The 72,089-nt window shown below is 45.7% G+C and overlaps 1 protein-coding gene across 3 annotated transcripts; it reads right to left on the bottom strand.

Annotated features, from left to right (window-relative positions):
* Positions 1-39,070: 39,070 nt before the first annotated feature.
* Positions 39,071-66,087, bottom strand: DUSP10 (dual specificity phosphatase 10). Of its 3 annotated transcripts, none has more exons than XM_083828542.1 (4): positions 65,966-66,087; positions 62,367-63,206; positions 43,142-43,519; positions 39,071-40,341 (listed from the first exon to the last, which is right to left on the bottom strand). In XM_083828542.1, the coding sequence occupies exons 2-4, from the start codon at positions 63,160-63,162 to the stop codon at positions 40,076-40,078; spliced, it is 1,440 nt and encodes a 479-aa protein (XP_083684668.1). In that variant the 5' UTR covers positions 63,163-63,206; positions 65,966-66,087; the 3' UTR covers positions 39,071-40,075. The 3 variants fall into 3 exon arrangements, with proteins under 3 accessions (XP_083684668.1, XP_083684666.1, XP_083684667.1); XM_083828540.1 differs by lacking the exon at positions 65,966-66,087 and adding an exon at positions 64,405-64,542; XM_083828541.1 differs by lacking the exon at positions 65,966-66,087 and adding an exon at positions 64,399-64,524.
* Positions 66,088-72,089: the final 6,002 nt, after the last annotated feature.

The raw sequence follows: 72,089 nt of genomic DNA, 5'->3' as shown, positions 1-72,089 counted from the left end.
CTCACTTAATTTGGAAAAAATCCTGTGCTCATTCCCATTCCTCAGCTACATACCCTGCATCTGCACACAAAAGGATTGAACCATCAGCCTTCGTCCACGGACGTGCCCCGGGAAGAGAGCTGTATTCAGACCGAAGCCTGCTTCGCAGTGAGGTCATGGTTCTGTGCAAATGGCAAAACACCCCTCATGTTGATGGAGCTCTGCCTGTCATCTGTCCTGGTTCACCTAGTTTGTTCAGCCCAGCTCCAGCCAAAAAACATAAGTTAAAGCAGCGAAGACCAGGAAAATGGTGATGCATCAGCTGTCCGTCCAACCACACATCATTCACACATTTTTAAAGGTGAGTGAGTGGAATGGAATGAACCCATGTTCTCCTTCTGCCACCTGATTAAGCAGAACAAACACTATATTAATGGAAAGAAAATATAACTTGCTTTTGAAATCAACCCTACAAGATATAAAAGACTGTCAAGCCAAACATGGCTATCATATTGCACTCATCTGAATAAAAACGTGACTCATTTTTCCCCCTGCTTACATATCTACCTCCTGCTTCCTCAAGTCCTGTCATCATGCTGGCAGGACCTGGGTGCCAGGAAGCCACCCAGCAAGACACCGGTGACTCTCCATCAGGGGAAGGGTCTGCTACCTGCAGCAGAGTAACCTCTTTGAGGTTATCCAGCCTTGGGCTCCTGCAGTTTTGAGAAATTTTGGAAGATACAGGTCTGGCATATCCTCCACTGGATGAACAAAACTTCTGTGGATTGTCCCATCCGAACTCCCCTTTCCAATGCAACTGCTCCACCGCAGGGAGTCTCAGTGCCACTCAGCATACTGACCTCCACCACTGCCCAGAGCTGAAGGAAGCTTACCACCAGAGACTTTGTGCTCATGCAGCATCTAAACAGTGTGCACAGCAGTGGTGGTGGGAAGTGACACGTCAATGTTCAGGAGCATGCCATATTTTTTTCTGTGCCTTGCAAGCTGTCTCCTGGAGCACTGGAGGATAAATAAAGAGTGTTTCCACAGGGCTAAGTGTATTTGCAGTGCTGAATTTAAAGTAAATGAACAAAGGAGCAGAGCCACTATGCCCAGGTGCAGCATTTCATCTAGCAAGCTGAAATGGCTGTTATGTACATGTCCGAGCTCCACCCAACACATTTGGGTATATTATACTTGCTATAGAAGCACGGCCCAGAACCACAGCGGCAGGTCTTCCCTTTCTTACTGACACTGTGTCACTTGCCAGCGTTGTAAGACACCATTCATCTTGCAGCCACCTGTGCACGAAGCTCTTGCTGCACACACCGGAGCACTCTACAACAGAGGGTGGGATAACAACTAAGGCTTTGCACAGAGAATCAAGAAGAGGCACGGTTCTTGCACCTTCCCCTCAGTCATCCTCTTATTCATCCAGAAAGGCCGAGTTACAGTCTTCCTACTCATTTCATGTATTCGGCCTCTCTGAAGTTAAGGACAAGCCCCTTAATTCTCACTTTCTGCCCTCACTGCATTGTTGTGCACATGTTAAAATAAAGCAAAATAATAATAATAAAAAATAATAATAAAAAATACCAATCCCAAAGATGCGATTGGTTGTATGATGCCTAGGACCCACGCAATGACCTAAATAAATTTTTATGAAAAACAGAGTTGTTCACCTAGTTATGTATCATTATATTCTGCTAATGATATTTTCAAAACTAAGTAGGTGTGCAAGCAAGGTTAGGCTCTGGCAGAACGCAGCTGTGCAGAGACCTCCAATGTGGACTCGGCACTTGTGACAGAAGGTGCATGCGACTTCAATACCTGTGGGCTTTTTTGACCTCTCTGGATCTCATAAAATAAAAATGTCTCAACCTATTTATATTTTCAAGAGGCTGTAGGACGAATGCCCTTAGTTGGTTTATTTAGTTCAGTATGCCCCTTTCAACAGCAAAGTGATTATCTTTCACAGCTAGAGCTGTGAGAATTAATTATTAGTTTTGCTATCAAATATGTGAAGAACTTTGTACGTGACAGGTATAAGATGAGGTATGATCATTTTAATATAGCACTTAAAGCATTTGGTCCTTATGTCTCGAGTGATCAACTGTTTGAAGAACAGCCCCAAAGAGGCCCTAATCTGTGCAAGAAGCTGGGGCAGGTGGTCAGGAGCCCCCATACTTTCCTGCCTGCCTCTGCATTATGTTCACAAGCCTCGTACATGCTCCTCTACAGCAGCTATGGGAAACAGTGGTGATGATATGAGTAGGGCAGAAGATGGAGCAATGGTTGCCCCCACAGAGCTAGCCCCGCAGGTGAGTGGGTGGGCAGGACAAGGACAGGGGGCTAGGGGTGGCAGGCAGCTGGCATCCAGCAGCGGTAGCCTCCAGTGAGCACAGGGCCAGCACCAAAGGTAACACATTCACTTCTGAAATGCAACATCACTAGAAGGTCAATTAAATTATAGCTCTGGGGAATTGCTTGCTTTATAATTTACAAGGTTCCCTAAGGGAGTAGAGGAAACAGAGAGAGATAAATAGTAAAGGACTTAGACCAATTATTATTATTTTTTTTTTTAACATTTCCTTTCTTGTTTTAAGGACATGGCTGTAGATAGACCACTTCCTCTTCACTCTGCACAGAAGAATGGAGTTAGTGTACTTCAGCCTAGGCAAGAGTTTGTTAAGGATGGATCTGTAGCTGGAGTCCTTTTCTTCCCAAGGCAAGGTTGATACTCATTCCTTCCCCACTCAAAACTCTAGCAACTTTCGCAAGATCTTCCTGCAAAAGGTGGCAACAGTGCTTGCACATGAACTCTCTCTCTCGATTCCACATATACTAGCATTGGCCCAGTCAGAGAAAGCAAATAAAAGAAAAACAGAAACAAAAAAAACGAAAGGAGTTAGGATGAAAGCCATCTGAATATAAAGAATCACTGCAAAGAGGGAAAGGAAAACCCAGGTCAGGCCAAGAACTGGTGGTCTAAAACTGGAGGTAGAGAAGAAAAAAAGACCTCTAAAATTAAGCCCAGTGCGGTATTGCAAGGATGGCAGCAAGAGGCTGTGTCAGAATTCAAGAAAAAATAATTGTTTTCCAATAATGGTTTCTAAAACTAATCCCAGGCTGTGGCAGGACATGACTTTTCAGAGGCCCTTTCTTATGATTTCTACAACAGCTGTACTGAAATCAGTCTCACTGGCTAAGGATCAGGCCTAGAAAGTTAAAATAAAATTGTCCTAGCTTCCATAGAAGTACTGTGTAAAACCTCAGCCTGAGGCTTTGCTTCAGGTTTGCTGTTCCTGTTACATGTCCTCTACCCAACTTGCCAAAGCCAAATTCTCACTCCAGCCCAAGGGCAGGTCCCGCTTCCGTTTTATGTAAGCGAGGGAACAAGTCATCTGCACCAGTGGGCCAGCAAAACCCACCCAACACTTCCCATCACCTCCACCTGCTAGCGGTTTCACACCAGAACTGATAGCCTGCTATGACATTTCCCTAGAGTTTTCCTGGCAGTAAAAATGCTCCAAGGATGGTTCAGCATCATTTCCCTGAAGGTGGCAGTATCGGCTTCAACCCTACTGTATCAACTGATGTTTCAAAACTATTTAAGACAGCCACCTGAAAGCCAGGTCCTAGAGAGGTGGAGAGTGTACACTCCTTTGGACTGCAAAGCCCTACCGCAGAGGACGTCCCAGCTATATTTGCAGTTCTCTTTCTCTACAGCATCAACTACAGACCCACAAAGCAGAGGCAATATAACACTGTCTCAAACATGAGATGCAAAATTTGCAGCTCTCCAACAACCTCAAGAGGAATTCTTCTTTTTCTCAGCTTCCTCTTCCTCTTCCCTCCTACTCCTCCACCCCTTGCTTTAAAATAAATAAGCAAGTAAAGTCAGAACAGCAAGCCAGTGCTAAACTATGCAGCTAGTGTCTGTTGTTCTCCCTCCTTCTTTCTGAGAGATGATATGAGGGCTCAGTGATGGTGAGCCTCAGGAAGATTTAGTTGAGCTATTTTACTGATGAAGAAATCTGGTAGGCTCATCATGCTGTTTTATGAAGAGAAGCTGTGCATACACGGCCTCTGCTTCACTATTCCTCACTGCATCTGAATTCCGGAGAGACGAAAGTTTAATCTTAGCTCTGTGCTCACACAGGAGTGGTCACGTAGCCCAGTATTTCAACAACTCCTGAAGGGGAAATAAGTGGCCCTCGTTTCACCCAGTGCTGTTCAACCCAACCACATGGCCCTACTCATCTACCATCATCTCATACGCTGGCCTCAGGAGAGTCACATAACCTGTGTCACTTCCAGTTCTGCTAGCTAAACACACAGAACTGAGTAAACTCTAGAAAACTAACATTCCTTGTTTCAGGTCTTTGTTAAAAAGAAACAACAACAACAAACAACAACAACAAACAAACCACAACTGATCATTTGATTCCTGGCACAAAGAACCAGGGCTGAAGTCTTTCACACTTCACCAGAGGCACCACTATAACTCATGTTAACTGACAGAGAGCTCCAGACGCTTACTAGATAGCAGCTTTATGAGACCAATGATTTAAAGACCTATCCAGAGAAGTCTTGTCCATGTTTGTATATAAAAAACACCATTACCCAAAGCTGAATCACTAAGACTGTTTCTTTAATTGTTTTTAAAGCGTCACTACAGTAGTTGAAGTGACTATGAATGAAGTTATGTGTGTAAAGATGACTGGGAAGCATGGAGGAGATAATGGAGAACATTTTGAAGGGTGAACTCATGCCTCTTTCATCTCCTACTGTAAGGTAAAATACATATAAAATATTAGCAGACCATGCAGCCTCTCTACTCAGTTCTTAGCCTGTTCCAGCTTTTATTTTCACTCTGGTTGTGTTGCTATTGAATGAAATATTGTTTAAGCAAAACCAGATCCTTCAAACTCTAAGACTGTAAGGCACATCATGCCATCTTCCCTGCACAGTTGTTGTATCAGGACCTCCGCTGCCAACCATCTCAAAACTGCAGAGAATAGAAAAGCAGAAAGTCTTGGGAAAACTGCCTCCTTTATAAGGCATTAAAGAAAAAAATAAAAAATAAATGGCAGCACCTCATCTTCATTAAATTGATAACCTGTGCACATTTCAGACCTAACCCCCAGCCTGACTACCCAACCCATATCACACCTTTCCAGAAAGATCTACTGCACACAGGTGCCAATTATCCCCAGCTGATCCTGAGTATACAGGTGCCCTGAAGCATTGCACTTCAGCAATGAGTTCTGCTGATGCTGCTATTTTACTCTTCAGTCATCTCTGACCCATTTATAAGCGCTCTGATAGCCAGCACTTCCAGCACCTTCTACATGTACGCTATTTTTAGAAAGCACACTTTATACTTACACTTACATCTGTCATCGGGAGACCCACAGCCAACATCTTATTTATGCTATTGTATTCTGACACATTGTCAGGCCCGCGTTGCAGCTGCAGTTTGATGCTACGTTGAAGGTCATGCCTTTGGTAGCATTTTGACGAGCACTCTTCTAATGCAGAAGGGCAAGGGAAGGAAAAGACCAAGGGCTCTCTTTTAAATAGTAAAATGTGGTGGGAAGGGCTAACCTAGTAGACTAGTATCTCACTGAGGAGCTGGAACTTAAATAGCCTTCGAAGTGTTAGTCAGGACTGACAGGACTTAAAGCTTTCTTTTGAATTAAAAACTTATTTTTAAAACTCCAGAGCTGTAGCCTTAGAGAAGGTTATGCAAAATTTGTTAGTTTTAAGTAGTTAACACTCTCCTTTCTACAAAAAGTGACATTGTCCACAAAAGTCTCACAAGAGGAAGAGGAGGGCACGGCTGAGTGTGAAAGCTCAACATGGCTTCACTTCAAGTAAGACTGGTGCAATGTGGCTGTCCATTGCTATTTGAATAATTCAAAGAGGATCTGTGCTTGTCCCTTTATGTTTTTCCTTGAGATTAGCACATAAGCACATAAGCTAGGCACAAGCCAGCAGCCCATACAGAAAACTGAGAAGGACCTTTCATTAGCTCCATCCCTGTAAGTAAATGGAAGAGTGCTGCTTTGAGACAAAGAGGTGCCTCTGGAAAAAAGTGACATTCTTGCAAAGAAAAATACGGGCTTTGAGAGCAGATCTTTTGACTTCAAACCCTGCCTCTGACACGTCTCCCACAAAAATCCCCTCCTTTGCCAGGAAAAAGAGCAACAACCCCAAATTCCTCCCACAGTGAGATATGTCCTTTGTCCTGAAGCCACCAGAGTGACGCTGCTGCCTTACACCCTACCAAGGCCAGTAAACAATGAGCAGCACAATCCTTGACTCTTTCCCCATTAAACATGCACATAAAACAGAGGTATGTGAACTGTTGCTTTGACGTGAAGATGTTATGCCCTTTAGGTTGAAGAGAAGCTCTTCCAGCTCCTGGTTTGAAGGAAATAGCTTGTCTCAGTTTGCAGGTTACATAGGCTTACTCATCTGCTTGGGAAGGGCTGGACACCAGGAAGCCTTTTTCCCCTGGCTTTTTACAGACTTTTTTTTTTTTTCTTACTTTTACCTTTGAATGCTTTGCTTGCTTTTTTTTTTTCTTTTTTTTTCCCTTGAGTACGAGATTAGCAAAGCTTTTGCTGAGCTATATAGTGGGATTTGATACAATCACATCTCCCTGGGATAACAAGGGGAAGCAGAAGTCACCTGAGGTATATAGGCACTGCAAACCCCGATGAGCATGGGCAAGTAGTTTACTTTGAGTATTAACTGGAATACTGAGGAGAAAAAAATAATGCAAAGTTCATGGCTTAGTTACATTTAAATTAAATGTAGGCCTTTCTACTGAAACCCCAGAAAGCAAAATGTTTTTAAGTGGATAATCTGTGTCCCAAATATATGTTTCCTGATCATAATTCCTACTGTAATGGCCACTGAAGAGGGGGAAGATTATAAGCAGTATTATTACGTACAACTTCATCTGTATTGATTCTTTCAGAGGAGGGAAAAAACATCACCTGCAGCTCCATGTAGAAAGATCAGCAAACTCAAATCTCATGTTCTTATGAGCAGTCATTCTGGACCAGACCAAGCTCCCATCTAGTTTTATTCGGTATCACCTACATTTTGTGTATGGGAATTACAGGGCAGCAATAAACCTACCCATAAGACGTTTAACCATGCCAATAATTTCTATTAGAATTACCAAGCCTGGAAATCATTACAGAAAGGACTGCCTATGAAAGAGACTAGTTCTGTTGTATTTCCCAGGATTTAGGAGTAATTCTGTAAAAATGTGCAGGCCTCATGCCTGCTCATTTCTGTTCAGTTCTTAAATAGTGATTTATCTTGGGTATAAAAACGACTCAGCAGCATAACTCACATCTGCAACACAAATCCCTGTATTGCACAACTGCTGCCTGGTTGTCCATAGATCTGACTGAAGCAAAGTGGCAAGATTTGCCTCTTTCTACAGACCCTTTTTCTGAGTTATTGATGTTGAACCCTCACACCCCTCCTCAGATGACAGGCTATGGAAGCTATTACGTGCAGGACCCTGTGTCCTGGTGCTGATGTGGGTGGCTGGTCTCCTGGTAGTGAATTCAACACATGTAAGGTTACATGGTAATCTTCATGTAAATCATCCTGTGTAAAAAATCACACCATTTCATCCGGTTTGGGGAGCCATGGTAAGTGTTTGGATGGCTGGGAAGGTTTCTGTGCTGCATCCATGGGTGGACACATGGGCAGAGGTGGGAAATGCAGTTTCCACTTCCACCATTCTCAGTTGCAGTGCAGCCTCACTGTGGACGTTCCCCAGGCACATATAGGGTAACCTACCTGTGTGCCAGGCTGCTTCACTGAGCAGCCTCCCAGGGGGGCTAGTTTCATCCCTTGGCAATGTTGATTAAATTCACTGAGCATATTATACTGGATCACACCACCTCTCCTTCATTCCAGGCAACCAGTCTTCATCAAAAACCATCCCAACCCCAAAAATTCACAGTCAGCACATGCACATGGAAAAACAAATCCAACACGTTATTCAACCTCTGGGACAGCTTTTCCCCATTGTCTAGGTGACAATGTACTTAGATGCTGGTAGACGAGAAAGAGAGTGGAATATGAAAGCAGAGCATAAAAAAAGATTGTTAAAGTTTGTTAAAAGTTGTGATCCTGCACCCTTTCATTAGAACCCAGCTCAGAGGCTACAGAGGGCTGCAGCAGAACCCCCAGACATGACAGGCTTCACAGGTGGGAGGAAATCGTGTCATCACAGCACCAGGTGGGACTCCATGAATTGTTACCCTTTTATGAGACCATATGACATCTCATGACACAATACAAATGACATCACTCCCCTGAGAAGCATTATATTTTCACTGGTTCCTTTGCCTGTTTTGAAAGGCCAAACTACAAAAACATTTACTTGGAAGTGATGTCATGGGACAGAAGGGAGAAGTCTGCCTCGTTTAAAGCCTGCTTCTCCCTGGAGCTGGAAAGCCTTTGAGAAATGGAGTTGCATCATACCAGAAAATAAACACCAGGGGACTCAAAGTGCAGAACACCAGTACACTAACCGAAATCTCATAAACACTTTACAAGGTAGGCAAAAGTAATTGTCTTTATTTGCTGTATTGCATTTCACAACCACATTATATCCCCAAATACTTACAAAAATGCACCAAAGCTATGAAGCCAGGTGCTCAAAGTTGTTTGGATGAAGGAATTAAGGTAATCTTGTCCATTATAACTGAGTCCTCAATTATGTGATGTCATACCATTTTTTTTTCCTGGCCTATGTTTTGTTCAATAAGGAACTATTGAGGCAAACCTTCCTCTAACACACCTTATGTGCCCCACATCTTGGTGACCAAACACTGCCACTTTTCACTTGCAGCACCCTGCACCTGGCTCAGAAGCCAAATTCACAGGATCACAGAATCGTAGGGGTTGGAAGGGACCTCCAGAGATCATCGGGTCCAACCCCCCTGCCAAAGCAGGTTCCTTATAGCAGGCTGCCCAGGCAGGCGTCCAGAGGGGCCTTGAATATCTCCAGAGAAGGAGTCTCCACAGCCTCCCTGGGCAGCCTGTTCCAGTGCTCCATAACCCTCACCGTGAAGAAGTTCTTTTGCACATTGGTGTGGAACTTCCTGTGCTCAATTTTGTGGCCATTGCCCCTTGTCCTGTCCCAACAAACCACTGAAAAGAGGTTGGCCAAATCCCTCTGTCTCCCACACTTAAGATACTTGTAAACATTAATAGGATCCCCTCTCAGTCTTCTCTTCTCAAGGCGGAACAGACCCAGGTCTCTCAGCCTTTCCTCAGGGGAGGTGTTCCAGGCGCCGTATCATCTTTGTTGCCCTCCGCTGGACTCTTTCCAGGAGATCCCTGTCTTTTTTGTACCGGGGAGCCCGGAACTGGACACACTACTCCAGGTGAGGCCTGACCAGGGCAGAGTAGGGGGGAGGATCACCTCCCTTGACCTGCTGGCCACGCTCCTTTTACTACACGCCAGGATCCCATCGGCCTTCTTGGCCACCAGGGCACACTGCTGCAGGGGCGCGCACACAAATTCGCGGAGATGTGGGCACTCCCGCAGCGATGTCTGCCTTGGAGCTGCAGGGCACCAGCAGGGTGCTTTAGCAGAGGACCCTGAGGCCCAGGCCTTGCCTTCAGGCTCTTTAGCTGCTTTCTGGCAGCAGATGGCAAAGGCCCAGCCCACTTCAGAGCCTGTAGAGGTCGTGCTCGGGTCCCTCCTCCCTGCTCTCTCTTGCCTTTCTTATCTCAGGTCTTTTCCCAGTCTCAATTTTGCCCCTATGTACTCCATTCCCTCCTCAGCCCGTTTCCTCCAAGTTCAGCGTTCCCACGTTGTTATCATCCTTTCCTCGATTACATCCCCAGTCCCAGTGCTTTCTACCCCAGGTAGAAATTCAGTTGAGGATTAAAAGGAACATTTTGTTGTAGACAGCAGAGAATTTCCCTTGAATGGTAGGTTTGGGAGACTACCTCCACCAGTCTTTCTAGAGAAAGCCTTTGCCGCTCTGAATTTACACTCAGCCTATAGCTTCGGTTTATAAAAAGAGAAATCAAGAAGTGTTGTTTTGTGTTGCCTTTTTAAAGGACCTTTCCTCAGATAATACACAGGCACGGACAGCTGCAGCTGTCCTTCAGCCCACACCACATTAAATAGCCTTCACTTCACCCACCAAGGCTCTTATGTAGTAAGCTGCCACCCCTCCGAGCTGCCATCAACGACAGGGGCAACATATTCCAGGTCCCGGGGCACTGCACGTGGGGGTCTACCTTCAGAGGGAGCTGGGGCCATGCCCAGCTATTCTCTGAACCAGAGGAGTTCCCATTTTAGCAGCACCAGAAAACATTGCTGCAGACTGCAGCAGCTGCAGCATTAGCCCTCAGGATCTGAGCTGGGCTGATGGGCATAATTAGCATCACTCAGAGCACAGTGCTCTGTACCACGTATCCCAACAAACGTGATGTACATGCTGGGTGAGTGCTTAGCATTTGGAGAAGCTAGCCCCACACAAAATCTGAGCATTTTATAGCTTGTTTATATGGTATACTTCACTCGAGAAACACAGAAAATACTGGCTTTCCAACCGATCACTTTTAACCGTCTCCATTTCTACAAAGCAACTGTGAAAGGTGCTGACTGGGATGGACAAACCCACACATCGGGAGGGTGTTCAGCTTCAACCCCACAGACACAATATGAAGGAAGCAGTTGAGGATTAAAAGGAGTATTTTGTTGTAGACAGCAGAGAATTTCCCTTGAATGGCTGGATCACATCCTTTTCCATCTTGCTGCACTCAGTTCCTCGTGCAGGAAGGAATAAAAGATCCATTTTCTCCAAGCAGTAGTCTCATCTGCTCATGCATTTGGCAGAACAGATAAACAAGAACCTTCACAATGGAAGAGTTCATGTTTTTGACTTACAAAGCCCCTAGCATACGCTCTGTGGGTCACACTGTCTTGGGGAAAGACATTTATTTGGAGAAACCCCTGTAAACATCTACAGAGCTACTTCACTTACTTGAAAGCATCCAGAGGAGGGCAACAAAGGTGGTAAAAGAGCTGGAAGGAGTGAGGAGAGGCTGAGGATGCGTGGGTTGTCTAGTCTGAAGAAAAGAAGGCCAAGAGGTGACCTCATTGATCTTTACAACTTCCTGAAGAAGTGAAATTGGGAGGGAGGTTTCACCCCTCCAAGGTAACCAATGATAGAACATGTGGGAATGGCACAAAGCTGCACCAAGGGAGGTTCAGACTAGACGTTAGGAAAAACTTCTTTACTGTTAGGGTGGTCAAACAGTGGAACAGACCTCCTAGTGAGGTGGTTGATGCCCCATACCTGTCAGTGCTCAAGAGGTGTTTGGATAGTGCCCTCAATGATGTGCTTTATCTTTTGGCTAGCCCTGAAGTGGTGCAGTTGGATTAGATGATCTCTGTAGGCCCCTTCCAACTCAACTATTCTATTTGATTGCCTTGCCCAGATACCCACAGACAACTGGACAGTGTGTAGGGTTGCTAATTGCCCCAGGCCCTCTTTTCATTATGCTGACCAACACAGTTGTGTTATTTCCTTGTCCACACATTCTGCCTCAGACCGTGGTGTTTCTTGGTAGGGGGGTTCACCCCTACAGCACTCATCTGTGCCACACTGTAGGCAGGCGTGGGCAGTGATGCTACATCCCCTCTTTATGTTTTGCATGGAAAAACTATAAAAGAACATTGCAACTGTTCTTTGCTACAATAGTAACATCTCTCTATCAATATATTTCACATTCAATTCCAGTTGAGAGCCAATTGGCACAAAAGAGCGGGTAACACAAGCCTCCTGTCCCTCCAGAGGGGAGAGTGGTGCCAGGTACTTTCCCCCTTACCTGCGCTTTGTTATCAGAGCTCTCTGCCAATGCTGCACCTGCTGTTTCTAAAGAGTGGTAGAGGAAATCTTATAATAAACCCAGCTATTGCATTACAACCCATGTGGCATGCAGCAAAAGAGCTGCATAAAGCCCTCAGTGACAGATTGCTGAGTTATAAATAGGTGAGGGACCGACATAGCTGGAGTGACTTGTAGCTGCAGAGCAGCCCTCCAAATTAATGACATTTATGAAGTTTCTTGCTGCAGCTGGCTTGCCGGCTGCCCAAAAACTGTCTCTGCGCAGCGTGCAGCAGCAGAAGCTTCCCTCCAAACACTGGCAGCAGGCACATCCAGCCAAGGAAACCTAGTGAAACATGTGCAAGCAGAACTGAAAGTAGACAGGTGGGAGAAAATGTTTTTCTTTAAAGTTCCTGACTTCCAGTGAGTGTTACACACAAAGCACAGCCTGGATGCAATGCTGAAGCTTGTATTGTTTAACTGATTTGGGCAGCAGTTATTTTTTTTAGCTGGATTTTTTTTTTTTTTTGCCACAATAACAGACACAGGTTTAACTATCAGTACTGTCACATTTCCAAGTTTATAATCTGCTAAAGCAGGGATTATTTTATGCCTGATGAACTGCTCCTAGCAGCGTGCAGGCTCCGAGGCACACAGTACAACACACTGACTGGCAATGACTTTTCTTGGGCACCATCTAGTCCAACCCCCCTGCCATGGCCAGGGACAACTTCCACTAGACCAGGCTGCCCAACACATGTTACCTGGGGACTGCAGACAGCTGTCATGCACAGAGATTTCCCATACTGCTATAGATAAGGGCTCTGCAAAATGAAGACGAGGGTACTAAGTCTATTCAGGTTTATGGACCTCACTGAACATGGTAATGAAGCAGTGAAGGAGCCTTTAAGATCCCTCCATATTTGTATCACTTTATGTGACTATGGATTACATCACACACATGCAGCCTGACCTTTTCTTTTCCTTTCTTTTCCTTTTTTAGCTGTGAGTCCCACCTCTAGTAGGAAGTGCCCTACCATGGACTGTGTCTTAAAAACAAATTAAAAAAAAATCTTAGTTTCCCAAGTAGTCAAATACTAAAGAGGCTACAAACCAGCTCAGTCTAGCATCTCTGGGCTAGGAGAGAAATTGTGCTGCTTTTACTTTATGTAGCCTTTTCTCTTTTTCTTGCTTTTAACATCCCTTTTAAATGTCACAATCACCTCTGTTATCTTCCTTGCCCACAGTTATTCCCTGTATAATTCTCTGGAACCTCCCAGCACCACCCCATCCTATTTCTTTTTCTCCTTTAGACTCAAATACCCAATCCTCTCTCTTGCTCTCTCCTTTTCACCTCCCTCCTGCATCCTCCAGAAATCCTTTTCCTCTCTATGGACACATTGGGGGCTTCACAAGCCCCCCTGGATGCAGAAGAACTGTGAAGCACCCCCCAGGACCACCACCAGCCATGCTGAGCTGGGCTGTGCTTCTGTGGGGCTCCCAAATCCGCCCTCTCCAACCTGCCTGCCCTTGGCTGGGTACAAGCTGGCTGGTCAAGGTCAGGACATTTTTGTTGAGTATTTTGTGTCACAAACCAACTTTGGCCATGTCCAACAGAGTAGGCAGACAGGAATCTGGCATTGCACACAGTGAGGGTGCCTGGAGGAGCTGTGCTGCGGGCACACTTGGCCAACTGGCTTGGGAGTTAGTTGGGCACACCATGCCATCAGCGAGCTTCTGAAGCCAATGCACAAACACTCTTCAGAAGATCTTAAACACCCATTGGAGAGCTGACAGGCTGAAGCTTGCAGTGTTAATGGCAGGCCTAAAAATACCTCCCCAGGAATTCAGATTGCATGGCATAACCATTAGGACTTTTGATTTCCAATAAAGTCGGAAGGTGTTTTTAGCTATAAAAAAACCACCTGATCTCATGAAAGTTTTCAAAGAAATCTTCTGGCAGTTCTGGCTGCTACTGAAGTGCTTTAGATTAAGTTTCATACAGAAGACAAGAATAGAAATACAGAAAACAAACCCAGTCCTTTCCACACGAATAACAACTGCACTGCCTAGTGATAAATGTTGTCCTTCAGCAGTCAACTCCTCATTCAAATCCTGTGCATATGACAAAACTGTCAGTAATCTGGGGCTGGAAATTCTGGAAGTATCACACAAAGTAGTTTCTGGAAGTGTTAGGACTGGGCAGAGAAAGTTTTGCATCCTGATCTTCCCTGCAGCCAGCAGCATTGTCTGGTGGCCACCACGCACATCCTGCCTTTGCTGGTCCTTTCCTCCTTGTAGCTTGCTGGAGAGCAGCTCTTAGCACAATGAAGAGCTAAAAATACTTAAACTGTTGGCCATATATTACATTAGAATAAACAAACAAACAAAAACTTCCAGTCTTCTAAATCAATATAAGGCCCCAAACAGCATATTAGACACTGAGGTTGGATGTCTTGACCCTATTTCTAGGTTTGCCATTCCGTCTGCTCTCTGAGGTTGGCCACTCCATGACTCTGCTTCTCTGCTGGTGACATTTCTCTTCTCTCCTACAAATCCTGAAGTACCAAGAAAAGCATGCAATGCTGACTGAAGCTATTAAATAAAGGAAGAAGTAGTAAATATGTCTTTCATTTCTATTTGCCTTGTTGCTTTTAGGGTAGTCTCACACATCTTGAAAGTCATGCAAAAAGGCTGAAGTAAAATAGTTGTCTTAATCAGCTGCTAAAAGATTTAGCCAGCAAAAAACATTTTTTTTCAGCAGTGATTGTTGCTAACATACCAGTGAAACCTTCAGTAGACAAGCCCCAGTGAATAGTCCACATCAAATAAACAAATTAATAATCACTTGAGCCTCAGGTAATGCGGGTTAGAAATTTGGTTGCCAGAGCTAACAGAAAATGCCATGCTACTCTGTGTATGGAGGACAATTAAAAATAAAGTAATATTAAAGCTGAGATGACTGCCATGCTCTTTGGACATTATCTTGTCATCTTAGTGCTCTGGAAGTAAGGTTTATATATTATAGATGTTATTGGGAGCTACATGTAAATTTCACAAGACAGAAGCAGGTTATTAGAAAGTGAATAAAGATGGAAAATAACTTCAGACAGCCTGGGGAAAATAGTAAAATTTGCTCTTGTCTACTACTGTGTATACAGAGAGGTTTTAATCGGAAGAAAGAGTTCTTTCTGTCAAGTATGGTGATATGTTCTCTCTTACATCACAGCAACAAATACAAATGCATGAGTCAATATTCTGAAAAATACGGGACAGATTAATGAGTTATCATCTCCTACAGACCTCCGAATTATACTAGTGAACAATGCAATGAGCTACTCAAGCATCTGTCTCTAACATAGCTTTCTCACTAGGCATTATGGGTAGGATTTCAATGTGAGGAACTTGGAAGTGTCAACCAGCCAGAATTAAAATATGGCTATATATTTTTTAAAATTATCTACAGCAATTTCAATCATTTCCTGACACAGAAAGGCTCTATCTTTACTTGATCTGGCAGATAACAAGGCAACACAAAGCCAAAACAGAAACCAAATAGTTACTTCAGTGCATGAGAGCATGCTTCAGCTATTCATTTTGAACATCACAAATGCGGAGTCCAAACCACTAATCTAGCTCTACTTCCTGCCATTTCAGACAGTTAAAAACAGTTGACAGTAAGACAGAAAACCATAAACACAAAAATGTAAGTTATCATTTTTTAAGAGCATTTTACTAGATAACCTAGAAATGAAGATGTCTCATTCCAAAAAAAGCCTTCAATGATTATAAAAGCACTTGGCTTCAAGAGGAAAAATAAGTAATTCTACACTTGAAATTACATCAAAAACCCAAGCTATACACTTAGCCAAGTAGGGAAGTTGTTAACAAATAATATAAATTTAAACACCAAATAAGAGAAGGTTGAAAAAAAAGAAACTGAATTTATCACTATAAAGAGGACTGTTTTTTTCTGAGCATTCTAAGAAGAAAAGCAAATGATACAGAAAGAGCAGAGTTATCAGTAATAACGAAGAAAATGCAGTAGTCAATAGATATTTCTGTTCTACAGAAATAGGTAGAAGAGCATGTGTTCATATCATATGGTGATGAACTACCCAGTGTTATAAAAATAACAAGCAAAGGTTTAATGAAAGCTAATGTGGATTCAAGTTTTGAAAGAAGTGTCCAAGGGATTATTTATATCCTTGAGGGTGAATCTTCAATTCTTTAAATGCTGGGGAAGTTCCAGGAGGATTCATATGTTTTACCAGATAAGCCAAATTTTACCAAGAAAAAAGAATGGCTGATGTGGGAATTCATAACAGAGTTGATGCAATATTTTTCACCCTTCTGCAATAACTTGCCTTCTGGAACAAAGAACAGCAAATACACACCCACATGGTACATGCTAAGTGGCTCTCAACCTGGATAGCTGTCGATATCCAGCCGCAGTAGTAGATAAGAGATCATTTCCAAATACATGTGACTTTGTTGGGATTTTCTAGGAATCGGTCCTCACCCTCAATTATTTACTATTTTTTGTCAGTGACCTCAATGCACAAGAAAAAAAAACATTCTTGATCAAGGGTTACAAACAAGATAGAGATTTGAAGGCTAGCAAGTAATGCGGACAGTCTTTAATGCTCGGTGGCCTGAATTGCTGGTTAGCCAAGAGCAAGAAAATAGCTCCTGCTCTAGAAGAGCCGACCATGTGGTTATGTACCCCTGAGTGAGGAATTCATTCGGACCATGCTTACCTGGGAATAAGCAATTTGTAAAAAAGGCTTATGTTTATAGCAAAAATCAAGCTGCTGTGAAATACTGTGACCAGCATATTTAAAGTATGCAAACAGGTGAATATCAAGAAGCCAAAAAACTGCTCTTTTGGCTTTTTTGCAGCTACTGCTGTGCTCCATTCTGGTATCCACATATTTAGAAAACAGCTGAAAAATTGTAAAAGGATCAGTGAATAATGAAAGAGTTAAAGAATGAGGTGTGTACACAATTCAGTCTATTTAATTTATGGAAAAGAACATTACAAATATTTTAATCACAGTTTAATCATCAGCTTTCACAATTGCCATAACTAATCACTCCTAAATTCAGCAACCAAAAATATATCAGGAATTAACTGATGGAAGATGAAGCTATGAAAATTCCTCCTAGAAATAAAAGACAAAGCAAGAGGAGAATAGCTGATCATTGGGATTACATACCCCATACCTTGTGATAGATCATCCCTCACTGGAAATCTTAAAGCAAGAAGAAGTGCATCGTCTGAAAGCTATGCTCCTCCAGATGAGCTGTAAAGTGAACTTTGTGTTGTAGGTCATCCTGGGGAATTGTCATGATCTCTACAACACAAGAGCTGATCATATATGAATTTTCCAAACAATTCTGCTCAAACCTACCATTTAAAATTGAAAGACAGTAGAATTCTCAGAAATATGCATTTTTAACCCATTTTGCAGTTCCTGTGCTATCCCATGGACACACAGTAGCTCCTTATGATAACATCTTCGTGTGTCTGATTTGCTGATTACTACAGGAGTGCTTTCTTGGAACCGACAGACATCAACGTTACAATTCAATACTTGATTCAACTCCAACTCATCTGAAAAGGTCAGGGCAAAAGAAAATGGTGAACCGACATATGTCTTTAAAATGGACTTCTGACCAGTCTTTGATATGTTTTGAGAGCACATGGAACAAGGTTTCAAAAGTACAGTGGGCTACTTCCTCTGAAGAAGGAAGAGCTGAGTGGTTCCTTACAATAAGCGAGACCACAGTCCACAGCTGGTCGTGGCGCTACGCCTTGAACTTCAGCAGTTAGCCCCAACAACCTCTGAGCTGTCACATCCTGCTTTATAGAGGCTGGCCACAAGTCTGCATAACACTGTATGGTGGAGCTTGGTGCTTGTGGGAGTTGGCTCTTCATAGTTTGCCCCTTAAATATTTACAAACATTATGTATAACTCACAAGTTCTCAAGAAGTTACTGAAAAAATCTTATCTCTGACTGCCTCATTGACACAGTCATTCAAAGTTGAACGTGTTCGTAAGCTCAAATGGAAATAACTTGGAAATGATGGTCTCTTTAAAATATGAAAGGCAAAGCAGGTCATGATAAATACCACAGGAAGATAAATTTTCATAGAAAGGGTTGTCCTATTCAAACTCCAGACTAGCAAAAAAATCAGAGGTAAGGTCTGGCAGAGAGATGATAAGAAAGATCATGTTATCTTCTCAAAGGCATGCATGAGGTCCAGGAAAAAAAAAAAAAAAAAAAAAAAAAACAAAGCTCTAGGACAGCCCTTAGATTATAGTCTAACTTCACAAGGGGGACTTAGGGTGCCAAATGTATTTATTGTTGTATCTTATCTATAATATTCCTCAATGTGTTGATGAAAATACTCATTTCATTTTGAGCCTGAGAAAATGCTACAGATGCTTATCAAACCTTATCAATAATTGCTCCTGTCCTTAACTATGGTTGTTCTACAGAAGGGGTGAATAAGCTACCATGCATGAAGAAAAGGGCTCATCAGCAGTCCTTCACAGGTGGACCACCTCTGAGAAAGAGACCTGGAAAGAAGCACAGACATAGCAATTCCAGCTGTGCAATGCCTGGATTCAAGTCAGTCAAGAGCCAAAAGACATGCAGAAGAAAAGGAGTAGGGATGTACCTATCCTCCACAAGTACCATGAGGGCACTGCCAAGACAATGTTTCAGTTTCACTGTCATGGATTGGAGGGTTTCTTCTCTGCTATGGTAGTCCCATGTCCCAGCCACAGTTTGCACTTACTTAGGTCTGATTCTCTGCTGAAGTAACTCAGCTGAGCATTTGCCTTCAGGTTGCTGCTGAAAATAAGAGACTAAAGCTATCATATAATTGCAATCAATCAAAAATAATTCTCAGGATTATTACTTCTAAAAGGATGCATTAAGATGTATTATTACATCTAAGAGGATGATTGAAGAATTTAATCAAGGCCTGGCTTGCAGGAAAAATGATTTAGAAAACAAGACTAACTGCTTTGTTTCCATGTGTTGTTGGGATAGCAGTGTCTTTAGAGACAGCCTTTTTATGAGGGGTAGATTCAGTAATATGAACCCTGCTCACAGTAGGAAAATGAGAATGGTCAAATGGTGAATCAGGCTTCCTAGTGAGGTGGTTGGTCGATGCCCCAAGCATCAGTGTTCAAAAGGCATTTGGATAGTGCCTCAATGATATGCTTTAACTTTTGGTTAGCCCTAAAGTGGTGAAGCAGATGGACAAGATAACCTTTGAAGCTCCCTTCCAACTGAACTATTCTTTTCTAATACATACATTATTCACCACTATTGTACAACACGTATGTACAGACTAAAACCCCAAGGGTAGAGGTTTCATGTACACATGCAGCGTTTTGCATTAAAGCCTCCTTAGACAGTGCAAACAAATGGGAAGGTGCAGAGTGTACGAGTAACGGTTGATCACCTCTTGCCCTTCCAGTTCAAGATCATCCATCATATATTTTTCTTTTAAAAAGAGCACATATGTATCAATAGGCACATATATGCCTATACTATTTTTTTTTTTCTTGGCTTTTTCTTCTTAGCATGTTAAATGCCTGCTACTCAATCACTGAGATTGGTTTGCAGTGAAAGACCTGGCAAATATTTCTGTAACCTGAAGAGGGAGATCTCCCGAAGGAAACACACGGCTTTAAGTGTCACTCAGGACTTTACCCAAGACAACAGCATGGTACACGGCCACCACTAATGGCTTGCCAGTAGGCTTTGACTTCAACACTATAAGGCCACATCGGCCATGGAAAGAGCCACTTCAGCAGTCAGGAAACTCTCACTGGGAAGGGGACAATTCCTTCCTAACAGCAAAAGGACAGGAAGATGTCTTACAGTGAGACACTCAGGATTGCAGTCCCATCTTATAGTGATGCTTCTGCTGTGCTTTCAGAGAGGAGGAAGAGCTATATTCTTTTCTAATTGACCTCAAGACCCAATATCACAAAAGATGACCACGAGCAGAACTCTTCCCCAAGTTTTCTCAGAGTCCCTCTCCCTCCTCTTGCTGTGAAAGCAAAAAAGAAAACTCCATATTTTGTATCTGCTGTACATCCTCTGATAGTTAAAGGGAATTAAGTGCCATTTCGACAAATGGCAAATACAGCAGTCAGCAAAAAAAAGAAGCTTGCATCTTTATATAAAGCTTCATTTAATGTCCTTTGAAATCAACGTAAAGCCTTGCATTGACGTCAGTGAGCTTTCAGTCAGACTTGTACCACTGTAAATATAAATTCAATCTTTCCAGTAGCAGAATTCATGTAATAAACCACATTTTTGATGTATTGAACAGTGCAATCAGACTTTCCTTTGATCATCCACAGCAATCTCCTTCTGTGGGTTTTAAAGTGTATTACAAAGGGCACCAAGCATCATCAGCCTCAATTTACAAGCAAGAAAGAAGAGGCAGAGGGAGACAAAATGATTAGCAAAGCTGCATAATACGTCAGTAGAGGGATGAGAATATAGCACACACTTCCCAATACAAAACCAGGGTCTTATCTAATAAGTCATACTAATAGAGGATCTAGTTTATTACTCAGATATCAAAACAAACCTGTTTTTCTTCCCAGGCAGAGCTTTCAGAGGGAACAAGCTCCAAAAGTTTCAGAAAGGAATCCCAGTTGATACGGAGGTTAAAAAAAGAAAAAATACTAACCAAGAAAAATAAAATAAGTAATAAACAAAAATAAAATGGTGTAAAGTACCTGTAACAATCCCATGTGGCCTCTACATTACTTAAAACCAGGCTTAGGTCCATAGTGAAATTTCAAATGTGAGCCTTACCGTTAACTGGTCAAAGGCTCGTGGAAGCTATAATTTGGGTATCTTCTGGTTCCTTTCTCCTCCTTGGGGAGGGCTCCCTGACTGGACAACACCTTCTGCTGCATACCCTTATAGCTCCTTCCTGCTGATCAGGTTGTGTCCATACCTCATGGTAAGTTCTCCCAAGAGGAGGTGGCTCCAGTTCCAACTGGTTGGCATTGCAGGGCAGCTGTGGCCCAAATTTCCAGAGGTTAACTAGAAATCGGAGCAGTCAATGGCACTGTGAACAGCTCCATGCCTTGCTGTGGGGTCAGCCACCCCATGTTCAGCCTCACCAGCAGTTATTGCTGCCTCTGCAGGCTTGCCTATTTGTTGGTCTATCCTTTGGGGACCAAAAGCCTACCTTCGGGATAGTCAGCTATGGTGCTGTGTCACACCCCACTTCAGGGACTGCTGGGACCCTACATACCCTCAGAGTGGGAGGAAAAATAAGGAATTAATTAATTAAAAAATAAAAATCCAGCCTCATGGCTGAGATTCTTCATGTTTCTATGATCAGATACAATACCATGTGCTGATCTCAGGATGCATGGGTAGAAAAAGGAGGAACGTCTGATCAGTTCATATTACGTCAATCAATCATGTAATTGCTCAGCTTAAAATAAAATAAAAACAGACTAGTACAAATAAAACACTTATCTAATATTTTACACATCGTTTCCCCGGCTCAGAATCTGCAGCAGTGTCTTACACTGGTGTTAGCCTTTACAATTAGTTTGATTTCCCTGAATTTCAATGGACAACATATTGGCTGCCATAAATCTTCGTAATTTATGCAGAGAAAAGCCTGATTAATTAATCAGTTTTTTTTTTGTTTTTTTTTTTAAGTACATAAGTGGAAGGGAAAGCGGAGATACAGAAGCACTCCAAGAAATCAGTAAGGAAATGATATTTTTAATATTAAAAAAATGGCTCACAGCGTAGCGCTCAAAGTCAGAAGGACTTAAAAACTGTTTTCTATTTCTGCTATCAGAGCAGTCACAGCTAGGAAAGCTAGAGAGCCCACTGCTTCTTGTGCATCAGCAACAAGCCTATTTATGTAAGCTGCCAAGTGTTAATATATAAAAAATCGCAGCATGCATAGTTTGTAAACAGGCAGACAATGCCAGAGAGTCAGTAATATAAACACACACACACACACACACCCCAAATCTCCTCTTCGAGCGGAATGGGAAATGCAGCATGCTGAGCTACCTGAGCTTTGCATGAAGAAATGCCTTCACCAGTCAAATCCGAAACTGCCAGATAAATGTTCTCTCAGGCGCACTCTTGCACATCAGCGTGACATCCCGTGGCAGGCTGGGTTAGTCTCAAGTGCTTGCTCTTACCTGTTTCTGCCACGTCATTCTACATTGTCCTTCCACCCCTTCGTCCAGCCACGGAACCAGGATGGCTGCTTCACGGAAACGTGCCATGCGTGAGGCCTAGACGAGCGAGAGGCCTTTGCCTGGATGAGCTTCTGGGTTAACGCCTGTCTGCCTGTCCTCGCCTGGTGGTCAGTGCTACACCCCTCTTATCACCTCATGCTTTCCAGTCATTTTCTCCTGCCTTCCAGCAGGGGTACTGGTTCTGCCCGTGGACGTGGGGCACTGCTACGTTATTCACGTTTCCTTTTAATATTGCACACACAGAAACAGCAGTGCATTTTTCTGTGTCACGATACATATACCACATGGCCAAGCTACCATTAACGCCCCTTGTCTCCAGCAATTCCCTAGGGTGCTGTTATGTTTAAACTTACAATCCAGCTCTTCTCCTTAGATATTTCCCATTCATCTAGAGGACCACAAGCAACAGCTTTTCCCTGTCAGAAGAATGTCTTGGCCTATATTCTGTTTTTACCAAGAAATTTCATTGAGGAAAAACCCTTAACATCCTACTGACATTTTGTTTTCTTACTCCCTGCTATCCCATCGTATTATAATTGGAAACTTCTCCAGCCACTGCCACTGTCCCACCGATCCTACAGAGCTGCACCTGAAACCGTGTGGGCTCCTTCTCTAGCACCAGTGGTCAAGAGGAGAGGACACAAAGCTGTGACAGGCACGATATGCCCACTGCGATTTCCTTTCCTGAAGGTGCATATGAACATTTGGCTGCCCTTCATTTTAGGTTTTTGAGATGTTCCTCTCCCCAGAGGAGGTCAAAAACAGCTTGGAGACCTGGCTGGCAGCTTCACTGGCAGATGGCATCTAAGATAAATCAAGCTGACTGGGTCTTTCCTAAGGATATCAAAACCTTAAATTGTTTGAGTCTGTTGAGCTACAGCTGGTTAACAAAGTCTGGGGAGCAGGGCTGAGTCCCTTTCTTGCTGGGTGGTGGTGATAGGGCTTGTTCACACCTCACGGATGAAAAGTTTTTCCATTAAAAAAAAAAAAAGCATCTGTATTTATTTGCAACACTTCCATAAGAGCTGCCTGAAGCGATATTAGGACTACGTCTACATGGAATTTGCTAATCATACCTAAAATACATATTTACTTCTCCTGAGACTCGTTAACAGGGCTGTGGACAGATGGGGCTGAGACTGCACTCCTTTATGGCTAGGTGGGAAAGTGAGCTCTGCCTCCTGGAAAGGCTTGAGAGCCACTGCCATAATGGACTGTGATTTAATGTTAGGAAAAACTGTATCCCCTTAGTAAATGTACTTGGACTAGATTTTATATAAGTAAACACAGAAAAACCTCACTCATTCTTATGTCACTAATCCACACACCTCATAATTTGCACAGGGTGGGGGGAGGAGAGGAAAATCAGCACACCATTGCTTTCCAGCCAAAATGTAGCACCGATTTCTCACTGTTAAGATTTCTACTATTAATTTTCTACACTACAACAGTGTTTACTAATATACACAAAGCCACACACTGACCCTTGTAAATATTTGTTGCCTTTGATCTTCATTATCTACTGTGTATAACTAGATGCCTATATACAGGCAGACATAGAGGCACAGCCTTTTTTGTCAAACTATATTTTAATTGTCATAATTAAATTAAACAACACCATGCCTTTTTTCCTGTATTGTTGAAGCTCAAATATTTTTGCAAATCGGCACATAGTGTCTCAGCATATTTTAAGAATAAGGTCTTTCTTTGCATCCTTGTGCATTCACTACTCTTGAAAAGACAGCACCATGATAATCTCCTCTGCTTTTCCATCATTCCCTCTATCCACAAACATTTCAGAAGCATCAAGTAATTCAGTCACTGCTTTCTCACAGCTGCCTCCTTACCAACTGTGAGAGCATACTTTTATATAAGAAAGAGGAGTCTTTGAGGAGGTAAGGGAGTCTGAATGCACAAAAGTGCAGGGTCTCTTGATCAGCAAGAATACACACACACAGAGCCCCACATAACCCCCCAGACGTCAGATCAACTGAGTCATATGCAGGCACTTGGTAAGCTTCCACTTCATGAAGCAATGGATGTGCTTTAATCATCCATTGGCAGCACCCAAAAGAGTGTCTGCATAAGCAGAAAAAAAAAAAATTAATTAGTTGCTAAACCTTTCCCAGGAACCACATTACCCGCAGACTTAATGATCTCATCTGCTGGTTGCTGGCTTTTTGGGTTCTTCTTAGCAACTTCTGATTCTGGGAACATTGCTTTTTTCATACACAGGCACATAATCCTCAAGGCCAAGTGGTAACATCCACCGAGCTCAAAGCTACTGTTCCACCAGTATACCATCATGTTACAAAAAAACTCTCAGCAACCACAAATGTTTCATTCCTCCTTAATGGGGAGACTTCAAGACTTCATTTCTTCCTTGCCATCAGTAGTCCTAAACAAACATACCCACTAAACAAGCCAAAACAGAAATACCTACCGCCAGGTTTCCAAATACCCCTGACCCTGGAAATTTTGCTGCTGGGGGTGCATTATGGGAAGAAGAGAAATGTTAGGGCAGTCCTGACATCACTGCCCCATCACTTGTATGTGCGTGGTAGGAGAGTCTCTCTGCCTATTCAGCAAAGTCAATGGCAGAAAATTTGCTGTGGCAATCTCCTGCACCTGGATAATCCTCCCACCAACACCTGCCTTGCCCTACCCACACTTCTGCTGCAGCCCCAGCAGGAAATGGCTTGTGCTGTCAGTCCTGATGGGTCCTCATCAGAGCAGCACTTTTGCACAATGCAGACATCGGTGTATTCACACCATTGGGCCAGAGGCAACCATGGCATTTCAGCTGGCAGTAGCACAGTCCCACCCCTCTCATGATTGCCCAGGGACAGATGTGGAGAAAGGACTTGGCTCTGCTTACTATCCAGCAAGCTACTTTTTAAAAATTTCTTTTAATTCAAGATATTTACTTCAACCCTTTCTCAGCCCAAATTGTATGCCACTCAGAAACTCTAACCAGCCCTGCCTGGAGGCAATTACTATGGTCTGGGTTTGTTTCAGCATTTATGAAAAGGCTTCTATAGATTCTGGCAGCAGATTTGTTTGTTATTTTTGTATAACATTCATAGACTGCAAACGATCACTGAGGGTGAGAGTGTTATTGCCAAAGAATTTCCTCCAGGTTGGCTGCAGCATTGTATTGCTTTAAAATAAATAAAAGGAAAGGTAGCTCAGTTTCCCTGCCCACGCACACAGGTTATGAACAAAAATGTCTTTAAATGAAAACTATGCAGATCAATCCTCCACTCATTAAATTGCTTACATATTATTATTATTTATCTATATATTTACATAACAGAAGACTGCAGGCCCTAGCCTACAACTGGGTTTTCCTGATGCTGAAATTCATTCACAAGTAACTGATGCATTTCACACATGCCACAGGTAACTTTCAGCTTTTGGAAAATACCTGTCTGGATTGGATTTGAGTAAGTGATCTGACAATGCAAACGGGGCTCATCCCATTACCCTTTTGCTGAGCCACTGGATTGCCAGAAGCTACAGAGTTAACACTCAAAGTCAAATTATTTTCCCAAATACGAGTTTAAAGACCATGCTGTTCATTAGGAAGGGAGAAGAACACAGGAATGTGGTGCTTCAGGGATTAAATTTGTCAGGTCATAGTAGTTTAGAAGCAAAGAATGATGTTTATTTCTTTGCAGTTTAGAAGTTAAGTTATTCATTGAAACTTCAAAACCCAGTGTTGCTATCCGGATAGCAACGTAGTAAGGATATGAAAGCGTCAACACAATTAAGGTAAAAATGATGGAAGTGTAGTAATAAAATAATTGCATTAAATAATTATCCCCTTCTTTGGATTAAAAAAAAATCCTTTAAAGAATTACCAAATAAGCTTGAAATAAAATTAGTCAATCAGCCAGCAAGTATGCAGTTAGGATGACAGAAAGCAGGCTAGCTAATTGTGGAAGGTTATTGCTGTGGGATTCAACCTCAGGGTTAGCTAAGGAGAAGATGATGAAGGATTAAAGCTGAGCAAGACCAGAATAAACAGTGTGAACCTACCAGCAGTGGGGAAAATAATGCTGTTGGTGGATCGAGGTGAGTCAGGTTGCAAGCATGACCCACTGTCCGCACTACTCACGGAGACACAGACTAAGTAAGCAAGTGATTAAAAAAATGGTGCTAAACACGACAAAACTTGAAACCTAGATTTATAAGTAATTACTTCTAAACAGGTACACAAATTTTGTCTTGGACTGCCAAAATTAGTGAGTAATTTTAAAAGCATGGGTACAGAGAGACAGACTTATTTTGTAATCACTCCAACACTGTCGTTTTGATAACTAGACTGGAATTTGAACTTCTGCTTATTTATTTTCTGGGTTAGAGTGGGACTGATAAGAAAGAAAGAAAAAAAAAGATCATCTTTTCTGAGAAATACTGCCTTTGGTCTGGAACAGGGTAATCAAGTGTGCAGAACTTAATAAGAAGGCAGGAAGTGGGGGGATATCTAGAAAAAGAAAAAAGAAAAAAGGCATTTTTCTTTACAAATTATCTCCAAGTTTTCTTTTCCAGAACAAAATCAGAATTTGAGAAGAGGGGCAACAGGAACCAGGTGTGTGGACCCCAATGCCCTGAGAGCTTCAGCTTCAAGCATTTGAGAGCTTCAAGGCTTTTGAGAGGAGCAGGTTTAGAGGTTTTTACTTTGTAGGAGCTTAGGGGCTTTGGGCACTTCTGACTCAAGACACTATCAAAAAAAAGAAAGGAAGATAAGACGTTTAAAAGGAAATTTTAGTCCAGACCCCTGGACTTTGGTAGAGGATGTGGAGCTAAAAATATGAAAATACCACCCTGTCTCACTAGATGGTCAGTCTTGGAGGGTTGAGGATGCCCATGCTCCCATCACTGGCTCACCAGCCCAACAGGTGGGACATCTCATCCTCCATTTTCCTAGTTTCTGTAATTACGTTTGTTCAACTATGCCACATTAAATATTCAGACAAGCTCTAAGTGGGGTTTTCCAAGCAACTATATGCATCTTTTTTGAGACTAGTGTCAAAAACATGCAGAAAATTCCATGTCACAAAGATTTTTCTTTCACTTTCTAAAAAGTTATTCAAACTGCTAATTGCAAGGACAGGTTTGAGGAAATTAGATTGCTAATACTGTGATCATGGGTCTGCAAAAGTTGATAGCAATTTTCAAGATCATGCTATAGACCTCAATAAAATAATTCAGAGGAGAAAATCTTAGCTTCATCCATGCAAAACCATAACTGGGTGTGCGTACTTCTAATAAACCAGACATTGTATTCTGAAATTTACATTTTAACAGAGAAATGTTGCTGAAAAATTATTTTAAATTATGCCTTTTACCTCATCAGTGAAATGAAGCAAATTCCTTGGTAACAACATGCACATGCTCTTTAAAGAAATAAAAGGTAAATTGCCAACTAAAGAATATATATGTCAATTATCAAGATATTAAAGTCCCTTTGGGGCATATTTCACTTGCTTCTCCACAGGAGTAGTTTGATCATAATTACTAACAATTTTGTTATTTTCAACACATTTCAGGTAGTTTTCTTATATTGCATTGCAGGGTTTTGTACCAGAAAAACCAGCTTCAAAATATTGCTTTCTTCTTTTGACTATGCTAAACACCAGGCTTCCTTTAATTTAGCACTAATCATCTTTGGTGAATACCTAAACCCTTTTGTTACATTTCTGAATGACCCAGGATCATTATGGACAAAGGCATGGGGGTCATATAGCTGAAGGAAAACAGGAACATCTTTCCCAAAGGTAGATTAAATGCTCCAAATTATAAAATCTGTGTGTTACACCTTTATCACTAGCCTGATTTAGGCACACCTTGATTTCCTGCTTGCAACAGGAAAAATCAAACTCAGAAAGAGCATGACAGTTTGGGCACAGGGCTGTTGGCACAGCTGAGTGCTAGGAAAGCTGAGCCGAACAAGTCAGTAACAGGCAATATGAGGTCCTTATTTTCCATGAACACAAATTTTGATATTCCCTACTTCTTGAATTGCTCTTTGGCACTTCAGAGCACTACATTGACTTCAGTAGCATTACATTGTTTCACAAACATATTAATGTTCTTGATCTTGTTAATAAGCATTCCTACCCCACTACCACATGTAGTGTCAAGTGCTCTTCAAGCACTTTCAGGACAAATCCAGAGATGTGCGTGAGCATTTGCGCTTTAGGGCACAGCTCCTCTTTGAGGACCCCAACCTAACTTGTCCCATCCGCACTTTGTGCAAGGAGCACTGAGCCCTGAAACATAAGCAATTCTTTCTCTTCATTTTATAGGAGAGGATGCTGAGGATGAGAGTTAAGATCTCATTTGAGCACGTAAATGTCTGCCAGCCCAGAAAAAGAAACAGCAACAAGGAAACTTCCCCTAACATGGGTGTCAACGTGAGATCCCAGACCAGGGAGAGCAGTCCCTGCTGCAACCTCCGCGCTGGCTGGTGGCTGGGATGGGCTCCAGGGAAGGAGCTGATGTCCCTCAGATCAGGAACATGGAATTGCTACAGCCACAACACTGTCCTCAGAGGCATGGTTTGTTTCTTCTTGGTGCTGGCTTGGAGCTGATGGTTTCCAGGGGTCCCAGCTGGGCTGGACCCTCACATGTGGATCCAACACTGAACACCCAGACCAAAGACACATCAGAAGTCCATAGTAAAGTCAGGAGGGAAAGAGAAGTCACATTTCCCAAGGTTCTTTTATGTCCTTCTCTTACTACTTTGAGGATATCAAGCAAAGGCCTTTGCCAGTAGGCACCTGAATACTTCTAGCCCAAGTAGTCCAAAGGGGATCAGGCAAACAAACATTTGGAAGAAAAGAAATACCAGTATAGAGTTTGTTGTTAGAAACTGTCATTTAGGAGGACTCTGCCTACAATGCCCTCTAATACTAGGAGGCTGAGGAAAGTAGTACTTTTGGTGAGCCTGAAAATCTGGGAAGCATGTGGAAGTCAATAGTTTTGAAGATCTCTCATAAATACAAGAATATGTCATTATTTTCTATAAACAGAATTTCATCTTCATGTTAAGACCCAGTCCAGGGAAACACATCCATTTGGTCTCCCTTTGCAGCCACAGTCTTAGTGGAGCAAATACATTGTCAACACCTACTCTCCAGGCACAGACACAGCAGTCTCACCAAGCACTGTCAGCCATGGGCATGTACATTTCCGTCTCACAGCAAGAGTACAGGCTTCCTTTATCCCCAGTCTGTACCACAGAACAAACCGCCCAAAGACAAGCTCTACAGACAGGACATAGGGGCTTCCCTCTCTCTCCCACCAAGGTTAGGCTGGGCCTTAGTTGGCTCCAACTATGAGTGCACTCCTGGATGCTATTCCACCCGGAATAGCATCAGACTCATTTCAGAATGGCAGCACACCCCTTTCTGGCATCATTAACAGATGTCTGTGCACCAGTTATCCCACCACTGACCCACAATCCCCACCCCTACCCCCAATACCAACCCATGGGGAGGCCCCTCCACAGGGCACTTCAAAATCCATATAACAAACAAGGCAATTAGGAAAAGCTCCTCTCTCCACTCACATTTCCAGTTTGCAATATTTGCTATCTGGGAATATTATCCATTGGGAAATACTGTCATTCCCTATTGGATTGAACACCATCATTTCAAAAACTGCCTGCACCAAGCCATTTCAAAAATGGTTCACTTACAAAACCGAAAAGTTTTGACAAGAGTCAGCAGCAACTTTATTTCATTTTCAATACACATTCAGAACATTAAGTCCTTCTTTGGAATGAAGAATTGAAGGGTTTCATTGCTGAAAAGGTCAAAGTGAAACACTCTGACCTTATCAAAAGGGCTTCTTTCCAGTTGTTTTCTAAACAAAACTTTATTAGAATTATACATTCCATGCAATGCTTTGCTGTTAATGAAATGAATCATTTTCCTAATGAAAATGAAATGATTTTCCTTTTTGCTAAAGAAAGAAAGAAAAAAAAGGCATTCCAAAATTCTTCATCAGATCAAGTTAAAAGACAATTATCTATGAACACAAGGAAAACAGAGTAAATCAGCCTCAGTTGAGCACAAAGGGGTGTTTAGCCTTGACACCCACCCAGTATGGAAAATTTTAGCCCCAAATAGCTGAAGTTCAGCAAAGTTATAAGGAACTGAAACTTGACCCTTCTCTTGGTAAGTGCAAGAAAACCACAATAAGACTGACACAGTCAGCAGAATTGTGACAAAGTGCCCATGGCCTCTCCTTGAGGCAACAGAAGTTAACCTTTGGGACAAAAGGGTTGCAGGGAGGACAAGATAGCTTTCAGGTGGGCAAAGCTGCTGATGGGTTAGAGCTCCAGCCTTGTCTTGCTTCGGTCACCAGGGATACAGCTAATCCTGGCCCTCGCTGCGTGGCTGGAGACTCCAGGAGGATCTCAAATGTGTGGATGGGCACAGTCTCCAGTGCCTTCTGCAGGTATCATATCATCTATAGGACTCAGGGAGACATCACTATTATTTTCCCCAGCTCTACTACCAGGATAATGAGAGGCAGCTGTGTCTCAGAGTATTGATTTGGTCTAGATAAACACCAGCACACCACTTTATTTCAGGCCTCTGCATTGATCTTCAGGGTCACACAGCTCTCCCCACTGCAGACAGAGAGGGGCTAGGGTGGAATTTTGGCTGTGTAAACTCCCTTCCCATCTGGGTCACCTTTTCCATCTGTCTGAAACAGACCAGTGCCACCAAAGAAATGTGTGAAGCAAGATTATTGCTTTGCTGCAGCCCAAGTCTGAGCACCCATTTTTTTCCCTGGTCAGCAGCTCATCCTGAGAGATCCAGCTATCGATTGCCAGAGGTGATGTTCCTGACTCCCCAGCATGCAGCAGGGATCCTGGGATATACCTCAAACCCAGATGAGCTTTTTCTCACTTTCGCATCCAGTTTCCCCTGTATGTACCATCCTCTCCTTCTCAGCACCTCCCCCCACACAGTACTTTTCAGCAAGACGGTTATGCCTTTTCCACCCTCCAATCATTAAAAGTCTTGACGTTTTTCACCTTAAAGGTGAAAAGGAAGCAAAGAGGAATACCATCTCCAGCTGAAATGGAAAGGAGAATTTTAATAGGCAGAACATCGCTATTCTGTGGATGTAGGCTGTGTGCCTGCAGTGCTCCTGAAAGCATCTGGCAGCCAGAAATGTAGGCTCAGAGAGGCTAAAGAGGCAAAAATACTATAGGATATCTCCTTGGAATCTCACAACGATCCAGAAATCCTTTTGCCCAGTTTCTCCATACATGACCCTTGCTCTGACCGATTGCAGTAAGTCACAGTTCCTCTGCTTCCTCATGCACCATGTGTGGTCATCTTCGTGAAAGCAAGGCAAAGGTAGCAGGAGTTTATTTACTTAATATCTCAGTAATTTATCAAGCCATAACCAACCCAGTCATCCTGGGAATTCATCTGAGAGGGACACAAGAACCAGAGTAGCCTGTATTCTAACTTGCAAGGAGCAGCTCTTCCCAAGTTGGTGAGTGGGAAAGGGCCCAGCTCTGCAGAAGATTGTGCTGAGCTGGGCTGGTGTGTATCAAGTACCCGCTGCTGGCTGTGAGCATTTAGCTAGCATATTCCCACCAAGTCAGGGTGTGCTATAAGATACTGCTGTCTAGCCTGAGCACTCAAACCCAACAGGCTGTGTGCCATTAAAATGGGAAAACAGACAAGGAAACATTCCCAGCGTTCAGCAGGCATGTCCCGGAAACCAGACTCCTGCCTACACAATACTTAATGATTTGTGTGCCATATGGGTGCAGGCGACTAAATAGCCATTTAGCAGCCAAAACATCAGCACCATTGCACCTGTATTGGCCCTGTCCCTGTGCTCCCTGTCCTTGCACACCTTCCCTCCACCACATAGGACCCACTGCTTTGACATATAATACATGACACAGCCTCTGCTCCAAGCAGGAACTCTTTACGGGATGCAAGGGGGAACAAGACTACTGACGATAAGTCGGTCCTGCCTGACCAACCTCATCTCCTTCTATGACCAGGTGACCCATCTGGTGGATGAGGGAAAGCCCGTTGATGCAGTCTGCCTAGACTTCAGCAAGGCCTTTGACACGGTCTCCCACAGTACTCTCCTGGAGAAGCTGGCAGCCCATGGCTTGGACAGGCACACTCTGTGCTGGGTTAAAAACTGGCTGGATGGCCGGGCCCAGAGAGTGGTGAACGGAGTGAAATCCAGCTGGTGATCGGTCACCAGTGGTGTTCCCCAGGGGTCGGTGTTGGGGCCCATCCTCTTTAATATCTTCATTGATGATTTGGATGAGGAAATTGAGTGCACCCTCAGTAAGTTTGCAGATGACACCAAGCTGGGGGGAAGTGTTGATCTGCCCGGGGGGTAGGAAGGCCCTGCAGGGGGACCTGGACAGGTTGGGTCGATGGGCAGAGGCCAATGGGATGAGGTTCAACATGGCCAAGTGCCGGGTCCTGCACTTTGACCACACCAACCCCACGCAGCGCTACAGGCTTGGGGCAGGGTGGCTGGAAAGCTGTGCAGAGGAAAAGGATCTGGGGGTGCTGGTTGATGCTCGCCTCAACATGAGCCGGCAGTGTGCCCAGGTGGCCCAGAAGGCCAACGGCATCCTGGCTCGTGTCAGGGACAGTGCAGCCAGCAGGAGCAGGGAGGTGATCGTCCCCCTGTACTCGGCTCTGGTGGGGCCGCACCTCGAGTGCTGTGTTCAGCTTTGGGCCCCGCACTACAAGAAGGACATCGAGGCCCTGGAGTGTGTCCAGAGAAGGGCTACGAAGCTGGTGAGGGGCCTGGAGCACAAGTCCTGTGAGGAGCGGCTGAGGGAACCGGGGTTGTTTGGTCTGGAGAAGAGGAGGCTCAGGGGAGACCTCATCGCTCTCTACAGCTACCTGAAAGGAAGCTGTGGGGAGCTGGGGGTCGGCCTCTTCTCACAGGTAACTAGTGACAGGACTAGAGGGAATGGCCTCAAGTTGCGCCAGGGGAGGTTCAGGTTGGAAATTAGGAGACATTTCTTCTCAGAAAGAGCAGTCAGGCATTGGGACGGGTTGCCCAGGGAGGTGGTGGAGTCACCGTCCCTGGGGGTGTTCAAGGAGAGGTTGGACGTGGTGCTTAGGGACATGGTTTAGTGGGTGATGCTGGTGGTAGGGGGATGGTTGGACCAGATGATCTTGGAGGTCTTTTCCAACCTTAATGATTCTATAATTCTTTCAGAGTCCCCATCTGACCCGCCCTCTGCTCTCTCTGCTGGGTAGTACCTCGCTCTGGATTTCTATTTTGAGGATTTCAGGAGGATGCCAACAGTACTGAGTGTTGTAAAAGAGTCAGGTTCCGTTTTCAGGAGAAATTCACACTGTCTCCTGAAAGAAAATTCCTGCAAATGCAGTTTTGACTGCAGTCATTGAGGTCAACAAGAAAACAGATTTTGCTCATTAGCAGTGCTAGCTGCAGCCTCCGGAAACACTTTTTGAATGTGCCCAAGAAGAAAGGAAATAAGAAAAAGAGAAGGACAGCACACGCCCTTTGCACAGCAGCTCTCCCTGAGTTACATCCCTGGCTCTGAAGCCGAGGCCGGAGCAGGTGCAAGGCCCTGCCAGCTGCGGTGCCGCCTGACAGGTGCTGGCGCTGCGCAGCTGACGGTGGCTGTCAGCCCGGCCAGCAGCAGCCTGGCCTCCCTCCAAGCAATGAAAGCTCTCGGCCCGACCGGTCCCAGCAGGACCACCTGTCTTGCCCATGGTGGGACCTGCCAGGCCTGCACCCTTGCACACCCACGCAGCCCGAACTGAGGGTGCACCACACACCCCCCCCCCAGCCATCTCCCAGGACAGCGCAAAGCCCTGCAGGTCCCGGGCCGTCGCCGCTGTACAAAGCCAGCCTGTCAGGCGAAGTCCCTGACGGGCAGCACTGGAAGTTCATCTTTTCCAAATACGTCGAAAACAGAAGCCCAGGGCTGGATGTAGGTTTGCTGAGATCAGGGCTATTCTGGTGCAGACAAGCTATGTGCTGCTGATAGGGAGGATTAATGAGTCAGGCCGCCCATCCGTTGCAATTAGAAACAACTCTACAACTATTTTGGTGCCATTTCTCTGCAGAGAGCTTGGGTTGCTTATCAACCCCTTCCCCTTATATATCTCCATGTAATCGTTGCTACGTTAAATATAGGGTGGCAAACTGGCAGCAGCAACATTTGCACACACTGCTGCGTTTAGAGCCAAGGTGCAAAGGACCATTTGCTAGTGCCCACTCAGCAGTAAAAGGGGTTTAGAGAAAGGCACTAATAAGACTTCAATGTCACTTAGTTGAAGCTAAAATTTTTCAGTGCATATGGGAGAGCCAAGCACATCAGGGACCTAGTTTGCCTTGGCTCCAGCGAGAAGGACCTCAGCTTCTGAAACTTTAGCCAACTGCCACATTTTTTGGCAACCAGCAGAAGTTTTAAGAAACGTCTTGTGGCATTAGTACAGCAAAAGGAGTCCTAGCTCCTGGGCTCCGTTCCCTACTTTGCTCTGTTACCAGACACATCTCTCACCTGCAAAACGGGAGGGACAACGCCTCTGTAAAGGATGAGGTCTTGCCTCCTGCCTCCACGGTGTTATTTACAAATGTGGGTGACACTTAGGGGCAGAGAATGACCCCTGAAGAAACCTAATGCCATTTATTGCAAACATACTAGGCTTTATAAAGAGCCGTAAACATTTTATTTGCCTAGACTGGAAAAGGTTATGCAAATAAAACTGTGCACCAAATCCCCAACATGCCTCAAAAACGCAGAACAGCAACTGGGCTCTCACTGCAAGCTTTCCAAGATTTTTAGTGATGTTACACAGGCAGGTTCGGTTGAGTCAGCTGGCAGCAGCAGACATCCAGTGCATGAGTTCCCATTTCAGACAGTGTCAGGGAGCCCAGACCAGAAGAGCCCACCCCAGTTTGGTTCCTCCAGCAGGACCAACATGTGAAGCACGGCTGGAGGCCAGACCGTGACCTGGCTGTCACTGCAGCCCTCGCTACTCAAGGAGTGCAGCTAAACACCAGGGAGGGCTTGGAGAACGAGCCCAGGCAGCATGCTCCTCAGCACCTTTCTACCTCCTGCTGCAAATGAACCACAGCAACCTGCTATCAGTAACTGCAAAAATCTGTTCTCGGTTGTCACAGCGTTGTGAGACAGGGCAAAGCAATCCGAGGCAGATGCACAATACTGCACCTAAACCGCATACGTTTAATAGAGCTTTCAGATGGATGTTACCGGGAACCGTTGGACATACCTTCAAAAACAAACAGCTCTAGGCAATTCCTCAGCCCAGCTGCCAATATCTCACCATTTTTCATTCCAGTGTCCTCTTCCATTACCCCAATGGATTTTAACAAGTGACCAGAACATGTTCTCAGTGAAGCCCCTGCCTACGCCTCTGCTAGGCATTCTGTACCTGCACGTACCTCGGACCAGAGCGAGATCTTACAAACCCAGTGGCTCTCTATTCAGAGTCCTTGCACCACAGACAGACCTCTACCCATCCATATGATCCATCCACAGCAACTGACCGCGGTGTTCAACAACCTGATCTTCTTTAAATGCTCCACCAGTGCGTGCCAGAAGTGCAACTGGATATGAAAACCTCAAGTGCCAGACAGCTCCTTCACCTCTCCACGACAAATAAATCTTCATGATAAATCCATGCTCTCCTATGTCACATCTTATATATAGACAATCAAATGAGCTAACGTGCAGCAAGAAGTGTGAAGTCAAGACATATGTGTCAAATTACATTTAACCTCTGGTTTAGTGCTTTCACCTGGCAGAAATAGTTCACATTCACAATGTTTCAGCTTTACTCCCTGATACACATAAATTTCCTTAAGTATTTCTGCACTGTACCAAATTTTCTCCATCAAAGATATAGCACCTGTTATCCCCAGGAACTAAAGTTCTGGTTGTTTTTCCTCTTCACCGAGATGAATCCAACCCTGAGGCGTGAGCTCGCTGGCTGTGTGCTCACAGGGACAAACGATCAGCAACCAGGTACAAAATGAACAGAAGGGCCTGTCATGATGGAAGGTTTAGGCCTGACTAGATCCAAATAATTTAACAAAAGCTCAGAATTTGTGAGGCAGAGACCATACCTCTCTGTACTCCAGGCTATTAACTCCATTAAAATGCAAGGAGAAGATCAGCCACTGAGTCACCACCAGGTTTTCTGAGTCTTACGCTGGTTAAGTCGTGTTACAGCCCGTTTCACACCTGCCAGGCCTCCCCATCCTAGACAGCACAGACTGGAGAGAACAGCATGCTACTCAGCTGGTTATTGTAATGTGTAATTACAATGCCCACACAGCACCCCTTGCTTCTAGTAACAAGGTGGCTCCAAGCAGGAGGTCTTAGTCTCTGGCCTCTCTGGGAGAAACGCTTCCTGGACAATGCCCAAGTCAAACCAGGAGCCCAACAGGGTACCTGAAAACATTCATGGATTGTTAAGAATGTCTCATACCTTTAAAATGACTGGTTTTAAATCTCTTTTCTCTGGTCTGAGGAGCACCAGGTTTGGAAAAGATGCAGAAAACAAGCAAATCAAAACAAGAAAGGAGCCTGCTGCTCCACCTCACGCTCCACTGGAACAGGAGACGAACAGAGGGAGAGGAGGTAGAAGAAAGCAACCACTCACCAGAAGCAGCGTCCAGCCGAGTAGACTGATTAAAATTGCACCCATCAGTAGGAACACGGTGCCCTGGCGGCACCAGGGATCTCTCCTTAGAGCGCAACACAGCTTGAACCATCTCCCTCCACTGCTGGCAGAACACTAAGTTGTGCTTGGGGGAAACCAAAGCCTCCAATTATCAGCTACCGATGTCAGGCTGTGCTGAATCCATTTGAAACCTGCTCACCCGTCACCACCTCTGTGGTACCTACAGGAACAGCAGGCAAGCATGCCACAGGAAAGCAGACACCTGCTAATGATCCAGCCATCAGCCACTCGTTATCTTTGATTACCTCCTTAACTCAGTCAAGCAATAGCATGCTTTATTTTTGTCCTCCCTCCTGAATCAGCATCTTCATTTCCTGGGAGACTTCGCTGCTGGTAGTGCCCATGCCGAGAGCCAGCTCGACAGTGGCCAGTCAGGACTTGAGGCTGAGGCACTCCCAGCCTCTTGGGCACGTTCCCACACCCCTCGTGGCTCCCATCTCTGTCCCATCAGCTCCTGGGAGTGCTTTTGGACACACCTGCCTACAACCAGTGGCTGGCAGACCTCATGACCATACGGTAACAACACACTCCCTCTGCGATTGCTTCACCGTGAAGCCTTCATAGCCCACACCTGCCAAGTGAACAGGCAAGGGACCTCTGATTTGTTTTTCCCCAAAGAAAATTGAATACAAGAACAAGAAAACAGTAACAACGGGAACACTGATCTTGAATTTAGTCCTCCTTTGTTCCCCTCAAGCTTAGGACAGCTGTGTCCCAGGTTGCATGCTCCAGTTGCTGAGTATATAAGTATAAAAAGATCTCCCTTGTGGAACTCCAGCATTATGCAGATCAGTAACACAGGCAGCTAGGACCAAATTTTCAGCCAACCCAGCTGCTTTTTCCAGAAGGCCTCCCTTTCTCTAACTCGGAGCAGCAAAGAACGTTTCTAACCTCCTCTCTGCCAGCTACCGATGTGACTCAGGTGCACCCACACTACATGGAGAACAGCCGAAAAAGGTTGAGCCCAAGTGCAAGGGAAGGGGGAAGGAGACCATCTCTGCTAGGGGATGTCCTTCCTCCTGGGGCGCACAGATTCCCAGACAGTAAAAGGTGCTCCCTCTATCGAGCCACTCCTCAGCCCGAGCGGTCAGAGCCTGAGAGGTTTTGCTGCCTGGGCAACGCTCGCCACCAAGGGCATCTCAGCGAAGGGACCAACATAGGAAAGAAAAAAAAATCAATTCCAGTAGAAAAATAATTTAATAAAGGGATAAGTTTCAAGAAAATATCTGTATAGTAACAACATTTTAAGTAAAATGTCCACAAAAATATACATGTCTAATGTGATTATACATAAGTTTTCTGACAGGTCCTGTTTTAAACTTGGTTCAGTCCACATTGGTTTTCATCTAGGAAAAACCTTCACATCTACCAGGCTTCCTGGGATATATCAGTTTGCACAACAGAATCATACGAGAAATGTTTTCTAGCTCATTTTAGGCTCATACAAATAAACTTTGAGTTGGAAACAGTCGAGATCAGGTTATACCATATCATCAGCAAAAAAGTAAATAACAAACAAGGAAAGCAAAAGAAGTCAGCCACCTAAGGGACACTGTCGGGCAGGAAGCACCAGCTCTACAATATGCGCCACACATAACACTGACATAGCTGGAAAAAGGGAGGGATGAAGGGAAAGATGGGCAAAAGAGAGGGAAACATCCCAGCGTGGCCAGGGATCATGGAACTGCAAAAGGAACAGCCGGTAGAGAGGCCAGGGAAAAACATGGAGGAGACGAATATATTTCTAGAAAATAGTTTTGTAACACAGAAGATAAGCTAATTGCAGGAAATGAAAAGGAATCAGTAAAAAATGTTTATTTCTTATTTTTCTAAATGACTATTCAGCTGTAGGTCTGTCCCCAAAAGCCCTCCCCAGTTGTGCCAATTCAGCTGAACAGCTCCAAGCTTGATGTACTTCCAGGAGAGAAAAACATGGCTACAGAAAGCAAGGGATGCAAGAGCACAACAAAAAATAAATAAAGAAATAAAGAAAACACATTCTACCAGCGGAGGACAGGAATAAAACACTGAAAAGGAGATGTCAAACAAAAGATACCAGCAATGTACACTGAAGAAAAAAAAACCAAAAACACACCATCCCACAGAAAGCAAATGGAAAATCACTAAAGAAATAAAAGGACACGCATTTTCCAAAGGATTTTTGTTTTTATAATCAATTCTTTTTACATAGACAACTGAAACACACCAATATTTTGTGCGAAAAATATTTTTAAATAAACTTTGCTTGTTCTCAATTTTTGTACATTCTGATATACATATGTAACAAGGTTTATGGCACTGTAACCAGGATCAAAATCATATAAAGGAACAAAATAATTGCTTTCATTTATCTCTTCTGAACCAAGCCGGCTGCCATTTCACTATTAGACCTTAAAAATTATTATCTAATTATTAGTGAGCAGCCAACTCTAATTGGATTGAACACTCAAAACAAACCCCAAATTATTATTGCACAAGAAGCCAGTGAAGGCATATGGCATAGAATGATCAAAGTCCCTTACTGTTAAAACCTTACACCCCAAAATAGAAAAATAGAACTGGAACATGAAACACGCCAAAAAAACTTTTTTTTTTCTTTAGTTTGAGTCAGGAGTGTGAAAAGTGCCTTGCAGACTTTTTAAGCTGCTCTGATCTCCTTTGCATCAGTGAGCATTTTGCTAGGTTATCTTTAGCAAAGCATTTGCAGAATGAAGGCCCTCATGTTTCAGGGAGTTTTTTCTGCTTTGTTTTGGCCTTTTGTATTTCATCTTCAACTTAGGTTTCTTCAGTCTATGAACCTGCACAGACTACTTAGCCATAAACTCTGTGAGTAGCTGGAGAGGAGGAGAAAGAAAAAACAAAACAAAAAAGCCCAATATTTCTTCTTCTTGTTTTGATTTTAAAAAGTACTCCTTTTGCTCCGAAGCCTCCCTGCTCTGCCAGTGCCTGGGAAGGAAACCACAGCCACATCCCAAACACGGCCAAGTTCTTGGATCTCTTTTAAAAACCTTTCCTCACAAAAAAAGGTTTTTATTCGCAAAAAGTCTGCCACAACCTCCCCCCCCCCCCCCCCAAAGCTAAAAAGAAAAACCCACCCATCACTGCCCTAAATCAGGTGAAGAATACGCTAACCCCTTCATTGACTTCACTGTCACACAACAGTTTCTACGCCGATCAGCTTTGGTGTGAGGATCCGTGGTGTGACGCCGTTGTTTAGATCTTCCTCAAACTCCAGTAACTGCCCCATAAAGTTAAGGTTGGGGGAAATGATTGGTCGCTTGCCTTTTACAAATTTATAGGCATCCGTCATGGTCATGCGTGTGTGCTTCATCAAGTACGCGATAACTATGGTGGCAGATCGGGACACACCGGCCTGGCAGTGAATGAGGAGACCTTTTCCACACTGATGGGCTTCCTCTGGAAATGAGAAAAACAGAAAAAGTAAAGTTTCTGCCATTTTGTAAATTAGAAAAGCTCAGTGTGATTAGCAGTAACTTGATGTTAAAGCCCTTCTATCTGTTTAGAGGCACAGCAGCATCTCCCCAACTTCCAGCTCCAGTCTACCTTCCTTCAGGGTTTCAAAGTTAACTTCAGGTGAAACACACAGACCAGTCTAACCGTGAAGATCTGCACGTTTGCAGAATCTCTGTTAGCGATGAACTGTACCATTCAGAGATGCTACTGCGCTGCTCGTAAGCACTGCCAGCGAGTATTTATGCAGGCGGTCAAGGTCCACAAAAAGGCAGCCTGAGCTCCATCCCCACCTCTCTCACAACACCGCTATGTTACTTCAGCATCTCAGCTTCCCTGTCTTGATAAGCAATATGCCTTTTCAGAAACAGGTATTTTCAGATTCAGTATCTAACAAAGAATATACGCACTTCATTTGCCCTATTCTCTGAGGCTCTTGAAGTTAACTTCATCTGGGCACTCTGTACATTTCAGTTTCACTTCCTGCAGCTTTAATCTTCGCTAAACTTGTGTCTGTTTTGTTGTTTGTTTTTTCTTGTTGTTGTTTTTAAATATTTATATACATATATGCCAATGACCTACTGTTTAAACATTTCCAAACATTCTCGAATGCAAGTTAAAAGTTTACCCTGAGGGAGGGAAAGCTTTGACTAGTTACTTCCCCAGCTGGCTAAATTTGCTATGGAAAAAAAAAAACCTCAATGGAGAAACACTTGTTTATTAAAAACAAAGATAGCCCCTTGAGCTATAATTATTAAAAAGGAAAGCAAAATGGGTTTTAAAACACTTTCTAAACCTTTTCAGGGCAAGGCTACTTTTTCTGCCCTTGGTTAGATCATGAAACAATTAAAAAAAAAAACAAAAAACAACAACAACAACATGGTGTGTGGCTTAAGAGCTCTAACCCTGCAGTTCACGGGGAAGCTGGATGCAGATATCTCCCTCTCACCCCCAGAAGACCTCGGTGGAGTTTTGCAGTTTCTTTATGAAACCTTAGCCTACTGCATCATCCAGTCTTGTTGAATTCAAAGTTTAAGGTTTTACTGGATTTCCTGACCCAGATTTTGTTCCCTAAGGAAAAAATATATTTCCCCTCCCTTGTCCTCAGAGAGGGCTCTAGCCCTTCACTTCTCCCCAAAAGGTGCCTTCTTCCCCTTCCTATGAACATAGTGATCAGTAAGCCTGACAGTGCTGCTGGTAGAGCTGGGGTTGGGTTAGGAGCCATTGGGAAAAAAAATGATTTTAAATAGAGATCCTTCGGTCCTCTGCATGGCAGAGGTCAATCAAAACGGCTCCTGTTGGAAGCTCCTTGTGGAAAGACTTGAGAATTAATGCTGTATATCATCAGAGCTGCAGCATAAGCAGTGTTTCACCTAGTCACCTTCACTGAAATATCACGCCTACAGGCTGTATCAGCACAATGACTCTCTGCTAACCAAAACACAGCCAGACCCTGCAGCACTCGAGACCTGCCTGCTTCAGAGCAGTGAGTCCCAGCACCACCAAGGCAGATGGGCTCAGAAGAATATGCTGAGCTTGGACTTCCCCCCCCAGGACCCAGCCCTACACCCAGTACCTGACCCTTGCTGAGCCCCAGAGCACCCCACAGAGCCAGCACAAGCAGTCTCAAGTTTCAGAGGAGCTGTGCACCTACACTCTCACTCAGGAGCCATAAACAGTGGCTATTTTTGAGAGCAGGGACAGAGAAAGACAGCTCTGAGTCCACTTTTAAAAGTCCATGGGGTCAGCTAAGGACCTAAGCTGTGATATAACACAGAAGCATGTTTTCATCATCTTGTCTTTCATTATCAAGCCTGAACTAATGGTAACAAGATTAGCCCGGCTTCAGCAAGAGGGAGAAAAATTGCATGCCTGTGGTTCTGCACCACATCCAGGCTGTTTCAGGAAACCTCTAAGGACGTGTATTTGGGCTGGACAAGCACCAGTGGACATCCACTGTGCTGCAAAAGGTTGTGAACTCTGTACATGCACTGCGGGAAGCTGTGCCCACAAATACATAGAGAAGGGCAAGAAAAGGTCCTCAAAAGCTTTCAGTATTACTTGATGTCCTCACTGACCAGGCCCCCTACATGCGGATGAGGGGTGCATTATGTGGACTATAGCAAGGTTCAGAGCGATGTGCGTAACTTCATTTCTCTAGCCACCTCCCCATTTTCAGATGGAGCTGCATCTCTGCTGTGAACTCTCTCACAGCCTACAGGGTTTGAAGCTAATTAATACGAGTTGTCACCACTATCCACTCACCCACACATACACTCTGAAGTTACAAATCTAATGGTAAAATAAGTGGAGTGTGAAGGTTTGTCAGTTTTCTCATAAAATTGAGCTGGGGAAGACTGTTGTCATTAAAAATAATGAATATAAAAATTTGGATGGAAGCCACTGTGAAGATTAGGAAATGCAAAGGAATCAGGAAGAGGGGATGACAAAAAAAATCTCAGCTGGGGGAAGCAGGGCTTTAGAAATCCTAAATTCGGAGATTTGGAAGTAGGCATCACTATCATTGGATAAAGTTGTACCCCTAGGCTACTTAGTCAGATGTGCTAGAGATGAGAATCAGCAGAAACACAAAGTGCTCAGTGTTTCTGACGATCTAAATAGAAGTAAGTATGACCTTGCACAGTCTTCATGGCAGTTATAAGAATCTGGAATTAATATTATGCTTCGCTAACAGGTAAGGAGAGAAGACGATAAAAAAGGAATCGTTTCAGTCGAGGATAATTACCAATGAACTCAAAAGCCTCTTCAAAATACTGCCTGAGATTCTGCTTGTTGCTGTCAGTGGCCGGGAGCCGCTTGTAGTTGAACATGCCTTTCTCATAGTGGTACAGGGGCAGGTGGGTGGTCACATTGATTACATAGCCTATGTTCATCCTCTGCATTTTCTCCAAGTCCTGAGCATCGTGCTCATTTCCGAGGAAGAGGAAGGGCAGGATGGGGGTGAGCTCAGCGTTCTCGATGTCCGGTGTGGTGGGGATGGACTGAGGTAGCGTGGGGGGCACCGCGGACGCGCCGCTGCCTCCTCCCCCCTCTGGGCACTCTTGCAGCTGGAGGGAGTTATCACAGAGGTTTTCGTGGTTCTGCCTGAAACCGCTGAGTCCTCCTGGGGAGAGAGGCCAAGCAGATATTTTGGTTAGAGACCACAGGTAAGCACCACTTCGGCCCCACCTTCCTTTCGAGCATGCCCCAAGGACCACCAGGACTGGTGGCAGCCCTGCTGTCCCCAACACCGCTGTCACAGCAGTCGATGCTGAGCACGGCCACTGCTGGTGAGGGCAGCATGAATCAGTGGCACACACTGTCCTTGCCTCCACGAGGCTGACGGTGCCAAGGAACAGGCTCGCACACAAACATGATTCTGTGCAACATCAGGGTGCCGGGACCGCCTCACCTACGAGCCTGTGGGAGGAGGTGAAAGGAAAACAAAGGCTTTTCCCCCCCCCCCCAAGAAGGAAAGCATCAAAACCACCAGCAAACCAGCTCCGAGTACACTGGAACAGAGCAGCAAGTCGGCCTTTTCTCGAGACCTGTTCACATCGGCAGCCAGTTTGCTTGCCAGAGGGCAGGCCTGCAGGGCACCCCCAGCCCCAGGAGAACAGCGCGCACGTGCGCGGCCCGACAGGAGGAACACCACCCCTCGCAGCGTAACAGCAACTGAGGCTCTCGCTTAACATGTGGCTAACAGCTCTCCTTTTTCTGCCCCAGTTGTCTGAAAATATCTAGCAAGGGCTATTTTTAGGATATTAATATGGATTGGGAAACGGGTCCGAGGGGGAAGGGAGAAGTCACTTTTTTGGCTCACGTTTCCCCCGGCTCTACCGCAAGTCACACCACTGTTTTCTTTCAAGCAGCGTTTTCCCCTTTCCCCCCCCGCTCCCCTCACCCCAGGCTCCAGGAGGGTGTCTCCCCAGGCCCAGGAAGAAAAGCAGACCTCCTTTCCACACCTCGGTCGGCGATTACATCAGCCGCGGGCTCCCCACCTGCCCAGTTTCCATAGCGCTTACACAAAGCACGGGGTGACATCAGCTGGCATGACATCAGCCCTCTGAGCGCAAACAATACCAGAAGAACCACTCTGTGTCGGGCCTTTGGTTCCTGGGAGCCGATGAGGTAATGCGAGCAGGTGGCGAGGCTCGCCTCCACCGCCGCGGGGAGGCAGGGGCAGCGAGGGAGGAACGCCGCCATGCCCCCCGCCTGCCCGCACCAGCGCGGGTTACTCTTTCACCGGGACGCTTGGAGTCACGCAGCCTGCCGAGACGGGCCAAGTGTTCGGACTCAATTGCACTTTTGTCAAAGGAAAGCCAAAAAGGGAAAAAAAAAAAAAATCAGGAGGGGAAGAAATACACTTAAGTTACTAGAAAGAGCTCCACCAGCCAAAATAAACGCTGAATGTCACCATCCCGCCTATTTTTTTTTCCCTTCAAAAAGGTTATTTGTCTTTTCCATGTTCTTTCACAATGATCTAGCAAAAGAAAGATTTTAAAGCCATGCTGTCACACTGGCTTTGGATCAGAAACAGCCAAGAACTTCAATACCCAAGCGTTGAGTGCTGCAGCTCCCAAAGCCCAAGTGCCAGCCCACAGGGTGCGATCCGTACAGGGCCCCTCTCGGCACCCCACACAGCACGTGATGGGTACAAGTGCCCCAGACCAGGGCTTTGAGAAGGCTGATGACCAATTAAAGCCCCCACACACTATCTGAATGAGACATGAGGGGAAAACAAGGCAGGTTTGACCCCACATTGATGACAGGGGCGAGTTTTAAATCCCAGCCCTTCCCCTGGAGCCTGGTAATATATAGCCCTGGATCCTTCTGCTGAAGGCAGGTTTCCATGCCTCTCCTTTCAAGGCCCGCTCCTCAAGCGAAGGGTTACTGCTTCCTTTCCTGTGTTTCCCACTTCCCAAGCACTTCCCTGATTCAGTTTCCCCCTCTGCATGCTCAGGTCCCTATCTCTCAGGCAGCACCACAAACACTGGCCGCCGCTGTGGGGCACGTGCCAGGAGATGGGAATGGGAGGCATCGGTGAAACCCTGATGATGCCAAGTGCCTCCACAGCAGGGCACTTCTCAGACACGATGCAGCATGCTAGAGATCTACAAAACTCCTCAGGTCTGTCTGTTCCTCTCTAATACCAGGGATTTTTATTATTATTTAAAATAAAGTTCAGACTTCTGTCCTTCGCGTGCTGCTAGTAACTCACTTTCCCAGAAATCCTTGAATCACTCACAAAACGCAGAGCAATTCCCCTGCCTCAAAAGCACGCTTATCTTCAGCTGTTTCTGCAGTTTACAGGACAAAGCACAAATAGAGTTGCCTTAAAGATCCAAAGCTGTTGTAACAGGAGCAGAGGACAGAAGAAAGGGCAAGGACAAAAATCTGAGCTCATCTGCCAACCACACCACTTGGCCTTGATAAGGTCTGAAAAAATCCTTTCAGGCTGCTCAAGAAAACAAGCAAGACCGTGGTCCATGGTCCCCATGCTGAAGATATCCGACATCTCACCCAACCCAACTGCTACAGCCTGGGCTAAATGCTGAACCCTGAGCCACCTTCCAGTTGTCCCAGCCCTGCTCCAACTCTTACTCTGCTTTTGCGTAGGTAAGCAATCCTGTCCGCTTAAATGCTTCTGTTTAAGTGACGCCCAGGGCATGCTAGGGATCCCAAGGAAACCTCCAAAGAATAAGCACCTTCAGTCGCCCCAGGGTCAGCGCTCATCTTCCACAGCCTTCTGGGAAGAAGTGGCCATAGGGAGATAAGATCCCATTACTTCACCACTCGGGTGCAGACACGCTTATGGTGTGGCAGGCATCATCTTTCACCAGCCACCTCGCAGATACAGCAGGGCTGGACAATCTGTAGGCAGTGAGGAAAGAGCTTGCTATATCTTTCTTCTGCCACCTCCATCTGCTCCACCGGCCAGAAGACACCACCACTCCTGTTACCCATTCTTCCTCAGTGCCCGGTATGAACTTGGGCCCACTGGATGAAAACCTCGTCTTCTCCTCCTTGTTATGTTTTGCAGAACTCCTCTGCTATCACCATGGTCAGCAGAGAGCAAGAGGGGCAGGGCAATCCCCACCCCTCCAGCCAGAGTGTCAGGCCAAAGGGTGGAAGGTGATTCCAAGCACATCGTGTAGAAGAGGCCCAAACAAGTAGAGCAGCCAAACACACAACCGCTTCATCCACCGTTTCTTTCTTGGCATCTGCTAGTGAAGAGGAAACCTTTCCTAATGTCAGCCCACATCCACCCTCCCCTTGTCTTTCTCCCTCATGGCTACGGAGTTAAAAAGTTAGAGTAGCATATACATATATACCTATATAACATTTAGAGTAGCATATACAAGCAACTCTTGGAGCACACAGCCCTGAAACAGTGTGTTACTGGGGAGAGGATCCATCTCAGACACGTAAGCAAGGAATCAATGGACAGGAACACTGGTGCCCAGAAAGGATGCAGCAAGATGCTGTTGGAGGAAAGCTTAACTCTAAACCCAACAGTAGGAGCTCTGCTTAGATCTGTGCTGAAATCAGCCCCTCAGGCCTCAAAACAAGATCTAGATGCCTCACAGGCACTGCTCCCTAACTCCACTTCCCCCACACTTAGCATGCACCATCCTCACTCCTGGTCAATTTATGTGGCACTAACATAATTTAAATGGAGCTCGTGCATGCATAATACTCCGGTTTGCCACAAGTTTGAAAGACTATCTCCAATAAAGAAACAAACAAAAAAAAGCACAAGAGAAGCTCATTATAACCACTCAGAAAGAGTCAAAGAAGGATGGACTTTCCACACGATGGCAAACACAGCATGCAGAAGACATCATTTAAGGTCTTTGAGCAGTAGGGGAGAGTGATTGAAGATGCTCAAGCCTTCCCAAACCTGGGGCAAGAAGGAGATGTTACTAAGGACAGTGGCAGGGAACATGGGTGAGGGGTACAACCTGGTAGAAGCCTCCCACCAGTACAAAGGGAAGCTGTGCTTAGAAGCAGCTTTTCAGCTGTTAGTTGCAATATACTGAAAGCCTTCATCATATACAGATGATAGGCAATATATGAACTGGAAAAGACCATCAGCATGCATAGTGGTACAGTCTGAGCTCCAGCCATGAAGCCTACGCTCAACTTTCAACAAGACATTCGGATGTTCAGGTGCAACCCACTGACAAAACAAAACGCTAGCAGCTAGACTAGCTATCAGCGTTCATTTCTACAGAATGCCGTGCTTATAACCTGTCTTTGCTATCTTTAAACACACTGTGCAGCTGTAATAATCAGGTAAAAAGCCTGAACCACCCAGCCAATTTGATACAACCCATAAACAGATGCAGAGAACATCCCAAGTGCTTTCGTGCATGCTCTTCTCCAAAACAGCTGCTGGGCATGTTTTCGTGGGCCTGAACCTACCCAAATCCAAATGAAGTGACGGGCACGCAAGGCTGCCCAGCACACCTGGAAACCCATGGTATTTCTAACAAAAGGGAAGGGATAATGGAAGTAGGATGCCCACAGCAGACAGCCTGACCTGCTATCTAGCGAAACGCATCAGAAGCCAGTGCTCCTGCTCACCGCTGATGTGAAGAGCCAGAGTGGTTTGCAGTTATCACTACATAAGCCGCATGAAATATGCCACCACCCTGCCTTGCCAGAACAGTTAGTAAGTGACAACAGACTAGGGATTGTCTGAGACGTCAAAACTTTTAGGAAGTTTTAAGTCAGCACTGTGTACACTCCAGCTATTCATACTTGTTTGTTCAAGGCTTTCTTTTTTTTTTTTTCAGCCATCTGCCCATAAACATCTTGCTTGATGCTTCTCAAACGCCCCGCTGTGCAGCGCCTGGGCAGCAGCTGCACGCACATTTCCCAGCTCCAAAGCCACCCAGGAGCCCGGGGCTCACACCAGTGCTCTGAAGCCAGGTTAGCAGCTGGATGGGAGCCAGAGCAGCTCTGAGCAAATTAAAGAGAGACAAGCAACATGATGCTTGCATAAAAGTCACGCCAAACACGGTGTCTGTCATTTGCTATCAGGAAAGGGTGCATTTGATGCGAAACAGGCACAAAAACGTACGGCAGAAACAAGGCAACCAGTTTTTACAAGGGACCGTGACCTTGCAATAGGAACGGACATCTTTACATAAAGCAAAACCAACAAAGCTTATCTGCACACATTCTGTGCGAGTGATTTTTAAGGGAAGACAGAACTAAAAGAAGTGCAAGGAGTTCAGTAACACCTGCCCCCCTCCCATGCCTTCGGTGACACTTCTTCATCGGCGTGAGCATATATACACTAGGATGTGGGCTTATGATATGTTTTTATAGATATACAATATGCTTCCTACCTGGAAACAGGTTCTTACCCCACAGTAAAGACAGTAAGTTACATTGCTCCCTCTCCCCCCGGGAGAGAGAGCTGAAGCAGAGGCAAGTACCATGAAGTAACCTGACCACAGAGTAACACCTGCACTTACCTTTACATCACCTCATCTGCACGGCTGGGCTTTGTTTTGAGAGCAGCAGGTACTGGGTGTTCCTGTTACAACTACAAACAGGAACGTGTTTTTATACATGACAGACTGCAGATGTGGGATCCACATTTAGATAGAACATGTGATCCCTGCAGACAAACAGGCCTTTTGTACAGCTTTGAAAGCTATTCAGATGGATTTTTGGATCCACACATCCTCGATTACAATACCACAAAGCCAACTCAAAAAAAAAAAACAAAAACAACACCCACCAAACTAAAGCACACATGCAACAAAAGCAGAAGTCTCACAGGGTTGTGACAAAGATATATTTGGTCTGCAACCTCCACCCCTCCCAAAGTGCCAGGCCCTCATAGGTAGGGCCACTGGAGAATTTGGTGATCCGTAGCTTGTAGTGACTGACTGAGAGCTTCAATAGCTCAGCAACAAATCCAAGTTTTAGCACATCCACTCAGCATGTTTCCTGCGAGTACCTACACAACAAATCGAGCCCCTACAGCTCAACTGTGATTGTGTTTAACACCAAAAGGTCACAGCTTTAAGCAGTTAGCGTGTAGGGTGAAAGCTAACACCAAGATGGGGGATATTCAGGCAACTGGTGCATATCCGTTTAAGATCACACTTGAATTTGTGCAAGTACAGCCTGTTCCTTTAAACCTGTGACCTCATTTATTTACATTACTGCAGAAAAGCACTGCCAGAAGCAACAGCTGATGACAGTCTCATGTATTTTTCCACTAAGACAACAATTAAACTGCTTCTGTGTTATTAATGAACAGATGACTTTGTGTCAAGTCGACTCAAAGCGCAGGACGCCTCAAGGTTAAACAAACGTGACTCCAGCATGTAAAAATAGAGGTGTGCTGCAGGCAGGGTGCTGCCCAGCCCCACGCCGCCCAGCGCTGCACTCCCACCCCAGCCGGGCGGGAGGGTGCAGACCTGGGGCCACCCCTGCACCCTGCTGCTCCCGTACCATGGGCAGGATGTGCCCTGGCACCCGCTGATAACTATGAACTAATCTGGGTCATGCTGCTGTGCATCTTCTCTCCACGCTCGGGTACGCTTTCAGCAGCGAATCCATCACAGCTACTTGCTTCCTTCCCCCCCAAGGGAAAAAAAACAGCTTTACAGGTTGAAGAAGGGCTCTGCCAGTAGTGGTCAAACCCACTCTCAGGATGTGGACAGCCACCCAGATCACGTCTTCTTACCACCAACCAACGTCATGCCTTGGAAGTTTATGGCCATGCTTAAAGGGCCTTGTATCTGAGCTGTAACCTGACAAGGGGTGCACTGAGCGCACTGTCTTCCTTCTGCTATTTCCGCATTGTCTGACACAGATAAAAGTCCCTAGCTCTCCGTATTTCTTCTGCTACTCTCTCAACCTCTCTCTACTTTTGCCTCAAGCAGGGATAGGCCTACATGATACCAAATCAACGGCAGGGCCTGTACGCAACTGGTGGCACGCCTAGAGAGCACAAGAGCAAAAACCACCTTGTAGTGGAAGGTCTGGCCATCACCACAGCATGGGTACTGAAAGGATGGACGTCCAGATTCCTTACACACCACAAGACAGCCATTTTCCCAGCAGAGCTCCACAGTACGCTACAGAGAACCGTGTTCCCCAAATCTTTCAGAGCAACGGGGCTAACTCAAGCATGTCACTGCAGGAGCGTTTCTACTATCTGAGACAAATGTCCTCCTCACCGCAGCTGCTGGCGAGCATTGCTCAGGGTGCACCCTTGCTGCTGTAGAAAGCTCAAGAGTTGCGCCACAGTTGAAAATATTGTATTTGGCCCACATAGCAGGAAGCAGAGATGAGAAGGGCAACTCCTCTCTCTCTCTCAAAAAGGGTGGGGACCTATCGAACCACATTCGCCTAGATGACATTAGAAGTAGCTCCTCTGACTTCAAGGAAATTTTGTTGCTGTTGTTTTTTTAATACAAACATTGGATGGAGACTAAACTGAGGTCGAGCCCACAATGCAGGGGGGTATGCATCCTTCAGCAGTACAAGGAGAACACAGTGATACCAAGACTGTTTTACACATTACCATTTCTGCTGTTGAAGAATAGGAAAATAAATAAATAAATCACTAACTGCAGCCACGTTCAGCCCTTCAGAGCAGAAACCTCATTCACCACCTTTTCATAATTTAAGTATCTTCATTGGCTTCAAGAATCTACACTGATTTTGGTGAATGGTGGGGTAGGGGAACGCAAAGGCATAAGTAACTACAGGTTTTTTCTACTCTGCGGCTGCTAACGTGAGACAAGTCTCACTTGCCAGTCCTACAAGCACGTTTCTCGCCTGTCCACAGGAGGTTCAAACAACCCGTTGCAGGGTTTCTTTCCCTATCACCCACACAGCATTTGGCATCAGCCTTGCCGCAAAAGATTAAGCTTTAAACAAACAAACAAAAAAGTAAAAGTAAACATAGTTCACAAAGAACAGCTTCCACCTTGATACACTCAATCTTATCTAGTCTCCCTCTAATCAAGCTGCCAACAGCACTTCAAAAAAGAAAAAAAAAATCCTCCCAAAAAAGCAAACCCATGCATTCCAGAGAAGTTGCAAGGTCAGTTTTTTTCCATGTGGAAACTACCACGGCAGGCTGGTTCATAGACAAGCTCCGGCCTACAGGAGTTACAAGCACATCCTTGACACAACTGCTTTGAGGTCCCTTTAAAAGTCAAGCGTGCAACACCAGATAAAAAAAGATTAAGTCGTCCCCCCCCCCCCCCCCCCAAGCTTTGAGGCATATGCGCATACATTTGCATGTTATTTCTAATTTCAACTCACTACATCTCACGCCCCTTGCTACAGCACATCCTTTCCTACTGGCCTCTTGCAGCCCCTAATCTTATCTACTGTTATCTAGTACTTCAACACCAGGAACAGAGCAGGCTGCTGCCCTGAAGGACACGGCCCGGTGGGGCAGGAGAGAGGACGCCGAAGGCAGCTTCCTCTGCAAAGGGACGCTGCCTCTGCCCAGCTCCACTCATTTCCTCCTGTCACGCTACCACCCTCGTTCAACCGCATTTTCTCCCATAACGTCTCCCACACCTGAACATATGACTTGCTTCTTCCCACCACTAGCTCTTACCCCTTTGCTTTTCCTCTTCCAAGGAGCACTAAATCATCCATTAGCCGTAATTAGAATCAAGCATTATTTTTTTTTTAATTTTCTTTTTAACCTGCTGCTGGGGAATGTTTGTCAGTATTTTTGCTTGAAGGTTTTTTTTTGTTGTTTTTGTCAAACTTGGTTTTGCCTCAAACTCTAAGTCTGGGACACAGGCCACCTATGCAAGTTATAAACCTCCCTTCCCCGCCTCACTCAACAGCTCTTCCAAAGACACCATTGATGCTTCTGGACAACTCGCCAGCCCCTCCAGAAATCACTGTGAATACTTCTGGACCACATGTCTGAATTCAGGACAGCGGTTCCAGCTTTGTAACTGGAATCCCCTATATGCTGGGATATATACAGAGTCTCTCCATGTGGGAGAAACAGAAGCATTCACAGGAAAGAGAAAGAGAGAAGGGAAGAAAAAACACACCAAGCGACAGCATCCTTCAAAGTTATTCTCAGGAAGCAGTCAGGAAGGTGAAAGAGGAGAAGACCTTCTTGATTTCAGTATAAAGAACATTTATTTATATATATGTTCTTATATATAAACAAGAACACAGCTTGGAACAAGAAAGTAAGTCCCACATCCCAAACACACTACTGTGACAATTTTGCAGTGACAGATGAGGATTGGACTTACCCTCCCTGGAGGGCAAGCGTTTATAGCAGAAACTCAAAATTAGACACGTTACAACTTCTCATAGCAAAAGTATGCTCTCCCATGGGGATTTAAGCTAACATGAAGTCCAATTAAATAATCACTGAAAATGTCAGCATAAACCCTGAAGGAATACATACTTCTACTGTGAAATGCTCCCACTGGAAATCATATTATCAAAAAGGTCATCAAGAAATGCTAAAGCTATGTATGAAGGGGAAATGAGGGGGGAGGGAACAGAAACTATTTTAATGTCATAAAGATACCACAAATTTTTTTATATTGACAAAGAGCTATAAGTCTGTTTTCACAGAGGCAGAACAGACTTTCCCAAAATGCCCGTGCTCAATTTGTATTATTATTATTTTTAAGCTTATTTTAAATATCAACATAATATTAAATAAATATTATATTTTTATATTAAATTGCCTCCCATGACTGCCTATCAGCATATGCATCCCCAAAGCAACCTGCACATTTGCTCATCCTCACTGTTTGACCCAAAGACAGCCAGCAGCTGCTGTGCCCGTGCTCTGGGGTGTGCAAGGACCGAGGCAGCTCAGAGGGCTCTGGCTCAGCACATCTGAAGAGAGAGAAGAGACCAGGCACTGTTTCAGACATCTGTAATCCTGCATGTGTAGGAGGGGACAGTTATATTTAATTAGTACATATTAGAGAACACTGACATTTTCATGGGTCAGCCATCCATTTGTTCACTTTACCCTTTTAAGGGCAACCTCTTCAGGACAGCTTCACTCCAACGACCAAGCAGGCTGATTTGTTTCTCCTGAGAATGAACACAGGCTCTTTTCCAGTCCAAACCACTGTTCCTCTGCATCAGAAACACCAGCGGTACATTGCATTAACGTGAAAGAAAAACAGAATGCTGCTGTAACACATCAATGTTTGTGAATGCCATGCATTCCTGCTGGATTTAAATCCTCTTAAAAATGAAGAGTTTCTGTTCTTTTGCCTAGAAATAATTATATCTGGCTCTCATTTGACACTTTCCAACAAACTATTTTGAAGCACATTAAGAAAATCCAGAGGATGTAAAGGGCACTGCCTTGAAATATTCTAGTGTCATACTGTCCTAAAATAAAAGCATCAAACTACCAGAACGAGCAAAGTGCCAGCCAGCTCCCATGCTGTCACATAGACTGCAGGGCCAGCCCAACCAGAAACTGAATCCCGGCATGCTACAGGGCTGTTTGTTGATGCAGGCTCAGGACCACTGAGCTGTACATCTCGCACGCCTTTCCCTCCTCATGACATCAAGCCAGTTGCTGAGCACTAAGCAACTCGCACCTTCCTGGTCTTCAGGAGACACGAACTGGGTCACAGCACTGGCTCAGGCGGCGGCTGACAGCCCTCACGGCTGAGGAAGCATGACAAGAACCTACACTCCAGGATCAAAGGAAGAAGAGAGAAGAGTTACGGAATCCAAAACTCAGCAGCAATCAAACGAGGAAATCTCTTCAGCTAGATCAAAACCAAACTGGGTCTTCTTGTCTCCGCAGACAAAGAAAACTTCCCAGAAAGCACAGGCACTGTGTTATTCATAGATACAGATGTACTACTGCCTTACAGGGCTAACAGGAAAATATCTATGAGCGTAAGATTAACCTCAAGCTAAACAATCGTATTAAGTGTTTTTATTTATACCTACAATATGCCAGCGAGTTCTGTTGTGTAAATTAAGAATAACTTAATTTCAATCAAGTGAAAAGACAGGACTCCTATTATCTTAGCTAAGAAAATGGCCAAGACAAATTAGAGCCCATCATTAACACAACACAGGTCACCTGCTTTAACAACAGCTTTTGCTTTAAAACATTATTGGTCACTTCCTCACTTAAGGCTTAATATCACACTTCAGCGTCATAAACTAGTGACAATCAATTCAACTAACATGACAGAAACTTGCAAGTTACCCTGTATTTTCCAAATTCCTTAAAGCCACTGTAAAAAAATATATACAGTAATTCGTGTGCAGATGAGGAGTGGCATCTGTTGTTCTTTTTACTACATTTAACTTGAAGTGTTTCTTCTCTGTTATGGTGAATCGAGTGGGAATTAAACTCAGGCACTTTACAGATTTTTTTTTTAAAGCTAGATTGTAGCAAAAAAAGTTGGAACCCACACCTTCCCCTAATTTTATTTTATTTATTCCCCTCTGCCCCTCACCCAATTTCTTCCTTCGAAGCCTTTATTTCGGACAGAAGGCCCCCTCAGCAGCAGGTGCTGACAGATTTACAGTCCCCCAGAGCGCTCCAGCCCCAGGCCCCCCCAGCTGGGACAGCCCCGTGCACACACTTGAGCCGCCTGGAGCCCGGCCAAGGATGCTGCGGATGTGGGCGAGCCAGATGAGCCCAGCAGCGCCCCAGGCAGCGGCAAGGGGAGGCTTATTCCTTTGGGACGAGTAGGACTAGGTGGCACCCGCACCTACAAGGTTGGTCCTTGCAGACCTGCTGGCTCAGGTCTCCCTGCGCTGACTACAACGGCAGCTGTGGCGTGCTCTTAGAGGCACCACTACACACAAGTACCAGGAGAGCACAGCCTTGTGCTCCTTCAGGATCTCGAGCCACTCACGGAGGAGCTTTTTTGAGAAAGGACATAACCTGCTCACAAAGCAGAGAGAGAGGAAAATGAAACTTGAGTTTTCAGATGAACAAAAGCCACCCACAGACAAATCCTGCAGCTGATCACTTTAGCAAAGATGCACTGTTAAGGGACAAGGGTGTCTGTAAGCCCCTCTCCCACTTCATGGGCCAGGAAGGTCCATGGCTGAACCTGGGTCAGTGACACTTAGCACAGATCACAGTAAGAGATGAGATCAGTGTTACAAACAGTGCAAAGAGGAAAAAAAAAGCTCAGACATTGAAGTGACTTGTCCAAGGCCTCACAGCAAGCCTATTGTGTGCGCTTAGTCACAGAGCGAGAGAATGACCATTGCGTGGCCTCGGCCAGAGCTCCCCGGCCCTGAAACTGTTCTGCTATCTAGGCACAGATATCCCCCTCCAGCCAGATTACTCCTTTCCTGCACCACACAGGGAAGGAACTTCTCCCATCTTCCTCGCCCCTTCAAGCCTCAAAATGCTGCTGTACAGGTCCAGAGCCAGGTCTGAGACCACCTGCTTGAGGGACATTGCTCCTTGGGCACCAACAGCTTTCAGAGCTGATGCACAAAAACCATCTCCAGTGGGCTGAGATGCTTCCAAGGCATGAGGTTGCTTTTATCACAGATACCGGCTGAAGCAAAGAGTTTCCTGTACTAAAAAGTCACAAGACATTAAAAATCCCCACAGATTCATTGCTGAAGCTGCTGGGGCATAAGAGCATCAATTGGCCACACAGTACAGAGACCAAGATTGCCCCGGGACGTTGCAGCTGCAGAAATAACCCCGATGAAACATTTAGAAAGTAGGGTCAGTACCCCTACGTGTGTGCTTTCCATAGTAGCCTCCTATTCTGCCTCCACATAGTACTGCTACATTGACAAGCACAGCCACGACCGCTGGCTAGTTTTCTACCCCAGCCAAATCCCAGAGGCACTGGTGCACGAAGAGCTCTGCCGTTATAAACACTGTCAAGAAATTTACTGGATCAAGGCCACAGCTCATAGGTAAGAGGCAACCACCTGAAAGACCTGCCAGATGAAGCTAAAGCAAGAAAATGCGGCGCTCAAGAGGGCACTAAGAGGACTCTGTACCAGCTCTAAATTTCAGGGGAGGAACTAGGAGGCAAAAGCCATAAGATATCTGCCCTTCCTTCAGCTCTGACTTATCAAGTACCTCAGGTTTACTTTACAAAAAGTGTAACTTTCTGTACTTACTACAGTACATAAATGTTTTAAAAATAAATAAAACATTGAAGACGGTTTCAGGTGAGTACCTAGAAACAAAGCTCCAGGCAAACAACCACAGTGATATTCAGGTCAACCTTGTGTTTTCTGCAGCCAGTGTTCCTCCAAGCCTACCAGAGACAACCCAGAAAGGCCAACACACCACGCATAATCTTATCTTTTGCACAAAGGGACAAACAAAGCATTAGGTCATCTTTTAAACAGATTAACAATGATCTGTTTCATTAAGCAGCAGGACTTCTATCACCCTGCAAGCTGATGTTGAATACTTCTTTCTTGGTTGGTTGGTTGATAAATGTGTAGAAGATACAAGTGTTATCACAGTGCTCACGCAGCTCCCATTCATGGTATTTCTTCACTTTAGAATTTCTTCTGTAAATAAAAAATTGTAACATGGCTTTTCACAGAGTAAAGAGAGTCATAGCCTGAAGACGAGTGGCTGATCCCCCACTTCAAAGGTATTGAAAAGGCAAAGAAACTTTTGTGCTCCTAAGCATAGTTTAAAAAAAAATGCATTAGTGGCTGCTGCTTTAAAAGAAATAGAAGCATATACATATTCTAAAAAATAAAAGTACCTGTATTAGTTAAAAACTAGACACTGCTCTAACCTCAAATACAGTTATTATTCCACCCTGTGCCTCCCAGAAAGGCTATGGTCACTTTAAGAATGAAAGGCCATAAAACATCAGTAAGCACTTCTATAAAGGCACAAAGATCTTACTGGTAGAGCATCTCACCCATAACAGGGGAAGGACAGCACTTAAGGCTTTCAGCTAATTATAACCCAACTTATATAAACTAAGAACATCACAGAGGATGCCTCCTCAGTTGAAACAGAACTGGAGCCAAACTTTTCTTTACTAGCATTACAGGTATTTGGCTAATATAACAGTTTCCTTCTTGATTCTTAGTTTGGTTTCCAAGTGTATGAGAAACTGGACTCCTAAAAAGAGAAGTCTTCACGCTCGTCTCCTTCCAAGGCATGGACTTTGCTCCTTTTGCCTCTCAAAACATGGCAGGTACCAAGCAATCCAGCACTTCAAACTTTAAGATGCCATCACCTGGGAAGAAATGCTACACTTTCCATTACGGTTGAACTGGAAAATGTAGGGGTGCAATCTTCTGCAGAAGCATCCACTTCAAGTAAAGAAAAGATTTTGTTCTCAAAAAAAAAAAAAAAAAAAACACAACCAAAACACTATTACCCCATTTTATCTATAAGCAAAAGGTGTACATGCATACACCCCACTCATTTACACTCGTTTAAGTGTTATGGCTGATAACATTATTACCTCGGGGCGGAGGGGCAGGGGAGGGGGGAGGAATGTATTTCAGGTCCAGCAATCAGCCTCTGAAAACTGAAGGTAAAATCCCTCACGGAGCCAGGAGAAGTGTCATCGCCGTACCATCCCCCCCAGTGACTGATGAGGCCAAATTTCCTTCACAGCACAGAGGGAACACATTTTAAACACAGTGGATGTTTCACATGTATTACTTAACACTTAAAAATACACATTTCCCGATTTCAGCCATGACCTAATAATTATTCAGTGGAGATCTCCAGTGGAAATAAGTGCCAGGCACATATTTAATTGGACAGCTGGATTTTTTGACCGTTGTGTCAAGTTCTACTCTCAAATATACTTGTGCAGAGTAATTCAATTAAGGCTTAAAGTAACACTGGCACTGTTGAATTACATAATTAATAACAATAAATCATGTATTTGCAACAGATTATGACAGCAGGTATTCCAAAGGCAATTGATCGTAGTATTTTGCACTACCATGGGAGAGTATAAAACAGGTACATGTTTATTCCTTTTATAGGTTTCTTGGCCCCTCTGTAGTTGTTTCAACTTCACTGATAGGTGACTTCAGCATTGGTAAGAGATCTGAAGCTATTCTTAGACTGTGGCAGCAAGCCTGAAGTGATTTTACTGGCAGGTTTTACACTCCTTGCTATTGAGACCCAGTCAATTTATTTCCCTGTTAGACGAGCAATGACAAGACTGAAAAAACAGAGCACAAGTAAGCTCCTCAAACCAGGAACAAGAACAGAGAAGCAACTAGTTGTTATCATCGCCACCCCCCTTGCAATGCTCCAGCTATCACTTTAAAAGCACAAAGGGGAAAAAATGGATTATTAGCAAATTTACATCTTACACCTTTGTTTCTGGATTCTGTTCTTCCCCGCAGTCAAACACAGGAGCTTTTAAAAAACAGAGCACAAGACTTCAACGGGTTCACAGGACTCCTGCAGCTGGGGCTCGAAAAGGCAGAGGAGGAAGGGTAAGATGAAACCAATAGCACTAGACACTGACTAGGGAGACAAAAGCAACTTCTCTTGTTGAAAGCTGTTGAAATGTTTTGGCACAGATGCTTCAATTTTTCATTTTCAGTTCATTTGTAGATTTAATTTAACTTGAAAAGAGATGCTCAACTCCAAACCTAAACATTTCATTCTGTGTAAAATCATACTTCCCATTTGAATGCAAATGCATTTCCTACTTCCTATTTTTATGTCCCAGGAGCAAAATAAAGCACACAAAAAGCCCAAAACTGCAGGCCATTTTCACTATGAGCTAACACACCCAAGGAAGGCAAATTATTCCAGTAAGGCAGAAATACATTGGTGTTCTCCTGTAATGGTCTCACCACACGGTGCTGCAGAGTTTGTGCGAAGGAAGGAGGGCACAAGCCCATCCAGGATAACCTGGGCTGCTGAGGTCTTTCTCCCCAAATTCAGCAACAGTTTTGCCAGCAGCATCAAGCAGAATGGGGGCCGGGCTCGCATCACTGTTTTTACCTCCTCTCCTTCCCAATACTAGGCAAAAAAGATGCATACACAAAAAGAAAGGCCTTTAGGTTTCAATAGAAATGCAAAACCACGGTCTAGCATGAATGACTGTGAGCACACAGGGGAAAAACAGGAATGCTTCATATTTTATATAAAACCTGAATAGTAGCTTCAGCCCTGATGGCTTCAGCTGCTAATGCCCATGTAACAACAATGTTAAGGACACGGTATCTTTCTGGGGGTAAAAAAGGAAAAAAAAAGAGTTACACTAGTATTTAAGTGACTTATACAGCTTCTGTACAAAGAAGTGAGCAAGTCTTTGCTTCTGAAGAGCTGAACTGAAAATGATACCAATCTTCATTTATGACAAGAAACACTCCCTATTAAAGGAAGTAGCAAAGAGACACAAAAGGAGGCACAGAGTTCTTAAAAACCCCGTAAAGCCCCAGTGCTCTCCTGTCAGTCAGTTTATATTGGTCTGCTACATTAAAAATAAATCAGACCACCTCTTTTTAACCGGAGCCTAATAAGGCACCCCATACATACATTTATCTATAGATCAGTCTGGCCGTTGGAAACAGCGCAGGAGTTTATCTGCGACTTAAAAAGACTGGGGCACCTAACCCTAAATACACCCGGGGCCATGCCGCTACCCGGGGAGCGGTAAGCCCGGGCTGTAACCCAACCCCGGGCTGCTGATCGGGTTCCCCCCACAACGTGACACCGCGCCACGAGCGGAGCAGCCGCGGGCCGCCAGGCCGCACCAAAGATGGAGAACGTGGCACCGGATCAGGGGGACGCGAACTTGGCCGGCGAGGCTAGCAACCAGTGTTTGCAAACACAACACGGGATCAGATGGGCCGCAATAAATTAGGACTGGACTGCAGCAAGCAAGAGAAACCACTTGAAGGGAAAAAAAAAAAAAAAGAAAAAGAAAAAGAAAGACAGGCAGAGAGCTACCCCCAGCTTCCTTGTGGTGTCTGCACCCACAGGCGTGCAGGCCCACGGGGCGTCAGCTCTTGGGCTACCAAAGCATGAGGGAAAAGTGAAAACTGAATAACGAATGCTTCTAGCACCACTCCTTAGGCTCTCTTTCAGTTTCTGATCCCTTCTAAACGCTGCTTTATCATGAGCTTTACCACGAGCTGGCTCCACTGGAGCCCACTTTGAGCCCCACTTCAAAGATGGGGAGGGAGGTAAGGTGATAGCAGGAGCACTCTTATTTTTACATCTTCTCCCTTCTGCACTTCCCCAGGTGAGGTCTGCTCTAGCCCAGCCAATTACTACACCCAAAAAGCAAGGGATTTGGCTTCCTTTGTCTCCTAGCACAGTTCCAGGTTTGTTGGCAGAAACAGCTCAGGGAGGGGATTTCTCCTAAGCAGGTCTTTGAAATAGGTGCTCACATTTCTCAGTAGCTGAAGACCAAAAATGGCCCAAGTAATCCCACGAGCAACCAGTTAAACCCATCGTAGCACCCAGAAAGCAGTGGTCAGCCTCGGAAGGTGGGAGCAGGGGCTGCCCACAACCTGCCCACAGGGCCTAACAGCTCCATGGCCACATTTCAGTAGGTGCCTCCTATTTCAGGGACAGAAAAACTGCCGGTTTGTGGTGGCAGGAGCTTCAGTGTTTTCAGAGAAACATAGAGAAGTGAGATGCTGAAGATGCCAGTCTTCTAACGGCAGGAAGACTTCCAGACTACACCACATAAGCCATACGCCTGGTTACAACAGAACAAATACCATCAGAGAGAGGAGACCTCAGGGATGAAACCTCTACAGAGCACCTCCTCTCTCTGTCGCACAGATGAAGGGCACCATCTGACCCGAGACACTCAAAAGCACACTGTGAACCTTCAGCAAGTGTTAGAGTCAACCCAGCATAACCCAACACTTGCTGTGAGTTAGAAGAAAGTTCAGTGCAATTTTAAGTTTCCACAAGATCTAGTCAAAGATGAGTACCTCATTGGACTCCTAGCTCCTAGAAGTGTATGAAACTAAACAGAGAAAATGAGCTAAACCATTAGCCCAATCCTTACTTCTGCCACACCATGCAGGGTATCTTTTCCTGTAAAAGTTACTACTTTCAAGTGAATTAAATATATACAGTATGAGGTAAGCAACAACTCCCGCAGTTTCTCAGTACCATAGCCAGTCTCTATCAACCATGCCTTCAAATGGCATAAATACCCAGGGGGCAAAGAGCTTTAATCTGGAGGACAGCATCGTTATAAATAGGAGCTACAGAATAAAGGGAAGAAAGGAAAAGTGTCCTTGGATGCTGCCTTAATTGGTGGGGCACATTCCCCTCCCTAGAACATTAATGGATAGGCCAAAGAACTCATTAAAACGTGAGCCTTTCAAGTAGGAAAAAATACATATAAAAGTGTGCATCCACACAAACGCATGAACGCTACCCTTTCAGACCACTTTTTGGAGGAGTATCTCCCTCTGTCTGTTACTCTGACCCTTTACCACCAAAACAAGGTTTGGCTGCTCCTCAAGTTTTGTCAACTGGTCCATGATGCAACGCCCCAGACTAAGCAGCCTCCTTTGTCTTTCTTCCTCCCTTCTTTTGCTCTCCCATTGCCCATCCCTAGCACCTAGGAGTTCAATTTTATATAGACTAAAATAAGTCTGCTAAGTAAAGGTCAGTCTGGTGACTAAGAGAGAAACATGCCCTCCTGGACTTCTGCCCCTCGGGCTATAAATATTTAGAAAAAACAGTTGGGGAAATTCTTTGTCTACACAGACAGACACCAGGAAACGCGTTTCCTTCTTCTCCCAGTTCCCACTCCCTCCACTACTCAAGGACAACAGACACAGAAAGGGGAGCATCTCCCCACTGCTGAGCTACCAGCTCCATGATCTGGCCATGGAAGACATTTGCTTTGCCACTCGTGTGCCACTCGAGGCACACAGCTCTTCCTAGAGATAAATAGCCACAGTGAATGTTCAACCACCAGCAAAGATTACAGCCAAGTACATGCACAGCATGTGGGGGCAAAGAGGGAGGTTACCTTTTAGGACTAGGGGTTCCTTGCCTTCTCGCTTGAGTGACTCCAGCACTATATGGAGTGGCTGGGAAGGCATTACTCTGCTTGGCTCATTGGTATTCTCATCATAAACTATGATTTCTTTGGAAAAGATCCTCTTGAAAGAGTCCTTGCCTTCCCGGCAGGAGATCAAGTCCAAGACGGTGATCTTGCCCTGCTGGAGCCTTCTCCGGCTGATCTTGTCAGCACAGTTAATGTGGACAGCCCCTTGAATGTGGCTTTTGTTATACTCCATGAACGGCCTGCAGTCAATGATGACAGGCCCTTGGTTCTGTTGGTGGCTCTTGCTGCATTTGGTCATCTTCTTCGCCAGATCGTTGGGGTAAATGATTTTGATGCTAGCCAGCTGCTTGGTGGTACCCGAGACCGGGCTCCCCACTCCACCCAGGGGGCTCAAGCTGCCGGCGTTCTCATTGCTGTTGACCATTTGGTTGGCAGGGCAGGCTGTGGGGGCTCCGGCGCTGCTGGTGCTCGCTTGAGTTTGGGCCTGAGTGTCCTTGTCGTACGTTGCCACAGTGCAGCAACTGGCACTGCTGCATCCACAACTCAGGGAGCGTGCAGAGCCGTTAGATGAGGGCATATACGTGAGATTAGCAGTCTTTAGGGACACGACAGCTGCCCCGAGCAGACTGGAGTGGCTCTCGCTGGCAGAGGAGGCAGGTTCAAGATAGCTAGAGTCTAAACAAAGGTTGAGATCCTGAGGTCTCACTGGCCTCGAAAGTGCCACCACTACCCTGTCGTCTAAAGGAGACGGAGGCATGAGGAGGCTGAGGACTAGCGAATTAGAAAGAACTCAAGATCACCCTGCAAAAGAAAAAAAGGAGGGGGAACGGGGAGAAGAAAAAGGTGATGAAAACAGATCATGAAATCTCGTAAGCCTCCTGATACTACAAATCGCTTCATCAACACCTATTACCCACAGGTTAACAATCCCTTCCAACAGCTACCAGCCTGCAGTAGCTGTTGAAGAACCTTCCCAATCCCGCAGCAAGTACTCCAGCTCCTTGCATGTGTGCGAGCGGAATGCCGAGTGCATGCAGCTCGCCTGGACTGTGCTGCTACACCCGGGGGGAGGCATTTGTCTCCATGCAGATGGTGCTGAGCTATTCTGAAACCCCAGGCATGCGACTGATAAAGAGGCACGCTCTCGTTTCCTTTGCTTACTGCAAGGGAAACAACTCCTGGACTGACTCTGCTGCTGGGAGCAGCGTACAGGAGCCGAATGTCTCAGTGGTGATACGCGACTTTTCCAGCAAGCTGAAATAAAATTAACTTCTCAGTAAATTATCAGGGACAAACTCGAATGTAAAGTTAAGCAAACAGGAAAAAAAAAAAAAAAAAAAGAGGGAAAAAAAGAAAGGGGGTTCTGGGGACCTTTACAGAACGCGGGTGTGTGCCCGGTGCTCCCACCTGCCCGGGGGGTTACGGCAGCCCCAGGCCCAGGCTTCCAGAGGGGCCCCCGCCGCCCCGGGCTCACAGCCCCTGCCGCGCAGCGCAGCGTGCGAGTCCCGAAACCTCCCCGATTCCACGAGAAAACGGAGAAGAGCAACGAGACCGGCACAGCCCGAGGAAGGGCTGGGGAACCCACCCGCCCCCAGCACAGCTCCGCCAGGACCCCCCGCTCCCCTCCAGCGGCACGCCGGGGGGCCCGGCACCGAGCTGCGGGACGGAGCGCGGGCAGCTGCGGAGCGGGGCCGGCACCGGCGGCTTTTTCCTTAAAAATAAAAATAATGTTAATAATGATAATAATAGTGATAATGATGATGATGATAAAAGGAAAGCAGCGAGCGCGTTCTCCCGATGTAGTTTAAAAGAAAGAGTAAAAGACAAGGTACGGAACCGAGCTCCCTAAAAAAAAAAAAAAAGCTAGAAAAAAAGCTAGAAAAAAAATTTAAAAAAAAAGGGAAAAAAAAAGCGGAGAGCCGAACTTTTACCCCGCGGCTGGGCAGCGCTGCCCCGCGCAGCCCCGCGCCCGCGCTCGCCCCCGTGCCCGTACCCGTACCGGCGCGTGGCGGCGCGCCCCGGTGCGTCCCGCGCCGCCGCCGCCGCTGGGTCTGGCGCTCGCTGCCCCGCGCCGCCGGCCGCGCGCCGCCCGCATCCTCCTCCTTACTTTCTCTTTTGCTACCGCGTACAAGTACGGCGCCGCGGGGGCGGGGCCAGCCGCCACGGGCGGGACCCGCGGCCAACGGCGGGGCCGGGGGCGGGGCCGCGCCGGTGATGTCACCGCCAGCCAATCGGGAGGACGCCGCCCCCCCCCCCCGCTCCCCCCCAGCCGCGGCCCGCCGTGGGGCTGACTGACGGGCGGCTCCGTGCCCTCAGGCGGGCAGCGGGGTGGGGGGGGGCTGCGCCGCTCCCCTCGGAGCCGCTGCGGTGCCCCTGAGGTGCCAGCATGAGGCACCCCCGCCTCCTGAGGCACCCCCGCCTCCTGAGGCACCCCCGCCTCCTGAGGCACCCCCGCCTCCTCACGCCCCCGTGTACTCTCTTCGTCCGAGGCTGGCACCAGCCGCACAGAGCAGAGGCTTGGCTCACGCTTCCCCCCCAAAATGATGCCCTTTCTGCCGCTCTCCGCAGGCCGCTTGATGCGCCACACGTGGTGTGCAGTGGTCCTTCCGGCCAGGGCAAGTGGGAATCACAGAATCGTCTAGGTTGGAAGAGACCTCCAAGATCACCCAGTCCAACCTCTGACCTAACACTAACAAGTCCTCCACTAAGCCATATCACTAAGCTGTACATCTAAACGTCTCTTAAAAACCTCCAGGGATGGTGACTCGACCACTTCCCTGGGCAGCCCATTCCAATGCCTAACAACCCTTTCAGTAAAGAAGTTTTTCCTAATATCCAACCTAAACCTCCCTTGGCGCAACTTTAGCCCATTCCCCTCGTCCTGTCACCGGGCACGTGGGAGAACAGACCAACCCCCACCTCTCTACAGCCTCCTTTAAGGTACCTGTAGAGTGCGATAAGGTCACCCACTGCTTCTGCGTTTGGGCATCCTCCCAGAGTTACAAGTGTCCTGGAGCAAATGTTTGCTGGTAAATGCTTGGAGTCATTGGTTTAGCCATCTCCCTTCACCAGACTCCTCAGTACCCACGACGTGCCCTGAGCAAACGCCTCACGGCTTGTTCATGGAGGGGCTCACCGCGCACAACAGCCACGCAGAGCTCACCATAGGCAGGCACTGCTCCAACTCAGGCCAAGTTTTCTCACCGTACAAAGGGAGGCCACGTGCAACTTTGTCTCATACTTGCCTTAACGTTGTGTTTTTGTAAGAACGTTGACTGTAAGTGATATAGTCGCTATTCATCCTGTTTCAGATGGCTTCCTACAGAACTTTTACTGACTTCATCTTTAATATATTTTATTAGCCTATGACATACGGTTGGCCTTTTTCCTGCTCACAGAAACCACATCCCGCTGTGATTTTCTTTCTCTGAGCATTTTCAATGAACAGCTTTCTAAATGCTTTCGCCTTCTGTAACTCAACACCCATAAGAGACACAACTTATCTCTCCCGTAACATCTAAACGCCTATTTCCCGAAAAGAACACAAGAGCTCTTACTACCAGAGCTGGCAGGTCTTAGTTAAATTTCCACTTCCAGAAGCAGCAGCCCATGGGATTTGGACATTCATTTTCTTCAAATGCATTTGCCGTCGCAGTAGGCTTGCTCACACGTTTGTAGAAAACTGCAAGCAGACAAAGAGAAATCATTGCTGAATTGAAGCAAATGTCCCAAAATTGTCACGGTATACTAATTGCATAAAACCCAATCAAACTCGTTCAACCTAACAAAATGGGCAAAGATTGCTAAAAACACACACTGAATATTTAACAGATGTGAAAAAGAATCCACCAAAATTCCCACTAACAACACCAAAATCCTTCAAGTGCTCTCGAGTTAAAGAGTCCCTTGTTATGGAGGGCTTTCTTCCACGTGAACCATTCTTGTCTTCTGCTCTACAACCAGGGACATTTTTTCTCATTTCTCCAAATGACAGAGGGAAGGAGAATCCACCCAGGATTCTCCTCAGCCCAAGGATTCAACCCTGTATCCACATGTCTCTCCATTTGCAGCAGAGGACATAGTACACTGATGGGCTTTGGAGGTCTGATGTTCACACGCATGTCCAAATACATGTATGGTCACTGAGGGACGTACACAGAGGTGGTAACGTCCCACATTCATGTAGCAAAGCTCTTGCAAGGAGCCCAAAGTGTCATTCACAGTGAAGTAACACTAATTCTGGAAGAAAGAACCAAGAGGCTGGATGACTTTCCCAAAGTTACACAATGACTTAAACCATGGAGCAGAAGATAGGAAAACATAGGGAAAGCAAAGGTGCTAAGCAGCACAGTACTTAAATTTCAAAGCCAGTATCTTGTAGTTCAGCAGGTATCGTATGGACTAGATAAAAGGAGATCTACCTGGACCAGGCTGAGCGTCTGTGTGTACACCACTAAATTCGCCCATGTCTTTCTGTAAATGCTGTGTGATTCTCGGTGGGCTTTAATGCACTGCTTCACACCCTCCCTGCCTTTGTCCTCAGTACAAATGTCAGTTCACTACACAAGCGAAACTGGAAAACCTCCTGGTTTAGTTCCTGTCAGCTTTTTGCAATAAAAGGTTACCCCTTTTTTTTTTTTTTTGGGGGGGGGGGGGGGAGAAGCTTATTTTCAAGGCACCTTCCTCAGTAAACCACAAACTTCCCTGTTAAATGATCCTCTCCCTGGTACAAGAGGAACCTTAACTCCCTTTTAGACAAACATTTCATCTTCTAAGGAAGTGGGTGGGTTTAAAACCATGCACAGAATGAGTTTACAATGAACATTAGATCCAGCATTAGCCCCAGACAAGTATCCCTTGACACCTGCTTCCTTTGGTGACATCTGCAGTGGGGAAGCTGCTATAAAATGACCTCAGTGAGAGATTAAAACACAACAACTATGGCACCGTAGCTCCATTCGGATGCTTTTTGGATGCAATGATAACTGCAGCCTGTGAGTAAGCACAGCGCCCAAGCAGGACTATGCAGCAGTAGCGGCAGTATTGGTCCCGTCTTACCTCCTAACCACGCTGTGGGCACAGCCCTGAGTGGGACACGAGCCTCTGCGTGGGAGCTTGGCCCTACAGCTATACAGACCCCCACCAGCCGTCAGGCAGTGAAAGCCTGCGCCATCACGGGGACCTACGTGTCCCCATGGGGACAGCTGTGCACTGGAAAACACGGGAGGTGGTCTGACACCTTTAACATTCAACACTCGAGCAGAAGATGACCTGCGCTCACAGCCTTATTTATACAGTTTCATTAAACAAATGCAGCTATAGATTGACATTTTAATTCCTCTACAGGACATTTACCCAGGGCTTCAAAACAAATATATTTCCACTTACCTGGCAGGATATGCCACCTTCAAATCTACAGAGGAATGATTAAAAAGGAGTTTGCTTCAGAAAAGCAAGCTAGTTTTTTCAAACCTACCTGGGTCCAGCTTACTCATTTGTATTTAAGCTTCTTTGACCATGTCTGGCTGCAGCCTGATCAGGAACCTCAACAGGAGGGTCACTGATTTTTTGGCAGTTGCTTTATTATTATAATTTCCCCGTTTAAGCAATGGCTATTTGGGTGAGCACACAGTTACTAGCCTCCTCAGCGTAACACGTACCACAGGGAGCAGAACAGACTCTGGGCACAAGGAGTCTGGTCACCAGGTGTGCTCTGGGGGACAATGCCAGGATCTCATCAGCAGGAAGGGACAGGTGGCACATGGGTACATGAGGATCAGGGAGATAAAGAGTAAAGAGTGTCAGAAAAGAAAAAGGGAACCGCTTTCTGAAGATTAATAAATCATGTTCAGATCAGACATGATCTTAGTTCCTTTTCTTAGAAACTGGGTGAGACCCCGAACTATGCCTCTCCTTCATCTAGCCAAAGGGGAAGATGCCAGTGGTGGGGAACTGAGCTAGAAAGCAAGAGGGCTGGAGAAGGTCCAGCTGGAGCCACTTCTACAGCTCTGCCTAGCAGTTTGGGGTCATAAAGGCTAGTCCTCCTGGCTTAAAGAAGAGATCAGGGAAGGTGAATTATTCGGATCAGCTCGATCAGAAAGTTAAGTGCATGGATAGTTGCTGCCCTGACAATAGCTGTGAACTGAGAAAGCAGCACAGTTATTGACAGCCATCTGGGCTGAATTCCACTCTGCCCTGCACCCAGACAAGCCTATTGATTCACCGAGAGCAAACCTTGCCTTTCCGTGCACTCGCGCAAGGTCTCCTTCCCAGAGGCAAATATCTGATTGTCCTGTCCTGGCAGCCTGGGACCTGCAGATGGACATGCACGGGAAGGGTGAGGGCACGCTGGAGACAGCACCACAGGACCGGGTTTTTGAGAGTCCTTCAAGGCCCCCAGGTGAGAGATGTAGGTGCAGTCCTGGGCAAACTTGAGCCCGGTACCCTTTTGGGTAGCTGGGTGAGGCCAAGCCCTTTCTTCCTCAAGCTGCAGAGGGTGGCTGCCTGCCAGAAGTGATGCTTTGTGTGCTCTCCCTTCTGATTTTTTTTCCCACAGGCTGATGCAGCCCCTCCCTCCTAACCCACAAGGGAACACTCTCCTTTCCCCTGCAAAGGTGCACTGCATATTTCTCCCTCCACCCCCATAAGCAGAAGGGGAAGCAGGACAGGAATATGACCTTTATGGCTTGTCTGCACTCAGAGTGGTACCAGAACAGATCTTCAGAAATGCTTGTTTCAACTGCTGCTGTTGAAACAAGCCCTCTTCTAGGAGAGCAGCTCCTGAAGGTTCTCATCTTCCAGAATGTTATTCCACACCAGACCTTCCACCCGGACTGTGGTTTTGATCCTGGTCAGCAGCAAACATTGGCCAGGCTCTGAAGGTCAGGGGTATGAAAACATGCAACGCTACATGGCCAGCTGAAGACTCGTGAGACTGAAGATGTACGTCTTTATAACACAGCCCAGTTCCTGCCAGCCCCACTCACTGCCAGTAGCAAACTACCTACCGGGGTGCAAATCATGCCAAATCACCACTGCTGGCAGTCCTGGTTCCCAAGCAACTTTTTGTGCCACATCTTGTGCCTTGCGGCCTGCACTGTGCTGCTACAGACACGTGGCACAAGGAGCTGATGGCCTTCATCCAAAAACCATCAGAAGAGGCCCAGATCCTGCTTTTGGTACCTCTTCTCTTGCCAGGTCAGCTCTCTAGTTTGTGCCAGTGCTCGTGCGCAGAGAGCAGAGGAGAAGTTGATGGGGGCTTCCTCCAGGGTAGGCAAGTGCTGCCCCTGCCCAGGGCAAAGAGCAGGAGAGCTTCACCGGCGAAGCACCGTCGCTGTGGGGAAGACACCGACTTTGCTCCCTTGCCCAAAAGCCAGCACCAGCCTTTCTTGGGGGTGTGGATGATGTGGCTCACGCCTGCTTCACAGGGGTTGAGCAGGGACGAAGACTGCAGGATCCCAGCCCTCCGCCAGCCCAGCAGGGCTGAAGGCACCACGGACACACACAGGTCTGCGGGCTGGCTGCAAGGTGAAGCACATCCAACAGCTACGCTGTGCTCCTGCGCTCACAGGTGTGTCACAGGAAACTAACTGAACTATCACAAAAGCACTCCAAATGTTTGTGCTAAGAGAACATCCTAGTTTGTTTACAGTGGGAGCTCTGTGTTGTAAGTTGCTGCTCATTCAGATCAGCGCTCTCTGCCAGTTGCCACCCCACCCCACTTCCATCTGCATCAGAGCTGTCAGCATCTTGCCTCCAACGAAAAGAGCATCAATGTTCCTTGGCAGCAGGCAGGGTAAGCTCTGTGCAAAGTGGGAGCTTTAGCAATTTAATGGATATACAGACCTGGAAATATTTGCTCAGCCAGACGAGGGGCAGCCCAAGTGGCCCAGCCCAGCCACCTTTCTCCCCCAGTGCGGCCACCACCAGATGGGAAGGAGAACCGATATTCTTCCCATCCGAGTGCCTTCTGCAGAACCACGCTGCTGACTTGACGGGAACAACACCTGAACCACACAGACCCAGCCCACGGCGGCAGACTTGTTTGTTTAAGCAGGTTTTCAAGCAACTCCTCTCCTCCTGCCTGTGCTTCAAGCAGTGTCCCTTCCACGGGACGAACTGCCTCTTCCACAGCTTGATTACAGCAATCCTAAAATTGGAAGCGAGAACCTAACAGGAAGAAAGAGCTGGGATCTTATTGAGATCAACTCTATTTCTGTCACATTGACTGAAATAGGCAGTTGACCTTGTTCTACTTATGATTACTACAGCACAAGCCGCAGCTTGCTTTACCACCCGGCGCGGGGCGAGCAGGTAGAGCAGAGCAGAGCAGAGCAGCACAGCACCTCCCCGTGTTGCTCAGCATTGCTGGGCCTTGGCACCCTGCACCCGGGGCTCCTGCCCTATTTCGCAAGTGCTGTGTCCCCAGCTATGGCCAAGCAACCAGCGGTCGCCCCAGCGCAGCCAAAATCAGTCAACGGGGAAAGTGGAATTCATATTAATGAATTCCAAATTTTGATCTCATTAGTCAATGAGCAAAGTGCTCTGGGTCATAGGACGAGCTTGTTTTCCCTCCTCCTCTGCTTCCCTGAGGCTGTGTACAATAATTAGGCTCACCATCTTCCTTATGCTGATACGACAAACCAGTTTAACTACAGAGAGTGCTTCCCTCACCAGCCTATTGCACCAAAGGCAAAAGGGCCCCACACTGGCTTGTACAGCTTTCATTTAAAAGATTTCCCTTCTGAAAAGGATGGCAGTTTAGTCAAGAGCATCTCCTGCCTTCATAAATCCTCTCCCCCCCTGCTCCCAGCGAACCACTCCTCACTACCGTCTGTCCTCACAGCCAACAGCTGGGTCTGACAACACATTCGTTGTCCCCTTTCATTTTTGCCCATCCACCTACCGTGGTGCCGGCGGCATGGGCTGCTGGGGCCATGCAGCCCCCAGGAGCAGGAGGCCAAGCTCCTGCCGATCCCTGCAGGTGAGGTCAGGTCAGTTGAGGTGGAAGGACACCAACTCGCTGGTTACTCACCCCAAGGTCTTTCCTTGAGAATTCACTGCTGCTTTTAGCTTCACAAGATGTGCTGGCATTGCTGAGCCCCTGAAAATGACATCGCTCAAAGAGGAACAGCACATTCCTTCCCTCGCTGTGGTTCAGTGGTCACCTGGTCCTTCACGAGGTGAATGAATTAAAGCCACCAAGGGATCAGGGAAGGAGATTGAGGTTTAATATGTTAAGAAAACAAATAAAGATCAGTTTGGCTCTCCCTAGGTGAGCCTGTCTCAGTGGCTTGTGACCAAACTTGAAGCACCTGGGGAACTGCCTATGCCCTTACTGAATAAATCAGCGCAAGACATTCAGATAATAAAGCCAAAGGGTAACCTAGAAGGGAAAACTTGGATTTTCTCAAGCAAGAGGATCCTCTTTAGGCAAGGCCCATCACCTAAACAGTATAATCAGTGCTTGCATAAAATTTTTAAGTCAGATCCTGCTCAGTTGACTCATGCGATTGAGGGTCTTCCTAAGGGACTTCTACCACTCTTGGTATAAGGAAAACAAGCTGATGTAATCTAGGGAGACTAGGAAGCTGGCTCTGTAGTGCCCACTTATGAGAGTACAGCAAGCAGTATTTGACCAAAAATATAGGTCTTACGCAAAATGCCTATGTTTGCTTGCTAGGT

The sequence above is a fragment of the Anser anser genome (genome assembly GCF_964211835.1).
Source record: "Anser anser genome assembly, chromosome: 3".
Taxonomy (NCBI): domain Eukaryota; kingdom Metazoa; phylum Chordata; class Aves; order Anseriformes; family Anatidae; genus Anser; species Anser anser.
Note: the sequence above shows the minus strand (reverse complement) of the source record. Positions and strands in the feature narration are given on the sequence as shown.

Bases quoted from the DNA above. Each gene is read 5' to 3' on its own strand.
- DUSP10 (XM_083828542.1), bottom strand. From the start codon at position 63,162: ATGCCTCCGTCTCCTTTAGACGACAGGGTAGTGGTGGCACTTTCGAGG. The intron at 43,520-62,366 runs GTAACCTCCCTC...CTCTCTCCCCAG, and splicing joins GGAACCCCTAGTCCTAAAAG to GAGGACTCAGCGGTTTCAGG. The intron at 40,342-43,141 runs GTAATTATCCTC...TCTCATTTCCAG, and splicing joins AGAGGCTTTTGAGTTCATTG to AGGAAGCCCATCAGTGTGGA.